Raw genomic sequence first — 72,089 nt, forward strand, 5'->3', positions numbered from 1 at the left:
CAGCCAGAAGGAATTTCCATTTTACTTCCCCCTGTAAAACTGATAGTTTCTGCCAACACAACACAGCTGGGCACTGCTATTTATTTATATTCTCTGGATCTGTGTTATTGGAGAGGGACTCCCAAGGAAAATCTTCACAGCCTTAAAGTATATTTGTTCTGAATAAATATTTCTGATGCATGAGATGACATATTCAAAAGGCTGGAGATATGAAATAAGGAAAGCATTTTATTTAGTTTCTGTTCTCTTCTTTTCCATAAAGGTCAGCAATAAGACAAGCCCTGCTAAGGGCAGATGAATGTATGTAACAATCATGTTGATCAGCTTTCTCAACTTGCAGGCAACGACTTTCTGAGCAGGGAAGCCAGAATTCCCACAGCAACCCTTACAAGCTTCAGATGCTATGCACATTCATTATATGTGACAAGTCATGTAAATTAGGAACAAGAACATTTTGAATTAAGGGTAAAAATCTGAGCTAAAAATAATTTAAATCATGAAAGCAAATAGACTTCTAATTTTATTCAAGGTATTTTTTTGCTTCCTAACTATTTTTTGCTTTTCTACATTCTGAAATCTATGTATAGGCTGCAATCCAAGTGACAGATGTCAGTTATCTTTGTACCACTACTCATAATCTCTTTTGAGTAATGAAATGAAATACAGTAGCTCCTTTTGCTCTTCAGCATCTCTCTCAGCACTCAGTGCTCAGTCAGTACTGCTGCTAACAGAAACAGAGGTTTTCACCAGTGTGTCTCTGGCTCTCAGTCCTTTGCCTGGAGCCTCCCCCCTGGACTGTGCTTACTGTGCCTTTGCCACCTCCTCTGTCAGGGTCATAGTGGCGCACAGGTAGCTTGAGTACGTGTCCTGTCATAACATGGCTATAAAAGCCCTTGTTAAACCTGGGAGAGGTATTCAGGTGCTTAGAGTTTGAGCAGGAACCAGTATGTGACCTGTAGGAAATGGCTTTGACATCTCTTGGGAAAGGCAGATTAACAGGAGGGGAAAACCAAAAGATTTCCGGGATTTTCTAGTAGTGATGTCTCTCCATTTTAGCAAGACTTGGCATCACCTTTTTTACCCGTTAACAAAAGCTGGGTAAGTCTTGGTGGTTTGACCTAATACTGTTCTTCTGTATTAGATATTCTGGATAGGGCTGGTGCTTTTAAATACTGAGAGTCTGTCTGCTTCAGCAATAACTCAGAAGTGGAGAAAAGGCTAGTATAAAAAAGGTTTCAGGTACAGTCTTCAGCAGAACTGTATTTCTGCATTAGCTGTACCCATGTGTGACAAAATGAGGCATAACTGTACTTGTAGTATATTTTAAAGCTCTTCTAATAACTGGGTGCCATAATGCACTATCATCATCACAGAAGAGTATAAATTAGTTGCTTTACCTGCTTTTGCATCTGTCCTTTTATATTTCTCCATTATTTTTCTTCACCACAATGAGACAGTAACAAAATATGTGCAATCACAGCAATAGAACTACATGCTGGAAGGCACCAATAAATATGGAACAGCTTACTTTACTACGATAAGCTGTCACAATTAATTTGCTTATAAAATTCTTACTGTCCTGTCAGTAAATTAACACATAGTCTCCAAAGAGCTATTCTCATTTAGCTATTTTCTCTCAAGCCAATTACAAGTGGGTAAACCCTATCTCTATCTTTGTTTTTATGTCAGCAAACAGAATATCTGCCAGTTTTTTTCTTTATTGCAAATGGTATTGCTAATGGACCAAAGTAGGAGAGGATGTACTAAATTCCTGTAATAGTTTTCCTCTTCAGAGAATTACTCTCAGTTTCTACAGTATTGCATAGAATCATAGAATAGTTTAGGTTGAAAGGGACCCTCATTAACTTCCCTCTGTTGCTTTTATTAGACTTAAAACTTCAGACTCTTGTACTGGGATGTCTCTAAACACAGGGTATATTGAAAAATCAATCAGTAAAATGAGATTAAAAAGCATTAGCATCCCTGAAACTTAAATGTGCTGCTCACTCAGGTAGTTCCTGTCAGCTCTAGGGGCTCAGCACAAGCTTTGTGGGGCCCAAGCAATTTCTATGGACTCCTGTGCAGGAGATGCAGATGTTCAGGACATTTCTGGTTTTGACTTGTGACTCAATAACCAAATAATGTGATATGCTAGTGAATAAATAGTTCTCCAGAAGTAAGAAGCTTTGTGGTAGTTGTACACATATGGAGCTTCTTGTTCAGCTCTAATTTTAAATGCTATTTATTCAGCACCTGGTGAAAGTTTGACTTATGATTTAAATAAACACAATTCCAGAGTACAAAATAAGAAGTAAACATATTTCTTTGCATTTGCAAAAGAGCCTTGTAAGATGCTTTACTTGTGTTAAATTAACCCTAAGGATGAAAAAATGTATTAAAACGTATTGCAACCACAATTATTTTTTGATTAAACAAGCTAATTCAAAAAGGTTATTCAGTTGCCCTTTAAACTAATTTACTTTATAACTATTACTAAAGAACAGTGAATCACCACCACAACATGTAATCAACATTTCTTTCATTCCAAATAAATTTCCTAGTTTGGATTTGTCAGTTAATGGCTTAACTCTTGGTTAATTATTAATGCAGACATAATTATGCTTATTCCTTAAATAACCTTCCAAGTATTATTAAAGGAATTACTCCTGTTGAAAACTGAGTGTTGTCTCATAGTCTAGATCAAAAATTTTAAAACTCAGAAGTTAGGGCTTTTTGCCTGTAGGAAAATTATCATCATGCTTTTTGATCATTATTCCCATTATATTTTAAACAAAGAATAATTCTTTTAAAGTTCTGCATTTCCTTAATTGTATATCTTTTATCACTTTTTGCCTAAAACAGTATATAATTTCACTTTCCACATCTCCCAAAACTGTGATACCTCCCAAATCCATGGAAAGTTTAAGCTTTAAGCTTGTCCCTTTTAGGTTCAGGTTCAGGTTCAGGTGATCATCTTCCAGTGATGCAGAATCACTGCCAGTACAGTGTGACTGCACCCAAAGATCAGTGCATTTTGGAAAAGCAATACAGTAGGCTTCTTGAATGAGTTTAAAGTTCAGTTTGTTGGCCAACATTTATTTTAATCACTCCGTGTTCAGTTAGCTGCCTCTGTGGCACTGCATAGATCAGGTCTCTTCTCCCACAGCTGTGATGCTACGCTTGAAGTCAAGGCAACAGAAAGCCCATCGACAGTTCATAACCAGTTCACATATAGTCAGAAACGGAATGTTGTGCAATGCTTTATACACTTGTTGCTTACCAGGTGCTTTCCTCCAGTGCTGTACGTTTCATTATCTAGTCACTAGAGTCAGGCCCACCAGCTACCAGGGAGGTGCTCTTGTTTGTCAGAAAGGTTTTATTCAGCTGGTTTTCTTTTTCTTTAAGTAAATTTAAAAACATGTCTGGATCTTACTATATAGACTACTGCCCTCATCCATTCTTCACTAAACTACAAGGGATTATTTGTGCAGTACTGTAGGTAGTGCTGATATATAATATTTAACCATGAGCTGGGCACATGAAAGAAAACTCCTTGGTATTCCTCCCAGCCTACAGTGCTGGAAGGCTGGTTTCATGATTAATTTATGCCAGCATTATCCTTATTTTAGTCACTCTGTCAGTAAAATCCTGCCAGCAGCAATCACACATATTATAGAAGGAATTTCAATATATAAAGGCCAAATACTTTGAAAAGTCACTATTTTTACTGCAGTCTGACAGCAGCAGAGGACAACAGCTTTTCTGTCCTGCCCACATTTATGTCCTTTTTCTCTGGATATGTATCGTGCCACAGATCACTGGGGGCTTGTCAGCCCTAATAGCAAGGCAGTCTGCACGAGGCAACCATTTAAAGTCATTCAGTGCTTACAGTCACTGATATCCTACTCATACCAGGAATCCGTGTCTTACCTTGTTACAGAAAATCTGCACTGGCGACAGCTCTCCTGCTAGGCAGCTGAGCAACCTTTTATTTTTCCCTTGGTATGTGTTTTCAGTCGAACAGGGAAGATGCATTGTTTACAGGCATGAACCTCTAACATGAAAAGAGGCAGCATATTCTCAACAAATTCTCTTCTGTCTTGTTTTTTTCTCCTCTTTATGGTCAAGGCACAGACCAAGACAACTGAACTTTGCAGCCCTGCAAATTGTGCAATCACAATATTGTTTGAGGAAGTCAGTTATGGTTAACCAGTAGTTGGGGTTTGCACACTGAAAAGGAGGCTTTTTTACTATTTTTCGGAAATAATTATTTGACTTGTACTTTCCCAGTATCTGCACATAAATTCAGAATGCTATAATGGGCACTTTGAAAGTATTTGACCAGTAACTCATGGCTATTTGCCAATGCTCCCATCTCTGAGGCTGGGCAGAAAATGGCATCACTGCAAAAAATGGAATTGTTGAGCCAAGGAAACACTCCAAAATGTATGGCTGGTACATTGCAGAGTGAGGACCTTCATTTCCTGTAGGATGCTCCCTTCTTCATGCCAGATCTCACAGGCATGGCAAAGGCTTATAACAAGTCTTGGTGACAAGATATATATAAAAGCTGCTATGAACCATACTGTCTCTGGTTGCCAGAGAAAGTTCTTAAGCTGTCATAGTTATATATTAGGTGGTATGTAGCTAGGAAACTGCAGGTGCAGTTTGAATTTTCTGTTTTATTTTACAATAAAACAATAATGTTGTTAAAGAGAGCTCACAGATTTGAGAATAAAAAACAAGAGACAGAGAAGGTCTTATCTGTAAGTAACTAGTAATTAGAAGTAGTCAGAAACTATTTTGAATGGCTGGGCCCTAACACTCTGTATATACAAAGCTGTCTGAAAACAGCAGAAAGAAAATTCAGTAAATATAGGCAGATGGATGTGGAGTAACAGAATAGTTTAAGCACTTTTTAAGCTTTAACCTAAGGAAATTAATACTACTTAAAAAAATCTTTGGAAACAGGGCTAAATACGCAATAAATTGTCTAAGAAGTCAGAGAAGTTTCAGAAGTATTTGCAAAGAATATGTACCTCTAACACAAAACAGGACGTTTTCTTGTACTTCTAAAAAAACCCAGGCGTGATGATACTGCTATTAGAAAATCAGAAAAGTAAGAATATAGACCCACAAGAAAGCCTCTATATAACTGATTACTAAGGTGTTTCCCCTCATAAGTTATGGCCTAGTTAAAGAGGAAAAGAAGTGAAAAATAAATTATGAAAATAATGAACTGTAGCCCACTGTTGTTTCCAGGGATGCTAAATCTCTCTCTGATGGCTCTTCAGATGCCCAAACACTATTACCTCGACTTTTGTGAGGTGGTCACAGACTTTGCTTTATCTGAAGTACGCAGACTGCTAAACTGCTTTTCTTGTGCCTATGAGGTGCCTGAGAGCAGCTTTGTGCACTGGCAAAATGTACAGGTAAAATAAATGCTGTGCACAGTGGTATTCCCCACTTCAGCTAACCTTTTCTCAGAGGAGCTTAAATTGCAGGCGTTCTGTTTAGTTTTTAGTTACACATTCATATTCTCCCAGTTCTTTTTGTTCAAGCTCACTTTCTTGAACTTTCTCTTGTCTGGTATGCAGAGTGTTACTGTTGCCTATCTTGTAGAAATCCTGCTTATAGGGCCTTACACTACTGTGAGATTGGGAACTAAAAATGGCAGGCAAAACTGAGTATTAACAAATGCAAATGAATGCTCATTTGGGAAAAGCCAACTCTCCTATATATACACCCTGATGGAAACTGAATTATTTAGTACTCTTCAGAATAGCTCTTAATGTTAGTGGACAGTTCTGTGAAATGGCAGTTCAGCATTCAGTGGCAGTTTAATAAATAAATTAGGAATTAATAGGAAAGAATGGTGAAAAAAAATCAAAGCATAATTTTGGCAGTGTACATTTCTGGTATGTCTGCATCTTAAACATTGGTTGCAGCAAAACTAAAAATACAGAGAAGAGCAACAATGATGAGCACAGCTGTGAAATGACTTTTGTACATGAAAATATTAGGCTATGGCTTTTTTTCTTCTTAGAAAACACAGCGCTTGGAAAATGTGCTAGAGTATTGTAAATTCTTGAGTAGCACAGAGAAGACAAATGGGAAACAATTGTTCAGCTCTTTTCACTGTTTAAGATGTGGAGGGCCTTACCTGAAATTACTGGGTAGCTGTCTTAAAAATCACAAAAGGAATTGCTTTTTCCTGCAAATTTAATTGTGGAATTCACTTATATTCAGTACAGTAAATCCTAAAAGTTTAGATGGATTCACACACACAAAAAATTCACAGACCAAAAAAGTCATTTAAGGCCTGTTAAGCACGTTGATAGAAGCTCTGGCGTAAGAGATTTCTGAGGGCAAAAGATATAGTGGGAAAAGAGCACAGTACAACCACCCTGTTCTTCCACACCTTCTCAGAGCACCTACTGCTGGCCTGGCTGGAGAGGACACTGCGCTGCAGAGACCTTGAGCCTGGTCCAGCCTGGGCCTCTCCTGACAGTGGCTGGGCTCTGTTCTTTTGTAAGAATAGCAAGTTCTTTTACGTTTTCCAGGCTGGAAGAGTTGCCTGCTTCCTGTAGTATTTCAGAAGCATCTTAATTTTATAGTTCAGAAAAGTTCAGCTGAGCTTTCATTAATGCTTCATGGCAGCAGCATGACAGCAGTCTGTCTTACGTTGCTGAAAATGCCATGCTTGGATTTACAGTTTCATTTGCAATCTAAATTTCTTAACATCAGAGCCACTAAGAAGTCTTGTCAGCCTAAAGTCTAGCTTGGCCAGGTCTGTAGGCACCCAAGTGCAGCTGAGTGCTTAATATCCCCCCTGTAACCTGTTTGAGAGAGACAACAGTAGGCTCACAAATTATCACCAGTAAAAGGGGAAAGCTAAAGACCCCCTGTTATGGAAGGCCAGAGCCACAGTTAATCTGATTGTCCCCCTCTGATTCCTGCATCTCACCGTTTCAAATTCAGTTAGGCTTGCTCAGACCATAATTACCAGGGAGAACAACTACCGGCATTAGAGGTGCAGACAGAGCCCCCTCTTGGTACAATAATTCACTGACTGGAACACTTTAAAGCATATTGCATGAATGAGTTGGCTAACCATTTTCATGCAACACTCTTTATTCCTTTCTTTTTTTCCTTTCTCTTCCACACCAGCTATCCAGAGGAAAGAAGTTAAGGATAATAGGAAGGTCAGCTATGGGAGTAACAGGTCATCAGCCTCAATCTTGCTAGCTCCAAAGGGAAGTTCTGGTGCTGGCAGGATCAGTGTTGCAACTAGCAGTACATTATTGCAGAAACAGTTTGTTTCACAAACTGTCAGTTTTCTGGTATTTTCTCTTTGTCCTTAAGCAAAAGGCCAGATAAAAGATTTTTTGTAGACAGGCAAATACTGCAAACAGATAATAAATAAATTGTACAATTTTTGACCACCATCTAGTTCACTGCTCAGGAAATTGAATTAACAGTGCTTTAACAGGGTCTTATCTTCACAGAACAGGTTCAACATCTTTCCATACCACTTTGTCACTGAGAGACTAGCATGATCTATTAAACTAATCCTCAAAGAGCTCCTTGAAGACTATGCTATATAGTTTTACAAATACAGGTTTTTTTACAAATACAGGTTTTATTCAACATGGAAATATAACAAGCAAACTAAAATAACAAAATATTTCTTAAAGACTAGGAAGTAGAATGAAGACAGAGTTTTCTTATTAAACTTTTTATTAAAATTGAGCTTTTTTTACATATTTAAAATATTTTATATCCAAATTATGCAATATTTATGAAAACATTTGTATGCAAACACTTGCATAAAAATATGTAAAGTCACAACTGAGCAATATAAAGCAATATATAGCATGATTCAAGAAGTATTTCAGGACACTAGAATACCTGAGTTTTCAATAAGCTGGTTTTCTGCGTGTCACTGATTTTTAACAGTTATATTTAATAATGTATCTGATCTCATATAAAGAGCACTTCTTTGGTTGGGATAAACTGCAGGGCAAAGGTAGATCAGTCAGAGAGATTACTCAAGGCCTATCTTCAGAATCTTCTTCCACATGAAGAGCCGCTGTTTGAGATGTTAGGAAGGACTCCCATGTAGCAAGGCACTTAAAAAAGAACCAGATACATATGAATATAGCAGATGGATTTCTGTAAAACTGGTACCCAAGGAGAAAGAGAAGAAAAAAATTAGCAGAATACATATGCATTGTCACAAGCTGCTTTTGTGGGACTATGGTAAGAGCTAAATACGGTTTCCTAGGCAGCTCAGTGATATGCAAAATGTTAGCCAACATGCTGAGTGAGCTGTAAAGGTCACTTTTACATAATGACAAGCGCACAGTGTGAGCATCATAATTGTACGTGTTAGCATGGAAGATGCTAACATTAATTATGCTCTTCTTTAATCTCTCCCTTTAGTTACAGGCAAAGATCTCTTCCAAATAGAAGGCATGCTGTCAGAAACCGCTACTTTGTAATCTCTGTGGATTCCTATTGTATACCCAATATTCTTTCCAGTTAAATTAGAACAGTTTGTTTCTAAACACACACACAATTCTTTTTTCCCCTGAGTAATGAGAAAGAAATGGGATCAGAAAGGGAGGGTGAAAATGGCATCCTCAGGACAAATGTGTTCCTCTCCTCATGGAAAAGTATATTTGTAATTGTACAAACTATTTTTTGATTTGAAGCACCAGCACTGCAGACAGTAAAATTAAAAAATCCCCAAATGACTTTGGTTCATTTTGGCTTAAATGAGTGCCAGCAGCTTTGCAAACCATTATAAATCATAGATTAGTGTTGAGAGTCATGACGAGCCTATCACGGGTAACTGGTGGGTGTGCTGCTGCTTGTTACCCCTAGTACCACGTTTCCACTTTTTAAAGTCTGTCATTAAAACTGCAGCCAAACTCTTGCAATAATTTTATTATTGTTGATGATATTGAAAAAAAAACTTGGAATGGGAATGTTACAATAAACTCTCATACCTATTGCTATTGACAATATAGCTTATTTACTACTTACTGTACACAGTCTTTTCATGTAGAATCTGAAATATTCATAATAAATAAGTCTTTTGAAAATTCCCAGGAAATATCTTTTCTGACATTAAACCCTGGACAGCATACTCCATTTATTCAAATTTTGAATCAATTCAGTAGTCCTGAACATGGCATCATTTTCCAAGCGAAAACTTTCACCATAAGCTATCCAAGCTACAGTAATTTGCTATGCCCAGGTAAAATGAAATATATAGGATCCATCTGTCATTGCTTAGGAGACACGAAAAATATCCTAGCATTCATGCTGCTTGAACTTACAGCCACCTAACTGTCTTGTTAGACACACTTCTAGTGAATGCCATCAAAACTCTGCCAATGTGGATTTAATTTTATATTAAAGAGTTTAGGTCCTGGTATTATTGCATATTTACATGAAAACAGACAAGTGGGAGGATCTGATGGTCACAAATAATGTTTATGTAGAAGCTCAAAGAACATAACAAAGGAAATACACAGTTTGACAAGGGCTGGGGAAATCCATGATGACAGAAGGATGCAGAACCAAGGATGACCATAAAATTAGTGTAACAAAACAGGACAGCATGTTGCAAACTGATTTCTGGCTTAAAAGGTCTTTCTGACCTTGTTTAGAGCCTTTAAGGTTTGGTCATTAGAGAGACTCTCCCCCACCTCATGTGACAGTGTGGCAGCTGAGTCTAAGATGCTTGAGCTGGAGGGTGGCATCTTGGTTTTAAAATGTCTTTGAGGTGGCTGCTAGCAATGTGTTTTCACTGTGGCTCTCAACTCTGAGATTTCTGTTTGCTAGAGCCCAAACTGGATTGCTGTCCTGGAAAGCTGCAAGGCACATCTGCTTTCCTGGACTTTTTCTAGGTGTTGGACAAGAAACGATCACTGTTTCTTAAACAGTCTTTTGTTGGCATTGAATGATGTTTTTTATGAACCACAGTTTAATTTATCCCATGTAACTCCATGTTTTTCATCCTCTAATTTCAGTAATGTGAATTAAAATATATATAAGCACTGGCTGGAATATAAGAATGGCTCTGTGTTATCACTGCAGCACTAAGCCAAAATGTGCATTTTAAAATGAATTCACAATATATTGCTTATCTGGTTAGATACAATCTCCTGAAGTCTTTCCAGACAAAGAGAGTTTTTTTCAGTTACACAAGTTATTCAATTTTTAATTTATTCTAATTTCTATAAGCAAAACATGCTTTCCAAAATGTAAGAGCTATGATGGCTTATTTCGCTGTCAGATATCACAGCGCTGCTACAGTTGACAAGTTTTATAATTAACCATACCAATACAAAACTAGGTGTCTGTGCCTTAGGCTCTAGCTTTTTATATTGTGCAGCATGAACTGCATAAACAACACTTTTTTAGTGATGTATACTTTACCATTATTACAGAATGATTTTACGTAGTTTTTCTGGGCAGGTGAAAAAGGAAATCTAAATAGAGGAGCAGCCAGCTTGAACAAAGGAGATGGACAGGAAAAAAAAAACAACCCAAGTCCAGGAAATTAAATGTGCACGCATAGTAGTTAAAGTTCATAATCTAGTTACTTGTAAAGGTCTTGTATAAGACATTAAAAAATGTAAATACACAAAATGAAATAGCAAGAACTTAAATAAGGCTACTTTACCTAAAATAGTCTGATTACTGCTGCAGGTTGCAACATCATTTTTTGAAATAACAGTGAAGAGGTTTTCACATAGTACAACTGCATATCTAACTAAAAAGGAGATATAAAAATAGAATGCGCAGTAGGGATGATAACAGAAACAGTGTGTCACATGCCATGTTTGTTTCTATTCCAGTCCCCTGTTTTCCATGGTTGATACCTTTTCTTAAAAACACAGTTTATGGTGATATTTCCTAGAGTAAAATCTGAAGATGAAGTCTTCTGTGCATGTGAGAGAGAGAAACAAAACAGTTTTGTAGTTTGTGGGTGCAAGGAAACAAAAAATAGAGTGCAAAGAAATAGAAAAAAACTGATTCCCACTATAAAAAAGTCATCTTAAAATGTATTTAAAAAAATTTCTGTGATTGAAATGCTTGAGGGTTTAAAGATGGATCCTGGCTTTGAAACCACATTCACAGAGACAGACTGGTTCAGTCACATGGGAACTTTCGAAAATTGCATGAAGTTTGTTAGCTAAATTCCAAGGCATTGCGAAGGTAGGATGTGATCAACATGCATGAGCAGCTAACTTTGCTATGCAACCAAATGACTAGTTAAATGCATCACTACAGAGGCCTCTAGGGCAAACAACAAATCTCAATTATTTTTCTACAGCTTATGCTAGATAGAGAGGTACATAAGGATTTGGGAGTTAGAGAGAAGTTACAGTAATGGGGAAGGAGTATCTTTTTGACCTAATGAATGATTTTTTGGATCAATTTAAGCCTGTACAACAATGTAAGTTCCAGAAATAAACCAAATCATCTTTGAAACAAAAACTTATTTCCTGAAAAAAAATCAGGAAATCATTTACATTTTCTGAAAAGAGTAAGCAGTGTCAACACCAATAAGAACCTCACTACGCTATCAAAGATAACTTAGCTTTGCATCTGACTAAGCTGCAAAGGTTTAACAGGATTAGTTTGACATGAGAAAAATAAAATTAGAGGCTACACTTTAAAACAAAGGCTCATTCATGCAGAAGAAAAAATATTTTCTTTCAATGCCAAATCTAGTTAAATATTCCTTGTCATTCAACATTAGAAAAAAATTCTTCCTGCATTTACTGGAGTGCCTCATGAGCAGTGGGAAACCAAACTCTGGTATATTTGCTGTCTCTGGATTTACAACGTATAATTTTTCTTTAGATCATGCTGCAAAATCTAGCCCTTTATTCAGGCTTTTTTTTTTTTTATGAATAGAATGGGTTAACAAGGCTCTTTCATCTGCTGGGAAAATGAATGTGTTTCTTTTTCTTTAATGTTTTAAATATCCTACAGACTGTAGTAAGCATAAGAGAAAAATAAAAGGAAAAATTTAGTAAATGTTTAATCACTACAGGTCTTTGAAGCCACAGTTCAACCTTTCTGGATTGCTTTTGCTAACTTGTACCATGTAGCAGGCAGGCATGCTAGCTATATAATAATAATAATAACAACAACAACAACAACAACAATGTTGAATAATGACTTTGTATCTTGTTTTATTTTTATTAATGATGTATCTTTAGGCCTCTGCAGAATATCTATATCTAACTTAATGAAAATACTTCTGGCCATAATCAACTCTTTCTCAGCTGTAAACTCCACCCTGTGGACAGTTTGTGATTTCAGCTGTTTAGAAGATATCATCCGTTCTGAACTAAGAGGTGTGCTACTTCAGACAACAGTATCACACCTAAGGCACAGGGAAAAAGGAATAAAATAATCAGTATGGCGTTAACACGTACTTCATTCAAGAACTTTTGTCTGTGAATAAGGCAAACAAATGGATGTTATTTAACATACTTTGGAAACAGGAGTAAAGTTCTGATTTTTTTTTAATTAAAATCTTTTCACATTATTTAAGAAAATCCTCCCTATTTTAGCAATGCACTTACAATCTTTAGTGATATAATAAATTATTGGCTTTAAGCCTTTATGGAATATAGAGAGACTTAAGCATGTATTCAGCTCTTCTGAAATGTAGACTTTATGGACTCTTGAGATCTACTATAGCAACAGCAAGTGATTGGTCAGTCATGGTAATACTTGGCTACTAAATGACATCATATTTAAATGTTTTATTACATAGCTTGCACATTATCACAGGAAAGATTTCACTCTCATGGGTCTGTATAGGAGCACCCTGTAAATTTACAATACTGAGCATTACTTAGTGTCTCCGTTACAGGAACATTGAGAGACACAAGGAGATTGGTGATTCCACAGCTGTAGAAACAAAGAAATATCTCTTGTTCAATTACATTAACTATAAACAGTCAATAAACTGGAAAGCCACTGAAATATCTCTACTTACTTTGAGTTACTGCATGCAGAGAAATGTAATTCCAAGTAATGCTTTAAAGTAGCACTTGATATAACGTGAACATTAGTTCAGCTTAGGGGAGACACACTCTTTTATGCTAGCTAAGCGATGCTTGACAAGTTGACAGCAGAATCCTTAGGCAACTAAATTAAGGAAAAATCTGAACAAGTATAAGGTCATACTCTTTCCTCGTATTTTAACAAAGAAGAAATAACATTTTAGAAATTCTAGTGTACCTTGACACACTGCTTTGTTGTACTTGATCAGCTCAGCTTTCATTTTATACAAACTGTACGATTTTGAAGGACTGGATTCTCTAATGCAAAAGCCACCAGAAAACATGTCTGTCTCCCATTGCTCTATAGTTCTCAGAAGTTTAGGGGATGCAGAGCATGGCCATTAGCAGGAATGGTTCCTGGTTAGGTTGTGTGCCTGGGAAATGAAGAAGTCAGCAAGACTGGGCAATAATGAGGAACACAGAGAAGCACTATCATAGAGAAGGGAAGGAGACACCGCAGGTGAAGAGACATGAACAGGAGTTTAACTGGGGGAAAAAAAGCTGTGGAAAGAAGGATAAGCAGGTCTAGTGACTGAGTCAGAAAGCAGGAGATGACTCTTCAGAGACAGACAGACAGACAGAAGAGCTCGTCAATTGAACCATATCAATGGCATCCGTGGTGCCCGGGAGCATGGACAGAACGTGCTTTGAAATCCAGGTCTCCTTGTGTGAATGGGTTAGTAGGGAAAAAAATGCAGGAAATAAAATGAAGGATGTTAAAGCAAGAGTAGGCTTGTAAGCATCAAATGGTGCATCAAAAGCATGAAAGAGTAATTTAACTTCGGACATGTGAGAGAAAGGTAATGATGCAGTAATGACTAAGCAGGTGAAAAACACTGTAAATGAAGTAGCGCAATAGGCACTGTGCTTTTGCATCAGTAAAAAAGAGTGAAATTCAAACTACTTTCTTTAAAAATAAAGTAGGATTTTGTTTTCTACTAAAAGTAAAAAATGGTGTTCTGATTCTCCGGTTACTGAGATTCTCTTCCTGAATTTTTACTTCCAAACAGCTAAAGCGGTTGGGCAGTGCTTCTTTTTCTGCTGTTTTCAGAAGCATAACACCTCTAGTTTGTAATATAAGGGCCCCTGTCAGCAATCACTCCTCCAATAATTAACCATCAGCTTTAACTGCAGGTCTCAAAAAAATCCAGTAAGATAAGGTATTTTTCCAAAATCTAGATCTATCAAGATATGACAGCAAAAACATTTTTTTCAGATGTCAATATTCAAGAAAAACATCATCAAAGAATAATGGCTTAGTATAGATCAATTTGTCCAATATTTCAGTGACTATTTAAGAAGAACCATTTGTGGTTACAGCAGTAATTGAATCATTTTTTGCAGTTTGTGACTTATGATCGTAATTTCTTGTTTATCATGAGCTTTGGTGTTCTGGATTAAAATTCTAATTGAACAAAAAGCATTTCTAGACGGGAAAGAGAATCGAAGGATTTTGTGCTTTAATTTAATTAATCATTCATGAAAAAAATATTCCAATATATTCCAATATTGATTTAACATGCCTATTCCTGATGTAGAAGTTAGAAATCATCAATAACTGAAGAAGATGTGAGAGGATGCCAAAAGTTTGCTGCCTGATTTCAGAAAATATTTTCATCTTTACATCTAACAACAGATTGTCAATGTCCATGCATCTCACAGACTGTATGTTAATTAATTAGACTTGATGATCAAGAGCTCTGTCTTTTCAGTTATGTTCTAAGAAAATGATTTGTAAAATCAGGACACTGTCATCAGCTAACGGGCAAGCCACAAATGTTCAGAATACAGGACTGGAAGTTACAGATTGAAATAACATATATATGTGAAAAATACTGTTCTATGATTAATAGAAGGCTTATTGTACTCCTGTTTTTTTCCACTATAAAGAGAAGTTCTTAAAGAGAAGTTCCTTAAAAAAATTCAAGACATCTGGGTTATTTTCAAAATATGCCCTCCAAGGAACAATATTCCCCATGAAGAAACTTCACAAAATGCTTAACATATTTTGTTATATGCTTTCAAGGTTCTAAGTATACATTCTTGTAAAAGGGAATTCTTACCAAAAATATTAGACATGGTATTTGAGTTGAAAATAAAATTTAATTTTAACCATTTTTCTTTTTTTCCAAAGTAGGAAGTTTCAATTATAAAAAGATTCAATTTATTAATTGTATATACTTGCAGCATTTGTATATTTTTAAAAAATGTGCAATAAGCTTTTCACATAGACTCCTCAAAATTATATTGTTACAGTTTTATCCTAGTAATCTGATTATTTCATGAAAGACAATTCCTTAGCAGAGAAATAACAACACTGAGAATTTTCTGAATATGCTCTTTGAAAAGGAATCATATTTAATTTTTTTCCTCATGCAAAATCATTTATGCAAGTTTGAGCTTTCCAGAGGGCTTCTTTGTGCAGTTACAGCAAAAGGTTTCCAAACTGAAATATAGCAGCTGACATCATTGAACCAAAAAATATGTTCCAGATTCCTGTGCCTAGTAAAACAACACTGCCCTCTGTCGATAATGAATTCAGGATCAACAACTGGGGCTCAAATAAAATAGATTTTGTTTAAAACACATCAAACTAAGGATAATTGACTCCCTCTTTCCACAAAAACTGATCCTGAAGTTAACATAGGTTTGAACTAAAATGCAGAAGTTTCTCTTTATATACAATCCATTGACTTCTCCACTGAAATAATCAGTGAAATAATAACATTGATAAGAGTGTGTTTTACCTCTTCATAATAACGGAGATTATTCTCAGCCACATTTGTGAATGCTGATCTCATATCATACTGCATGTTTTGCTTCCATCTGTCCCAATCAGCCTTCAGAGCATTATTGGCACATTCTACTTTGTCTTCAAGTTTCCCAATTTCTTCTGTGATCTAAAGATGAATCGCAAGCATTACAAAAATTAGTAAAGTCACCATTTCAAAAGTGATTGACACCAAGTGATTGTTGTGCAAGATGAACAGAACTGCAGAACAAAGGTTGACATTAAACTTAGCACAGAAGATCATTCTCTGGGGATAAATTTTGAATTTTATTCCTACTGAGTAGCTCAGTACAATTTCTGGAATATTAATAGCACAAATTCCAGAGCAGAATTAACTGTTGCTGAAGATATTCCTGTTGACTGAGAAGTTATGGATGCTGGCACCTCTTCACAAGTACTTGACAGTGACTTCACCTAAAAAGGAAAGTACAGAAGGCTATACTGAAGCAGAATCAACTACACATTTTGGAATTCATCCAGAAAAGCTGAAAAAAACTCTGACAGAACCTTGATAATCTCAAGAGAAATCAGAATGGGAGGAAGACAAAAGAAATCATAAACATAAGCTGTATGATTTCCTGCCTATCGCCTTGTAATCTTTTATTGTGGAACTAACCGCCATGTGACCATGTGAGAGAGACAGAAATACAGCAGTAAAGAAAGAAATTAAAACAAAGGACTTCTGCAGAAAAGGAACTCTTTCACAGGGATCCAGGTTCAAAAACCTCCTGGGCTACACTGCAGACATTACTTTCATCTTATTACTGTACGTGCCCAAAGTGACTTCTGAGTTAATGGGAAAGGAAACATTAAGTGGATAGAAGGCCTCTCTTTGATGAGTCTTCTAGTCCTCCCAATAATTTTGTACCTATTGTCATTTACTAATCAGCTATGTCAGTTCTGGCTAGCAGGCAATCACAAAACGAGGCAAACCTGCAGCTATGGTGCCAGTTAATGTTCTGGGACTGCCCTGTAACTATCTGTGACCAGCCTTCGCTATGGAAGCCAGGCAGAAATACCACCAATATAGACCATCAAGGACAAAAAGTTTATCTGCTCAGATTATTTCCATTGCAACTCAGGTCCCATTACACTCTCCTCTTACGTGGATTTTGCTCTCAGGCAAATTGTTTTTTTCCTCATACAACACTCCTGTAAAGTTAGATAGCTCCTCATGATCTCTGCAGATGTGGTGCCTTCATTGGTATGAACTTCCAAATTTTTTACAGGTTTTTCAAGGAACTCTTAGGCTATTCACAGAATGCAGAAATACCAATACTGAGAGCAGAATGTGGAAAGTCAAGGCATGTAGCCTCTAGCCTGAACCAGGCAGGGAGGAGAGTTTCCAACGCAACAGCTGCAAGTGCTGCAGACATCAGGAACGAACGAAGCAGCACTGCCTGGGATGGTTACAGAACTGGAGCCCACCCTCTTAACATTCACCCAGGTATCAATGGAGGCAGACAGCGCATGAACATTTCTTGCATGACCCTGTACCCAAGCAGAGACACATATGGTTTAACCAAACAATCCACTCTTGTACACATTTCCACTATGTATGGCTTTGCAGAAATCCTGTTCACATCCCATATAATCTCAGCATAAAATGTCACTGATTCTTTGGGCTACAACAATGTAGCACAGTCTATTGTTGCCAATAGACTTTATCCACCAGTGCACTAATGGCCCCTCTTCTTGCTTCAGCCCTTGTAAAATTTATGTGAGGCAAAGCCATAAAAACAAGGCCTGTACCAATGGTCACCAGCATCACTCGAAAAGTACAAGATTTTGGGACTCCACCATTTGGGATCCATCAAGATATGTCCACCTACAAAGGGGGGAACACCAAAACAGTGGGTACTTTTCTTGCTGAAAATGACTCTTCCAAGAACAAATAGAAAGAATGAATCCTGACTCAAGTGGGATAATCCCTTGGCTCTAAAAGTGGCCAAAAACTCTTTAGCTAGTGAAATGGAAAGAATTTTCATCTGAATGGAGGTTTTTCCACATTCCAAGATACAGCGATGGAATGAACTTTTTTAGTTAGACTTGATTTCTATGCTGATTTTCCTTCCCAGATTTTTACATTCCTGAAATACTGGATATTAATCAAGAACCAAATGCAAAAATATTATTTCTACTTTATTGGAAAGCCCAAGTTCAATTATATAGCCAGACCTGTAATCAAACTATGGACAAGGGCAATTTCATCAACAACCAGCACTGTATTCAATATGAAAGGTTATTTTAAAGTTTAAAAATGGGGAAATTACATTTAAAGAAATAAAAGGCAACAGGATTAGCTATCTTGGGCATGTCCCAAGTAAATTAATTGCCTTTCCTTCAAACACTAAAAATGAATGCACACAGAATACTGAAAATACTGCATATTTTTAGATGTTTTAGATTAGGAAAGACAGTTGAATCCATTTTCTGATTTTGCAAGAAAAAGTCCTTATATTAGAATGAGCTAGGCTAAAAGCTTAAAGAACTTCTCTGACTTAGAAATCCTGGCTGCAGCAGCACTCCGTTATCGCATTCTGGATATCTTAAGGGATTTATCTTACAATTTGGTTTTGCCTTGCTTCGTTTCTAGGAACTACAAATTTCTTCCGCTGTATTGTCACAATGTGGTCTGGAGAGGCAGACTATGTTCTACAAGTCTGTCTGGCTTATGCAGTTTAAACATCATCCTCTAAAGTCTAAAGGAAACTGCTTGTTCAGTCAAGGCAAGGACTGGGACCTGAGGTCTGAAGACAGCATTATGCTACAATTTATCATCTCAAATACAGACGTTTAAGATCTGCTTTTTCACACCTGAAAAGAAACATAAATACTATCCTCTTCAGCTGCCATGATAGCAGAAACCAATGAAGAAAGGCTTGGTCTCTAAACTAAAATATCTACCTAGTGTATTCCTGATTTCCAGCATAAATTGTGATAACCTATCCTGCAGATTAAATTTGATTCTGAATCCATTTTCTGTGTTTGATTTCACTGAGGTAGGTAGTCTGATATCTTAAATCTTACATCAGTGATCACCACAGCAGGACAGCAGAATACTAAACAGACATCATACCACTGGACAGGATTGCATGAGCTAGACACTGCTAGGGTAGAATGCTATCCAAAGGTGAACAGTGAGACCTACCCCGTAAGCCAAATTACCCAGTAAGCAACAAGTGGTTTACAGTATTTTATTTAGCAAAATAGCATGAATTTCTATCTTGTACATGAATTAATCCTGCAGTTTGGTGATACTCACTCTTTTCAGTCTGGTGTTAAAATGTAAGATATATTCAGAATGTGACAGTTTCAGCCCTTCATCTCTTCATTATTCAGTTCCAAGTCTGGATACTGGAATTCTTAAGTTAGCATTTAATGTTTATCTGGTTCTGTCAGAGTACATTATACCAACCTTTTGTCAGAATTACTGTTAGCACTAGTTAGCAGTATGAAAATTGTTAAAAACCCAAAACCACTGAGGGTTGCATTAGCATTACTGTTTATTCCTTCAGAACAGAGCATCGCTGCAGTGATGAGCAATGCAGCCACAAATTCCAACATCTCTACAGCTAGAACTCCAGAGGAAACAAAGGTCTAGATAAGCAGGAGGACACTAAAGCCCTCCCAAATACTGCTTGCAGAGCCTGCATCCAGAATCACATTCTTCAAACCTTCCATACCCTAAATAACTGCCGCCTTTAAGGTCTAAAATCTGGAGAGGGAGGCAGATTTGGGGCTTTTTAAAATCACCACAAACATCTGTTCTAGATACCAAGAGGGAGAAACACAGCTCAAGAAAACTGCTTTTCTCAGCCAGAGAACTTGATATCTCATGAGGTTTAAGTTGTGATTCCAGTCTATTCCAGCTGCACTGACCTTGGGAATGTCTTGTATTCTCCTGCTGTATAACTTCCTGTTTGTTAAATCACTTAATGTTTGCTGTGACCTATACTAAAGATCTTACAGCCTTTTATCAGCTCTAATCACAGTCTGAGATCCCTTATCTATGGTGGAAATGTTCTTCAAATAAGATTAGAGTTCATGCCACTCATTGTCAGCAGAATTTTTGGCTATTAGATTGCATTGACAAGTTCAATCTGACATCTATGCTGAGATGATTAGATGCTACATGAGATCTGCTTAGAATTAAAAATGTGCAAAGAGAGTTCAAACTCAGTGTTTGATACAAATTCCAATAACAGGACCTGCGTTTTCAGGCTTTTTGTTTTTTAAGACCTCCTTTTATTCTGGAATCAGTCTGGTTAGAAACCTCAGCAAAATATTTCAACACATAATAAACATCAAAACACAGTAAAAAACATAGTTAAAAAACAGTCAAAGGTTACCCGAACAGAGTGTTATAAATATTATGCGTAAGAAGTACCTCTGCTCCACTTACTTACACTAACCTGCAGTAAATCTCCAATTCCAGACTTATCTCTTTCTTACTCTTCAAGGAAAATAAGTCAATCTAAATTTGGATAAATCTTTACTAGAAATTACAAAACTGCATCTTAATTATAAGAATCATTATTATGCATACATCATTAATGAATTTAATGTTTTGATTTGATGTAATGTTTTATATAATGTTTTAATTTGGTATGTTTGCAATCCTATCTATGAGTGACATCATTTTGAAATCAATTCTCCATAGACTATCAGAGAAGTAAAGAAAAACCAGTAGTTGATATGAATGGAACAAGTTCAAGTCTTGTTCCTTCAAAGAAAAATGAATATAAAATCCCAGAAAAACATATCTATAACTCCTCAAAAGTGCTGCTTGCTGTAGCGATAAATAAGTCTACAAATCCCTAAAGCTTTAGATATGAAACAGAAGCTGGGCGGAAAAAAGATTTACAATAAAAAGCATTTTAATTTTTAGTACATGCTGCATTAGTTTCATTTATCACAGAGTGGTTAGACCAACTATATATAAATACCCATGTCAGAGAAAGGTTTTTAGTTACCATAATAATCATTAGTTGGTAAAGCTGCACCTACCTATTGTCAAATAAATTAAACTGTTCAAAAAATAACATACATTCATTAGAAAATCTACCTATATTTATTCCAAGAATCATAATACTGATTTTTTAAAATAGTTTTCAAGAATGAAGCTGTGTTAGTCTTCCTGCTAATTATAAATTGTTGCTATTATTTTAGTTTGGTTGCAGGTTCCATAAATAGGCAGTGCACCATTATCAGTGGCCAGCATTTTCATTGATAAAAAAGCTTTCAGCTTCTAATTAAGAAGAAAGTCTTCAGAATACAACTTCCACTCAGTTACAGAACACAGGATTCTATGATCAGATTAGACTGGCAGACATCTATTTTGGTGCTCTCATGAGAAAACAAAGAGATACAAGATCAGCAGGATTTTTTTGTGAAATGAGTAAGAAATAGGGGGGTTGAAAAGATAAATCAAAGACCTGAACACCTGGGTAATCACATATTGTTCAAAGGCTTTTACCACAACTAGGACTAGGAAACACAGAAACAGTGAAAGAAAGAAAATTATTCCTTTTTGCCTGTATTAGTTCAAGAAAATAAATTCGAGGAAACAGTGATGCACTGTGCTTGAGGACTGCATCAGATTATTACAAAAATCTATTCTTAAAAGAACATGTCCCATCAGGCAATGTTCCTTTACCGAAGATGGATAGCAATAAGACATACTATAAAAGTTGTATGAGATTGCAATTCATCATTGAACCCCTCTGTGCAAATTCAACTGTTTTTTAGCAGGCTGCCAACCTACAAATGGGAAGCACTGATAAAAAGGGATGCAACATTGAAAAGTTCATATAACTAGCTGTGTACAAATAACTTCAGTGATGACCTAGAACCTTCCTTTCTGCCAAAATAAGTTCTTAACTATATACTTTGTTTCCAAGTGTAATGCAACTAATAGATCTTACCTATGATATAGCCAGTGTGAGACCTCACATAGCAATTAATTAACCAGTACGTACACTGCTCTTATAGATAGGCTGAAAAGATAATTATTTAAGTAAAATTTGCTAGAAATTGGTCTGTGCTTACTTTTACAAAGTGATATTAGTGTTACCTAAAATGTTAATTTATTTCAAACAGAAAATGTATCTATTTTTGTTTAACATTCCCTACAAACTCATACTTCTGGTTGCAAAGAGTGGATGTGGTTTTCCTGGCAGCCCATGACCTGAGATCTCTCTGACTCCTTCCAGTGATGCCTCTGAACATCCCTGCAACCCTGGGCCAGGGAAACTGTGAAAGTCCTCATTACTCCCGCAGCCTCCCTTCTCCGTGCTGGTCAGGCATAGTGACCCTCCCCACATGTCAGGTTTGCAGATCTTGCCTGTATCTACCCTGTCTTTCACAACTGCAGGTGCAACCTCTCTGCGTTTTAACACTGGGCTAAAAGAACATTATTTGGGCTGTAGAGTTAAACAATCAAATATTTAAGAAATGCCCGCTCTATTCTCCACTATATTTTTAAGAAGTTGCACGGGACGTAGCAGGGTTGTGTGGAAAAAACTGTCTTGAGCTCATGTGGCTGCGGTTGCACACAACTCGGCAGAGGCAAGGACCCAGCTGGCTGCTCCAGCAGTCAGGTCAGTTACTGAGGCAATGCAAACTCATCCACTCACTGAGCTCTGATGACGGCTTTGAGGATGACTCCATGGGCTATCACAGTTACAGTCTGACCTCACTAGAATGAAGGTATCATATTGTAAGTAAAACTTAAAAAAAAAAATTCCAGGGTTCAACTAGATAGGACAGAAAACTGGAAGAACAGAATCGAGAACTTTTTATTTTAAATATGTGTAATGAACAGCTTTGCTCATTCTGCCTCCCTCCTCTTTCCTAAACCAACAGAGCAGCAGTTACAAGATCACTGCAGCAAGTCTCACCTTCTTTTAATGCCCAGTGTGGAAGTAAAACAGAAATGTTAAAAATAAGCTGCTGTACTGTCTGTGTTGACAAAACATTATACATGAGACTGTGCTATCACCAGTCCTTTGCTACACCCGCCTATCTACTTAAGTTTTGCATTTTTCTCATGATTGCCTTTGCCTGGTGTGTACAGCTGCAAGACCAAACTTTCAACGTATGAGAAGCATATAGACACCGCAGAGTCACAAAGCGGCGCTTCACAGCCCATGCTTTCATCAGAGCCTTCATCTCTTCTAGTTAGAATAAGGCCTAGAATATTGCAGCTACTTAGACAGACTGACGTACTCACCAGATCCTTTTCTGCCTTTTTATTGGCTAAAGCATCAACTTTGGAATCGAGCTCGCCTTGAATTTGGTCTCTTCTTTTCAAAACACCCTTAATATAGAAAAAAAAGAAGGAAGTAAACCAATTTTAGCTGTCTTTTCAGAAACCCATCATGCAACTGGGATATTTAATTAAGCTAGACCACAGAATGACAAGATTTAAGAATCTTAGCATGATACAGGTTCATTCCTCAAAAACAATTCTAACACCATTTAGTGAAGAATTATTTTTTAATTACTTGTATTTTTTATGTGTTTTTTCAAGGATCTTAATAAATCTAAAATCAATGCTACAAGAAATTGCCATACACAGCGTCATTGACAATTGTGTGAGAAAAACTGTAACAGTAGTTAACTTAATATCAAATCAATCTATGATATATTCATATTTTAAAACAGCAACATGAGTTTATGAATTCTTGTGAATGAAAGTATCTTATTTGAGTAAATGCTACAATATAAAGAAGAATAAATAATTAAAAATAGTATACCAGATATTACTGAAATTGTAACTTTAAGCTATCAATATCATTTTGTAAGTGCCAAAGGTAGTTCAGTAAAATCAGATAAATTTAAAATAAAAAATGATAGATGTGCTAATATTGATATATGTACTTATTTTCAGTATATGTAATTATTTCCTCCTCTAATACTCCATTATCAGCTATTGGACTTTTAGCATATTGTCAAAAAATAATTAAGAAGGGGAGGAAATGTTACTTGTTAGACTACAAAACAGGAATGGTGGTACAGATTAAATTTCCATTTCTGATGCTCATTTGGTCTGTGACCTTGAGGAAGTCATTTAAACTTCCCTTTGCCTTAGTTTCCTCATCTGTAAAATCCAGTGTGCTTATCTCACAGAAAGGTTGCAATGCATTAGTCCTTTTAAAAAAATAATCAGAAGCAGGAAATATATCATTACAAATCTCAAAACTTTTACATTACCTTGCCACAACTGGTTTGACTGCTTCTTCTGCATATACTGAAGAGATTTTCACTATTTACTTCTAGAATAGGGCAAGTTGAAACAGCGCAGGGCACAAGCAGCTCTAGTTTCTCTAGCTGTCTTTTTTGACAGAGTTAACTCTGAAATCTTGGCACTTTAACAACCACAATAGAATAATTTAGGAGGCTAATTCTCAAATATTTTTTCAATATTTCTTTTTGAACAGGTACTCACTAGAAAAATTTGGTAAACCTGACTTTGGACAATTCTGAGTAATACATCAGCAATACTAACACCCCTAGCTTTACCATTCAATAGCTGAGAATATTGTCTGTTTAAATAAATACAGAAAATGTTTAGCTGTAAGCATAGAAGCAAAACAAATAGGTCTGGAATAGATTTCCTTCATATTAGAAATGGTTTTTGCTTTTTCACTATTATTTCTTTTGCCTCTTTTAAAACTATTTTATTGACTATGTGCCAACTTTTATCATAAATACAAGATAATACAAGATATCATATTACAAGATAAAAAGAATGATTTTATTACTGATGTGTAACAACTATAAGCATGTGCTGACTTTTTACGGAAAAAAGAGGAAAAATTTTTAAACATTATTATAGGTTTACAATTTTGGGTATAATATTTAATATAATATTTACTGTGATTTCTTGTACTCTGAGGCAGATTAGTATAGGGAGTTACACTCCCTGTGAGTCAGTTAGGAAGGAGCCAGTCCAGATGTAAATATTTTAGCTATCAGTTCATCCCTTTCCTCAGTTTAAGGCTGAACTCCCAACACTGAAAAATACAAGGATTAACTCGTTTTACTGGATAAACCTTCATCTGTACATTTGTGCATTATCTTGGCAGCAGCACAGGAAGGTATCTGTGATGAAGGGTTAAACACCCCTCAGAAAGCAGGGTTTACTAGTGTGTGACTTCCACTACTGTATTTTTACAACAACTAGTAGTCAGCTCTCCAAACTGCGAGAGGGAAATAAGTTGTGCGAAAAATCCATGGTGAATGAAAGAAAAGAAACAACTGTAGAACAGAAATGAGGTAGTGGAGGAAGGTTTTCTTCTGGTCAGGACCTTGTAGCAGCCCAATGCTGCATTGGAAATACTGCCTCAAGAACCTTGTGCCCAGAGGAAAAAATAAAAAGGGCATCAGCAATTGAAAAGTGTTCATTAAGAGCCAGGTAATCATTCTGCGGTTTGTCCAAAGAAACCTCTCTATGCTACGGACAAATAAGAACACCTGTAAAAGGGTGAGCCACACTGCAGACAAGAAGGCAATGGGCAGGCAACATCTCTAAAATAATGTGAAGATCTGGGACAGCTCACGAGTAACAGGCTTGGAGTTTCTGAAAAATAACACTGGAAGTGGGAGAGAGGCAGACCTGCAATTTGCTACAACTCTAACCTCTTCATTCCTTTAAGCAAAGTAATACCTACATGTGGACTTAAGGAATGAGGCCTGAGAACTTGAAAGAATGAGAGATATAGGACATTTTGTATGGTCCCTTTTTCAGCAAAGCTCGTTTTAAGGAGAGTAGTCACTGCAGCAGCAGTTCTTATCCTTTTTGTACCTGAGCTTTGCTTAAGAAATTGGTAATGCTCTGCACTTCCTTGTATAGTGCCAGCAAAGGTCCTGTTAACTTGTGTCTTGTACTACACGTGGCTTGCAGTACACCATCAGCTCCCACTTAGAAACCATTTCAGTATGAGGTGGCTTCCCAAGAGAGAGACTTGTTTCAGCTTGCACTGGGATCTCACATCCAAAATGAAGAGGGGTTTGTATACCTCTTCTGCTTTCCGAAGGCAGCAGAGTGCGATTATGACATGCTGAAGTCAGGTATTTGGTTGTGTTGATTATCAACCAGGACAGAGTTTCTCTTTCAGTTCTGTAGTCAGATTTTTTACATTTTCTACTAGTGTAAGAAAAATATGTACTAATGGAATTGAGGGTATATATCAGCTTATGGCAAACACCAAAATGTGCTTATATAATGATGTAGGGAATGGAAGTTCCCTTCTGTTCTGGAAAAAGAAAACAAAGTTTACAAATATATCCTAGGAAGGGAAAAATCTCTCCCCCTCTTTTTTCCAAAACGATCTATTTCTAGATAAGTTCATATTTCACCAGTGTCAGGTCTTTCTAGGCTGCTGTTCCTTGAACCTGTCTGCTAGAATACAGAGCTCTCTTAAGATGACAAAAACCAGACACTCTTTAGCACAGCTACTAAGGGCTGCCTGCCATAAAAAAATAGAACAGGAGTTACCAGAACAAAAATAAAAACTATCAAGCTCTTCTCATCTGAAAGAGGATGCCTCTTGCCTGATTGACAAGGAAAGCAAGACAAACCGGATTCTCTGCTAATGGACATCTATCCTATGCTCTACAGGTTTAGGAGGAATAGTTAATGGAGTGACTGCAAAATCATTTTCATCAGTTGCAAACTCTCTCAGGTATGACACTGGACTAAACCAAACTTCATATATTGCCATAAGCAATCCTTAAGGAAACCTTACCATCAGTATTTCACTGTAGAGAACATATTCATGTATAATTGGCAGCAGATTTTCCGAGAGCCCTGCCATTCGTTTCTCTGTAGCCTTGCAACACTTGTCAATGCAGCTGGCAACACCTTTTAGGGAGTCTGCTATATCTTCTTCTGATGCTGACCAAAGTGTGTGGATGGGGCCATATTCCTTCATTTCATTAAAATACTCTTAACAGGAACATACACACATATTAGTCTTTTGTTCATTAATAGTTGTCTAAGTGATACTAATTGCAACCTCATATTTATTGTGAACAAAGCAAGTGACTGAGGCTAAAGTTTAAATTTGCTCAAATGACAAAGATAAGTAAACTGCAGCTCATTATTATGAATTAATAAATGAAGTTATTGTAACTAAGCAATTCCCAGAAATCTATCAGCAAAAAACCTCAAGTCATTTTTAAAGGACACATATATTCATGTAGACCTGATGGGTTGTATTTAGATCATCCAAGATCTGAATGCTGTCATGTTATCATCACGTAGATGGACACAGGCTATAGCAGCCCTGGGCAATAGGCAGTCTTCTAGTATTTTTTATTAATCTAAATATATGGATATTCTAGGAATTATTTCTCTTATGTCTCTAGCCCCAGTGATAATCTGTAAGCATGCCTGTTGTGGCAAATCAGAAAGATTAAGGCCCAGAGTTTATTGTGCCCTTGGTAGCACTAAACTTGGGCATGGCTAGATAAGACCAGAAGTCTGCATATTTACAGGAGGGTACCATGAACGATTTGCTCATGTATTGAAACCACAATTTCATCACAACTGAATTTATAATGAAGAAATGTCCAACAAAAGATGCAAAGCATATATGGCTGTATGCCATGAAGAATGTAATGTTTACTTTGAAATCAGCTGGACAAAAAACCCGCATGGAAGATGTAATTAAAACCCTATGTTGAGCTATTACTAGCAGGAATATCTCCTGAATCACAGCTCTCAACACGTCACATCCACAACAGTGCTGCTCTGCACACCACAAGTGTTCTGCAGATTACTATTTGGAAAATCTAGAAAGAAGAACTATCCAGCAGCACTTGGGAACATGTCAAAATTCATAAGGTTTTGCAACAAATATTTTGGCATTGATGCCTTGAAACTAAGGATCTCAGCCAGCTATTTCCATTGAAGCGAGCTATGTCAAAAGGAATGCTTTTCAGTACATGTATTCTCCTTACATAAAACCCCTCCAACATAGTCAGGACACACTGAGATATGGTACTGCACAGTAAAGCACAAGGTCTCAGTTATTATGTAACACAGTGTAGCTCTTCAGATTATATTTTATACACAAGTAAAATCCCTCAAGTACTGACCAGTGGAAATTCTAATGAACAGGGCTAGTCTGAGATCAGGGTCAGTCTCAGAAATTAAATAATTCAGAGTGCCAAGTAGGTGTTACTGTTAAGCAAAAATTTGAACTTAGGAAGTCATCTTTCTTAATCAAGGAAAACTCTACCAGGCAGTTTCCCATGACAGAATTATGGACAACAGTAAAGCTTTTAATTTTTAAAAAAAATTCTGCTTTGTCAATAGAGAAACAAAGCTGCAGAATCAAACCAAAAAAGAGAGACTTGGGGATCTGGAATCTGGACAGCATTATGCCAGTATGATACAGCATATAAAACTGTAACTATTTACATTCCACTGAAAGTACAAAACAAAGTGTCATGTAGTTCTCCATTAAGCACAGTAAAAAGCTGGCTGGACTTGTTGTGTTTTCTTCTTTCTAATTTCCTCATCAATTAGTTTAATGATATGCTAAACAAGTTATTAACAGGTTATTCAAGCTAATTTGAATGTATGCCAAAAGGATGACCATTAAAATAAACACAAATCTCTCTTTTTCTCGGCTTGCTGGAAACTAGTATTTTGTCTGGCACAATGAAAATAAATTTATTTTTCAGACCAACTCAGTCTTTCAATATATTTATTTCTTAAATAGATAAAAATGATGTTTGTTGTTTGCTACTTACCCCTTTCTTCCTTGTAAATTCTATGAGCTATTTTGTCCAATACATTTATTTTCTGACTAAATGTTTCCATGTAATCATTCACTTCTGTAAACATTTCAGGTCGATTTTTAACTCCTCCTCTTACTGAGGATGCTACAGCTCTTACGGTTTGTCCCATTCTGCTCAGCAAACCAGGACCCTGCTTCTTGTGTGATGAAAGTTCCTAAAACCAAAATATGCTGTGTTTACCTTCATGAACATTTTTAAATTCTCTAAAAATAATTTGCTATTTAAAGCTTTTTTTAACAAAACTAAATACATAAACCTCGGTGAAAAAAGAAATCAGATGTAAAGCTTACTTCAAAATTATTAGACCAGTCTCAGTACCATAATGGTAATGTGTATTTATTAGTTAAGCTTCTCTGGACAAACATAAGCATGCTGTGTATCGTGCTCTCAAAAACAATGATTAAAGATGGCAGAAAATGTTTACCCTTTCATTCTTTAGGGTGTTAGCTGGTCTGCAATTTAGCCTTTTGAGCAGAAAAATAGAGGTAATGATTGCAGAAAGAAGTCATTCAGAAAAACAAAAAATGTTCCCATTGGAAGAAGTAATCCATCTATTTTTTTGTAACTATTTATATGCATTGCTGGAATAACCTTTGCTGAATTCCAGAGGCAGGCTTTCTGAGTACGGAACTCTAATATTCAACTGGACACATCTTGCAAAAATACAGTAGGAAATTCAAGGGCTGTATATTTCTTTTATGAGATTAGTATATCTTTAAAAAAAAAAAAAAAACGGGAAAAAGCGCTATGCCAAAACAATAATTCACCTAAAATATTACTTTTCATATAATCTTGGAAGCTTATATGTATAACAAAAAGCCTGAAGAGTTAAAATAGCACAAATTTGCCACAGAAAACCAATATGCAGCAACAAAACTGCTTTGGAAGGTTCAGCAATCTTTATGGCAATACACATGATTATTACCAAACACACCACAGACAAAGTTATCTTGGGGGAATAATATTCCCTAAGCTTCATGCCTTCTTTTGACACTTTTGTAGCAAGCCATGGTTGGAGACTGTTGTATACTGAACTAGAGAGACTCCTGGTTTACTCTGCTAAGACAAGACATGGTTTCCTATAACTGTAAATAAAAATAAAATCAATTTACCCAAGCCTGCGCAGTAAGAAAAATTTTGAAGTCTTCATTAAAAGTTAGAGTTGGATGATCAGCAATACGGTTCAAAAATTTATGTAAAGCTTTTCTTCGAGTCTCAATGAATTCTTCACTAAATCGTTCCACCATTCCTTTCATTATGAATTTTTCAGGCAATGGCTAAGGAAAAAACAAAGAATACATTGCATAACTCTGCATAATATCAGGGGTATTACAAAAGTTCTTCTACTTACTAAAATACATAGGTACGCCTTGCAAAATCCACCATGTAAAAACAGATTGTTATAAAATTAACATATTCAACAGTGGTATAAACTGGTTCTTGTAGCAGATAGTGCAGCAGAATACAACTAAAACTAACAAAGGGTGAAATAAATTACAATAACTGGAAGATATGAGAAATACCCCAAGGGATTTTTATTTATCACATACATATGAAGCTAATGAAAGTAGGCTAATGTTTGTGAGACTTCAGAAACTCAAGAAGGATTTCAAATATCCCTGTATAAAACTGGACCCATCTTATAAACAAATAAAAATAACATGAGTTTTAGCAAACGAACAGGAATAATCAATGTCGGATGTGCTTCTTCCAGTTTGCTCTTCAACCAAAGGAAATCTTGATACCGTCTTCGAACTTCATATTCACTGGAGTCAAATTCAGAGCGAGATGTCTGAAAACCATAGAAAAAACAGGACCAGAATATTAGAATACTAGAAAAAAAGAACAATATAGCTTTTTTTTTTAAAGAAAATGGAGAACTTGAAGGAAATACATACATGGTTTTATTTTGCCCATGCTAGCTGGTTGCTGTTTATTTCTAAAGTGCAATCAACTATTGTAAGAGATAAAACACATCCTATTCTACCAAGAAATCAAGTTTCTATTGTATAAAAAAAAGCAAGTACTAAACTGCAAATAGAATGACTTGTAACGATTAGCCTACTACAGTGTTTCCAAAAGATTTCCAACATTATTCTAATGAAGCATTTCCCTCTCAGCAACCATGCTTATGTTCATTACTTTTAAGGCTCTTCTTTTAAAGTAATTAAAAATCTAAGAATGAGGAAAGTCTATTTCTTAGCATTCTGAAAAAATTAAAAATAGCTGACATATGTCCTTGGACCCAGCTGCTGTTAGTCAACAATCCCCACATTCAAAACATGAAAACTTTAGCATATCACAGAAATAAAATTGCACTGTTTAATTGATTCTACATTCCATCATCAATTCTAGTTTTGTACTCCTTGCTCAAACTTGCCAACAAACCTTTAATGCTTAGAAAAAAAATGCTTATTACAGTGTTGAAAAATTGCCAAACCATGAGACTTATTTTATCACTGCCCTATCTTCTGGAATCAATGTAGAAAAGAGCCCATGTTTTCATTAATGTCTGTTTAGCATTCATTGTTGCACAGAGACTTATAATGTGATGCAAGTAAATTCTAAAAAACTCAAACATACTTTTGTAATCTAATCATTTTTGAAGGCTGAATAAAAATTTCTCAATGTATGTGGGAGGAATGCTATTACTTTATCATCATCAACCAGCACTACAAATTAAATGTGATAAGAAAGGACAGAATAGTTAAAAAAGCAAAAGAAATCCACCTACAGCCCTTCAATACTTGCCTGAAGAAAAAACATTCTCTCTTCTACATAAACATGCATAAAGTGAAAATTATTGCTAGCAACCTAACAAAGATAGCTCTCTTCCCATTCTTATAAATATTTTATGAGAAATTTATATCTTCTCTTATTTAAAGATGAATAATTCCCATTTGAAAACTTGGTTATAAATGAATCTTTTAGAAAGAACTCAAAGTAAAATAAATTAACACAGCGATTCTCAAAATGCAGCCTGCAGAAAACTTGCTGGTAATCCCAAAAGAGCTGGCTGATCTCATAATGCTGACTTTATTCCTTATTCCTAGCGAATAATTTGCATTCAGGACAGCTAAAAATACACTAATTTGATTCCTAATATTACCTTTTCATTTGAGAATTGCTGCAGCTTCCCCAGAAATAATATGCAACTGTAAACAGGAAACAAACTTTCACGTGAAAGTGGACGTTGTAATTGCAAGAGAAGGGAATCGAAAGGCTTTGGAGCAGGTAACATTTAGGCAAGGAAAAAGATCACTACCCTGCAACTGATCCAAAAGTCACGAATACTTGGTGTGATATAGTGTCTTCAAACTGAATCAGTCTTTCTGCTGTTTCATATTCCTATCAGAGATCACAGTAGAAAATGCTATTTTCATGTAAAACTGATTTTGCAGTGAAGGAATATTAATTATCTATTTTCTCAGCATAAAAGCCCTGAATATGTATGCGTGTAGACTTACCATGCTGGATTTGCTTTCAGAATCTACCCCACAGTTTCATAGAGCTTTACTGGTCTCTAACTCATAGCAGAATCAGAGTATAATTTTGAAATCTGAGTTAAGATGTCAGAGAATGATCCACAAGAAGAGTCAAAATGCTTTAAGGTTGCAATAAAGAAAAGAAAATACTACCACTGTTATTAACGTAAGCCATTAAGACCAGCAATAGAAGCTTACCTTTGTGACTACTCTGTACGTAATAAATGTTTCAATGGCTGTAATGTGGCTTTCAGGATCATCGACTGTAATGAAGAGATCTCTTAATTCTGATTCATCTTCAAATTTATACTGGTTTATCATAGATGAGGGGGATGTTGGCATTGAAGGACTGAATGAGTTTGCCTCAGCCAGTGATGCATCCTACAGATAAGACACGAGAACATCCTCATCAATACATATTTACACACACACACACGCACGTCTCAGATGCTAAAATGGCAAGTTTTTAAATAAACAGATAAAACAAAGGGCAGATGAGCATTTGCAAATTGCAAATCTGTTATCCTTTTCAGTATGTGCTTCAGTGAGCATATAAGAAATGAGATCTATTCTATTACTGATGAAAGAGCAAAATGCTACCGTTTGAGAAGAGTGTTATGCAGACCTAGAAAGGAAACTTGCCTATGAATGCTAAAACTAGTTATGAATCCCAGGTCCCAGTAACCGTGTAGGATACTTACCAGCTTTCTTACAATTGTTAGAAGCAAGTTACTCAGGACTTACTAAGCTTGAATTATCTCTAGTAACCTGAACGGGGTGGATAAAAAATGATGATTTAAAAAAAAATAACAAAACCTATTTCAAAATTTTTACTGGAATTGGTTTGAACATGTTTTAAAATAAATTTTGAAATGGAAAGCTGTTACAGAGACATACATTTAATTAACGATTAAAAAATAGGTAAAACTGCAGTATAAATTTGCTGCTTAATTTCTAGAAAAAGTGAAGCCACTGGTCTGCTGAAGTGCAAAACCACCTTTTGATAATATCAGCCACTTTCACCACAGCATGCGAAGAATACTTCCTCATAACAGCTTGTTCTGCTCATTGAGTTCAGTGGTTATCACTCAAATGCTGAGAAACCAACTGGAAACAGGCAAGAAATCTCATTTTCTCCCTGTGATGCAAGTCTGGATGAGATCTATTACTCTAAAATCTTGAAGAATAGGGTGACGAGGAAAATAAATTCAATTTACTAGCTCAAAAAAAATTCACTAATTAATGAATTAGAGCAATTAAAATTAATCACTATATTTTAAATATCAAATATTTTATACCACTTTTGCAATGTATTCAATGCAATGAAGTATTTTAAATAATGAAAAATTTTAAATTCCTTTTTGTGTTTTCACTGAATTTCAGTTTTCTAAAGGTGAAGTTAGACATAAATCAAGAATCAAAAATTATTTAGTGAAAAAGAATCACTTCTTCAGCACCTTCTGACATAATTAAAAAATTAAAATCATAATAAGGGTATGGTAATCTGTAAAGCTGCTTATCTGAATATACTCAAAAGATAAGAATATTGATTCTTCTTTTAAAGCAAAAAATTCACATTTAGTGTCATGGGTACACTTAGTGGAAAATAACTTATTAAAGTTTCCAGCCAGTGAGAATTGCCTTCTCTTTAGAAAAAATCAAAAAGTTTACATGGAAAACTGGATAATAAATGGCCATTTAAAACAAAGTTTCTAAATAATGTCATGTAAATCAATGATCATCCTGATTTAAATCTGTCTACTTGAACCCGGCACAAATAAGGATGCAGAGCATATTACTTATCTTCCACCCCTGCCTTCTAGTAGCTGGCAGAATTCCTTAAGGATATTCCAGAATATATCACACCACCAAACATATCATCTAACTAGCCATCAGCAAAACCAAGTAACTGCCTTTTACAAGACGGAAAGCATCCTTAATCCTCTGACATGTTGGCACCTACCTCTACTGAACTCTAATCTTCACTTGATATTGTAACTCCTGTGCTTAAGAATATGATCTGTATTATGTAACCATAGGAGGTAAAAATTGTTAGGGACAGACACAGAGCTTTACAATAGAGTCTAATAGTTTCCTAAAGGGTAACCACAAGAATCAGCAGCTGTGACAATATTCCAGTCAACAGAGTCTGCCACTGAAATAATGTTTTTTCTAGAAACGGGAACTGGCCTAAAATGTCTCCACCTTGGATTTCTACTTAAATTACTGAAAGTGGAATGCGGCAATTTATAAATTGGTGACGCGACAGGGTACGGCGAGACGGGAGCCTTATTTAAGAAACTATCTCAGCTTTTCTCTCTAGCTCGTTACTTTCTATAACTCAACAGAAAAATGGCAGCGGGAGCTCCTTCCTGGGCCCAGTGTGGATGCCTATTACACTTACCGCTTTCCCCAACATCCCTAAGCAGTGCATGCCGCAAAGGGAAGCGTAACTAGCATCACGGAAGTCCCGTGCAAAGACCGTTTGCTTTGTTAGGCAGCTGAAAGGACTGCAGGTAAAGCAGAGCACCCGCACGGAGCTGCACCGCCATCAATGGGCACAGCGACCAGGAAAAGCGGCAAATGTCAGCATCAGTTTTGTGTTTGAGGTCAGGTAACCTGCGGAGTCCTACGGAAGACACCAGGCAGGAATGTGCTGTAGAAAGGATGACTGCACAAGAGCCACCATCACTGCTTGGGAGTCAGAGGGAACCGAAAGGTTGAATTCAGCTGTAACAGGCTGTGCCGTCTGGACTGGGGTCATCGCTTACCTCTGTGACAACCTGCAGTAATGCAATACGGCGCTCAGCCTGGGGCAGGCTCGCTGCCATCACACCAGCACAGACTACAACATCCTCGGCGTGCGATTTAAGATGCAAAGGTCCAAACTACTGCTCTAGAAAGACTGTTGCTCCTTCACATTGTGAAAATGTTTCTTTCAGAGTCACCTAAACTACCATTATAAAAGTTTTATGCCACAGTAAAAAACCCCATGGCTTGTTTATCCAAGCAATCTCAAGGCGAGCACTCTCTTGCAAACAAGGTTATCCCTGGGTGGCAAGTTCACAAATTTGCCCTTTCTAGTGCCTTACTAACCATATGTTATGGGAAAAAAAGGGGGGTTGCTCAAGAGAAAACTGTTGAAGTATCAGGAGTGGAACAGTGTGAGCCCGCACAAACTAGAATCGTATGTATTATCCTAAGACTGACCTTGTGGGACTGAAGAGTACAACATTGTAGTGTTACTGAGGTTAGTTTGGATTTTGCCTTTGAATTCAGCTGGATCAAAACTTTCTTTGGCTTATCTTTTCCTCTTATTCTTTTCCCGCCTTTAAACCTCATTGTCTACTGCTATCTCTTTTCTTTGGATTTATCAGTATAACCTCACAAATACGGAGCTGAAATTTATATTGAGAATTACACACCAAAAAGAGTAATGTATCAGTGTTCCTCTCATTACTTATATACAGTTCTTTGAACAAGGAGACAAAAGCAAAGTGGAAGATTAAAAGCAATAGCTTTAAATATGGTATAGCTGCTTGTATGCCCGTCATTCATTTTACTTATTTTACTCAGTCTGCTCCTATACATCATTTCTATACTGATATCTAGTCAGCACTGATTTGCATTGTGGAGGATAAACAGAAAAGCTGTGTTTTCCTTGTTATCTAGCACTACTTGGATATGCTATATATGAAGAATGAGGATTGCTTTCTAAAAGTGATAGTTTAGAACAGACCATGCAATTCAAAGTACTGAGACAATCCGAAATTTTCAGGGAAAGAAAAATACTTGCGAGCATGTAAAGCACTTGAATGGCCTTATACTTGAGGAATAATGACTTTGAAAGGCTTAAACTGGATCAAGCCAAATGTATTTCATGCTTTCTCATTTCCTATGAGTCATTAATATCTTAGTGTTTCGTTCCTCTTTCTAGGTTGCTACTACAAGTTCTCCATACGGATAGATTCGTGAAAGTATACTTCTATATGGAGAGGCTAATGAATATGTGATTTGCAAAACAAAATACTGAAAAAAAATGCATAGAATAAGCAGGTCTCCAGCTTTGTTGTATATGGTTCTAGCATCACCCACACACGAATGAATGAATGCATGTGAGCTTTAAATAAGCATCTGTATCTGTTTCTCTTTCTTTATTTTCATGATACTTCAGGTTTACTTCCAGCAGTTCTTGAAGTTTGTGTAGTGTGAGATTATCACAGGAACATGGTAAAAAAAAGTGTAGTACCCAGATAAAATTCTAACTTCTTTAAAGCCATAATTTTGCAGTTGGAACTATGTTTTTGTGTGCATACAGTTGAGGGAGGAGGAGTTTTGTGGCACAGAAAAACAGACTTCGCTTCTAACACTTGTTTTTTTATAACTTTTCTTTAATCTTTTCTCCTCTTCATCCACCACCAAGGTCCTGTCCTGCAAGTAATGCACTTTGATGACAGATGATCCAATAAATACATTTTGAAACCATACTGCAGATTGCAGTCTTGCAGGTCTAATCCAAAAAAAAAAGGTCTTTCCCATTGTAGGATCTATACTGTAGGTATCTAACATTAGATGTCTTGCCCCAAAGGCAGAATCAAGAATCTCCTGACTCAGATGACTCAGGCTGGAGCATCCAAAAAAAAGGCTTTTTTACATCCTAAACTTGTTTCATCTCCCTTTCCCACACACCCCCAACCCCTCTCACCTTCTTCCCCCTTCCAAGCCCTTTACCTATGGGCAGATCATTGGTAGAGTTGTGTGTGTTGATCAGCAAGTAGCTTCATGTATTTTGATTCACTGGCCAGGAAATCAAACAGGCAGAAAACCTGCTGTGTGGGGGCTTCGTTCTGGGTCTCTTTCTCTAAAACTTGCAGATACGTAATCCCTCTCTCACACTGGGCTGAAATCGGTCAGTGAGACTCCAAAATTAATAAGGTAAGGAAAACACTCGTACAACATGAGTAGCCTCAAAATAGGCTAAAATCCACACTGAACACAGAGCAGCCTAGAGCTCTCTGCAGAAAACATTAAGTCCAGGTGTTTGCCTAAACACCAGTCCTCACTAGATCTTTAGATGCTTAGATGGTGCCTCCATCCATTCCAATCAGGATCCAGAGCTTGCAATCTTTTGGGGATGGATATCTAAAATATGTCTGGAAGGAAGTGGTGGCAAAGTTAATCTTTTTAGAGAATAGCTTAGTTGTTTGCGCATTCTTCAAAGAAGCAAAGAGATGGAGGAAGACAGATGGTAGAATAGTTAGTTCCTTGGTTGAGACATTCACTTATAAATCAGTCTGAAATCCCTGATCAGCTTGTTTTGGAAGAAAAAAATAGCCTCTATGCAATTCTGAAGTGGGCAGATAATTCATGGTATTTCTGGAAAAGATGCAAGTTTTCTGTCACTATGGAATGGAGACAAACATTGAAAAACAGAGTTTTGAAAGGAGAACGGGTTAAGATTTTAACTAGTAACAAAAGTGTTGACAGCTTTGTCAATGCTAGGTCACCACATCAATAACAAGGAACACAAAGATTAACTGAATTGATATTGCGATACGTATGGTACTTTACATGTTGAAACTGGTGGAATAAAGCAGGTTGTGTGATTCATAATTCAACCTTGAGATGTTGTCTCTGCTAAAAAGACCTCAGAACTTTTTCCATGGTAACTGAAATTAGGATAAAGGGAAAAGCAGTTCATGTTATATAATGCTTTATCAGTTGCCAAACAAGATACTCATCTGTAATATTTGAGATATGTCAGAGGATACTGGGTCAATGGTTTATGACACTATCAGGTTAAATGTCTATGAATTTTCATAAAATAAAAGCCTTGTGTTTACATCTTGAGTAATAACTTAGGGTATTGAGGCTGGCAATTTTTAAGAATCTCATTTTTCAGCATTTTGGTACCTGGTCCACTTTCATTGACTAAACTGAGAAAAATGAAGCCAATTTCACTGTCAGGCACTGCACTGCACTACTGCAGTGACAGTGTTCGGCCTGCAAATTCTACACTGCTACATAAAGATAGTTGCGTGGAAAACCCCATTAAAATGCCATTTAATATAAGTGGGTCTTGGAACACTATGTTACAGAAAAAATAGTTTAGTGTTTCCCTTTAATATTCGGCACATAAACAAATAGGAGGTGTAATCCAAAATCAGCCTCACAGATTTTCCTCATCTCAAAAAGATCAGCCTTCAAATCTGCACCTGAAAGGAAACTATGAATTTCTGATCTATATATAACCAGTGAATGCAGGTGTCCAAGATTTGAAAAGAATGCAATACTTTCACATAGTGTGACACATTTTCTTGTTTACAGAAATAGTTATCACTTTGCTTTGCATATATTAACAGTGGGTAGGTTTTTATATAAGCAGGAAATACTTTGCATGAATACAGGTGGCTGAAATTTAAAGGTGCAGATATTCGCCATATACAAGCAGTAACTTGTATCACCTATACTTGTCTTTATATTTATTCTTAAGGAACATCACTCCTCTAACAAACAAGCAATGCAATTGTTGATATACCGTATTAATAGGCACAGATACCCACATGCAGAACTGCCAGAGCTTACTGGTAAAAGTCAAAGAATTCAAAATGAGAAACAAAACTAAAATTGTATTTTAGAACTGTTTTTGCATAAAAGTTCAGTGAATCATTCATCTCTTGATGCCAAATCAAGACTGGATGCTTTTCAAGAAAATATGATTTAACTAAACCCAAGTTATGCTTCAATAAAACATAGATAACTTGGTGAAATTTAGCCTGACCTCTTATAAGTTACAGACCATTAAATCACCTAATAGTTCCTTCTGGCCTTAAACTCCATGAATATCACAAATTGTACTGCAGTTACAGTTTAAATATATAGCTCCTAAGAATGAAGCTCCTATTGCAATGTTTTTTATTAACATATACCAAAAAATATATTTTGTTTACAGAAATACAGAAAATACACATTTAGTTTATATTATCATTGGTCCTACTGAAAATGCTTGCCATCACATATTTTCAAATAGGAAAAATATTTGCTATTTATCTCTATTGTCACACATCCTGTTGCACAACAATTTAGAAGGCTGAACAGGGCCTTAGACCACTATGTGTATTTTTACACCTTAGCTCCCTGCATGTTTTTATGTTATATTTTAGATGTAGTCTTGATAAGGCAAATAGATTCATCACATGCTCACTTTTTTAATGGCTGAAAAGGTAGGAGTTAAGTCTTGTCTTAACCAAATCAGTACAAAACATTATACGTTAGAGAAGCATTATACGTTAGCTATATCATACTTAGTTTACCAAGGCTTATATCCATGTTAAAGGAATTAATGAATGTCACATTAAAGGAAAATAGATTTTGCTCTTAGTATCTCAGAGTATTAAGGCATTTGAACACATTTAACTTCCATTACATGCATTTACTCTTCTACACTACAGAATAATGACAGCAACATTACAAGAGTCTTAAAGAATCATACCTGAAATTGCAACAACTTGGGGAAAAAACAAACTTGTTCTTTATTACTGTGAAAAGTACTTGCTCATTTAAGCCTGGGAGAAACTGAGGAGATAGGTTTTCCAAATGTGAAACTGAAAAGGATTTTGCAAGCTAATAAAAGCATTGCAACTGGAATCATACCATAGGCACCAAGAGCACTACTGATATGCATCCAATCCAAAGTGTGGGTCCCAAAAGGACAAGGAACTAGGCCTTAATATGGAAACTATTTACATATGTTTTAATATTGTTGATACTATCATCATGGTTTAAAAGAAGAAGCCAGGTCCCAACCTTAGGATTAACCTGAACACCCCATTTTAACGCCTTCTTATTTGTTCTCTGGTTTCTGAGCTGTTAAAGCATATTCTGGTTTACATTTTCAGCTGCTTTCCATTCCACATCACTAAGTACCAAGATGACTGGAATTTTGTCATAAAATTTCAGATTCTCATCTAAACTATGTGATGCCAGTAGCTGATATAACAGCAGATTCATTAAAAATCATCAGTAGTGGAATGATTGGCTTACATGTACATAGACAGCTAATTATGTGTTTGCAGAATCTGGACCCTGAATATTTCAGTTATATTCATTTTATTCCTGGCATCAAAATACAGAAGTCATATTCTTGAATCTCCTACATGAAAGGTGCATGTTTCTAAACTTCCCTTCATTTTTTAAAAGAAAACTCATACTGAAACTTGGGCATATTTAATTTGTTTATATTTAAATGTTGCTGCAATGTTTATTTAATTTACAGATACATATATGATACATGACAAATAAGTGATGATAAAATTACAGTGACTCCAGATTACTTGGCTATTTTAAAGCAGTAAAAGTTATTACTTGAATAGCTTTCCTGAAATAGCAAAACCCACTTTTGTTTTCCAAAGAAAAAGCTACCTGGGACTTCAAGATACTCTTTAGCATTTACAGAACGCAAGTTTGGTGAGGAAAACGCTCGTGGCCTGCGGAAAGCTCTACGGAGGTCTCTGCGGCAGCGGGATGTATGCGCGCCGGTCCCTCGCTTCCACGCGGAGGCTCTGCCGGGAACAGGGCCCTGCAGGAGCCGCCGGTACAACAACCTCTGTTGTGCTGTATGGGAAGCCTGCACTCAAAGGCTCGTTTAACAAGGAATTTTCCTCAGCTGCTCAAAAGCGACAAATTTCAATCACTGCTTATAAGTGACATGGCAGAGAGGCAGGACTGCAGCGCCCGAAACCATCACTGTCGAAACACTCCCGTTGTCCCCGAGCGGAGAGGAGACGTTGCCCCACCGCTCCCGGCGCGGGCCGCGACGAGCCGAGTCCGTGGACGGGCCCGAGGGCGGGCGGGAGCGCCGGGGAGCGCCGCTGCTCCGCGCCCCTCACTCGCGCGGGGCGGGGGGAGCCCTGGCCAGGGGCCGCCGGGGGGGGGGGGGGGAAGGGGAAGGGGGGGAAGGGAGAGCCCCGGCCAGGGGCCGCCGGGGGGGGGGGAAGGGGAAGGGGGGGAAGGGAGAGCCCCGGCCAGGGCCGCCGTCGGGCCGGGTCTTGACCAGCCGCCCGCCCGCCCACGGCGGCGCCCTGGCGGGGAAGGTCACCGACGCCCGGGACGCCCGCTGCTGCCCCCCCCGACGCGCCGCGGCGCGATGGCGAGGTAGGGGGCGCGGTGACAGCCGGGCTGCGCTGACGGCCCTGGGGCCCCGCCTGCCGCGGCAGCGGTGATGGGCACCCCCGCGGGCACGGCCGGGTCTCCCGCCCCGGCGCTGCTGCGGCCCCCCGCGCAGCCGCCCGGGCCGGGTCTCGCCGCGGGCCGGCAGCGCTGCGGGCCGGGGGGGCCTGCCCCCCCCCCCCCGCCGCTCCGGACTCTACCCGGCGCGGCACAAAGAGCGCGGCCGGGCGGCGCTCGCAGCGGGGCAAAGGGCCGGCGGGGGCAGGGCGCGGCGCGGCGAGCGGCCTCCCGCCCCGCGGCCGGGCCGCGGAGGGGAGGGGAGGGGGCGCGGCCCCAGCGCCGCCGGGCGCTCCCGGGGCGCCGCTGCGCACCCCGCCGAGCGGAGCCCGTACCTTGCTGAACACCTCCAGATCGTCCTCCTCGTCGTCAAACTCCAGCACCTCCGCGGCGGGCGGCGGCGCCCGGGCCGCGCCGGCGGCACAAGCGGGGGGCTCGGCGCCTCCCCCGCCGCTGCCGCCGCCGGAGGGAGGCGGGGGGAGCGGCGGCCCCAGTACCCGGCCCTCTGCCTCCATCCTTGCCTGCGAGCGCGGGCGGCAGCCCCGCCGCGGCCGCTCCCCGGGGCGCAGCAATTGGCCGCCCGCCCCCGGCCCGGGCGCGCCCAGTGCGCAGGAGAGGAAGCGGCCGCCGGGGCGGGCTGTCGGGAGGGGCGGAGGGCCGCGGTTGTCGGCAGGCCCTGCCTGCGGGCGGGGCGGGGCGGGGCTGCCGCGGCGCCGGGCCGTCGCTCGCGGGGCCTGGCGTGGCGGGCTGAGGCCTCCCGGCGGCGAGGCGTTGCGGGGGAGGCGTGCAGGCGTCGGTCTCCTTGGCTCTTGGCAGCCTTCCTCCTTTGGCCCTCTTTAGGGGTTTGCTCAGTGACTGAGCAGACTGGGCAAGTTGGGAGGGCTGCTGCTGTGGGCCAGGGGCTAGCTGCGGTTAGCCACCCACAGGGCACTGCTTGGAAAATGTTCGGGGAAAATTACTGCTTCTGAGTTGGGTCATCAAAAAGGTGTACGTAGTATCCTCTTTCTGAGAACTTAGTAAAAACAAGCAGGTATTGTTTTATTTGGTCAGAAACCCCCAAGCATATTTCCCCAGGGAGGAGTGCACTGGTTTCTTCTGTTCCTCAGGTCTGTGTCCTTCTTCCTGCTGGATGTGCAGGCTGCAAAGCCAACGTCCTAGCTGCTCACTGGGTTAGCAGCCAGCAGGCAGGCCTTACTTCGTGCCTCTCGTGCATGTTGCGCTCTGTTGTCTGCAGCTGGAGGCTTACTTGCCTGCTCCATAGTCTTGAGGTCTGGTATGCTTGCTGAAGTTGAGGTCAGAGTTTGCTCTGAGGTCAGAGATTCACTTTTTGGGACGCTTTGGTACCACATTACATCTGAGAAGGAAAACAATGAAACATTTAAAAATGTTAAGGCTGCAAAAAGTTAATGCAGAATAGAGGGATTTTGAAGTTGCTAATGTTACTGAGTTCTTCCTCTTGAGCATATCCTTTATTAGCCATCTTAAATTCTGCAGTTTAATATTTTTTCCACATAAGCGCTCCCTTGTTCTGGGTAGGATGATTCTTTGAAAATGAATAGGATATAATGAGTAATGCCACTTGTTGCAAAAGGTGGGGACATATAGTAAATGAGTGGGCAGGCTGACGGAAAAGAAAGGTTCTAACCTGAAGTTCAGTGCTACCTCAGCAGATTAGATTTTCTGTGTTAAACAGGAATTCCTCTGTGATGCTGGGCAAGTCATTGAAATCAAAATTCTCACAGTGTAGGACCAGTCTGAAATATCTGAAGTCAATGGGAACTTTGTTGTAAAATAGTTTGAAAAGTCCTAGATGGGTACTTAAACAGCCAGATACGGCATAATCTCTCTGTACCTCAGTTCTCTAGCTGTCAAATTAGAAAAGGCAGAACCCATAGTCACATGAAAGTTTTGTGAAAACTGTTCATGAAACACTCTCAACAGTTCATGAGGAAATTCGTTTTGTATTTCGTGCTTTTCAATGAAGTCTTGAGCCACACCTTGAAAGAGATTGACAAAAATAAACACCAGATACTCACTGAGCAATGCAAGGAGAAAAAGAATATGCCTATGTAATTAGAAAATGTAGTAAGACATTTTCATGTTTATTAAAACAATCTAAAATTCAGAGGGAACCGTATTTCTTTTCAGCATGGGTCATGAAGAGGGTTCGAACCTTCACACAGATGTGATCTCTTGCACTTCAGATAACAAGTAACAGTTGTTGGTTGCAGTAGAAGTTTGCTATCTTCTGTGGACCAGCCACCAGAGGGAGATGAGGTACACACTTCTTTGATACTTACTGATAGCAGAGTATGTTTCAGCAAGTCAAAATTGGCATTTTTCCCTTGCTTTAGTATTACCAGTAGGCCTGGTATGAGGTCCTCAGGCCTCTTCTCCTTCCCTCCCCGTCTATACTGTCCCTTCACTGCTGCCGTCTGCTTTTCCCCTGGCTCTGTGCCTCCTCGGCGGCCCTGCTCCCCTCCCCTCTCCTTGCCAGACTGCTGCGAGCCCCTTTTCCCGTTTTACCAGATGCGGGTGCAATCGTAGCAGGGGAAGGTGACGCTCGGCTCCGTGTCTGGACAGATGTGTTTGTTGTGGATACAGACTGCGAACCTAATGGTGGCACGCGTTCTGCTGCCATCCAGAGCTGCAGCTCTTCCCACCTCTGTTTCTTTTAGGGTATCTTTCCAGTGTCCCTAGCTGCTCCTTTCCATATCCTATGGTTACCCTCATGTCCCAGCTACTGATGAAAAATGAATAATGTATCAGACTATAACTTCTCTACTCTTTCTAATCTGTTCTTCATATATCCATGATAAGACAAGCATAGACGGTTTGTTTTCTGACTACTTCTGCTTCATATAAGTGATGGATGAGTATAGTTTCCTCTTTGTTTTTGCTTTCATTTCATTATTTTTAAAGTGTCAGAGGTGTATAGGTTTTCTGAATGGAACAAGTACCCACAAACTCTACAATACCTGAATTTTTAATATATTTGTGTTTAATTTCAGATGTTATACTTGTGGGGCAGTACAAAAACAATGAAAGAAAACTTACCAGTCATCAGAATTCTAGACACCACACATCAGAAGGAGAATAAGAGACAGCTAGTCAAAGAAAGTATAAAACTGATGTACTGTAGTCTTGAATACTAAAGTTGTCACCTGTATCATATTAATTTTCCAAAGTTTTACCGTTATCCCGGATTCTTTATTTCTGTTTCAGAGAAATCTCACAAGATACTTTAATTGGATTTTTTTCTTATTATAGCTTTTTATTATCTCATTAATCAAGCTTAACCAGACATATTTTTAGATCTCTCACTGGTACTGCTTATCTTCCTGTGCTTTATCTGTATTTGAAGTACCAGTCTGCGAGGAAAAGGTATTCATAGTCCTTTGCTCTAATAAAATGCCCATTACAATGCACATAACATAGTTACTTGGAGTTTTAATCATCTCAAGGACCGATGCTAAAACAAAATAGGAAACCATTCTGGCATTACTTTCACCTGCCCTCCCCAGCCTTCCTCTAAGCTGTCTCTAATCTCTAATAAAAGGGTCCGGAGAATAAGATGTAACTTCAGGGCATCTTCACTTCCACACCAAATCCCAGTGGGATTGCCAGCACCTCTCAGCCCTGCAGGCCCAGCCATGCAACATTTAGCAAAAGGAGCTTTTTAGAGACTCAAGAATTTGTCACTCATTTTCAGCTGTAGGACCAGAGGTGAATTTAAACAATTGAATAATTGTGTTATTCAGAGATATTGTAGGTAGCATAAATATAGAGCTACATTCAGCAGGTTTCCTTTGTGCTGTTATTGCAAAAGTGCATTGCTGTAGATATTGATTATTCATCAGTTCAGCATGCGTATGTGCACACATATGCCAGCTGGCTCCATGTTACCTGAGCACCTGAGATTTACATATTTAACCACAGACCACAGATAACCTTCTCTGAACCTGAATTAAATCTTGGAAATAATTAAGGGTCAATATGCCAAACACTTTCCTACCATGAATATTATTACCTTATTTAGAGAAAGAGCTATTACACTGAGACAATACTTGACTATTTTTATAAAGAAAAGTTAGTATTTTGTAAGATATGGTGTTTTCTAAATAGATATGAAATCTGCATGAAATACTCAACTTTTTCAGGTCCTCTTGCTCGTGAACACCGAGTGGAATGCATATGTAAGGGCTGAGCTGCCACTGCCTGCAACTTTTATTTATTCACTTAAGCTCAAAAAGCTTTTTTGTGTTACCGAAATGTCAATATTATTCCTACTTGCACTTTCCCTTTTCCTTTGGTAACAGAGTTGATGCTAGCTAGTAATCCCTTCCAGAGTTGCTTTTTCTTGAACAAATTAAATTTACAAACACCGAAGCAGAACCAAGCTATTCCTTCATTCTCATGTGCAGGCTGCATGTGATCCCTTTAGGCCACAATACCACTTTGAATACTTAATGTTGACTTGTCGAGTTTCACCAACTGTACAATTACATGGACAGGATTAAATCTTGTTTTATTTCATCTGCTCTCTAGCCAGGCAGTAGGGGGCTATAGAGGACTCATGGTGTTTTACTCTGTTCCACTGCTGAAGTGCAAATAATAAGCATATTAGTAAATCTGCTGACATTCATCACCTTGACACAAATGAGAGCATTTTTCTAGGTCTGAAATGTATTGTCAAGTAGAATTCTTGTCAGGGTTGTATACTGTATAAGCAGAAGTCATTATGATTACACCCAAAAGATATTTTGATGGTGAATTAAGGGCTGACCTTCATATCATTCCATTTATTAGAGCAAGCTTTATATTAAGCTCCATATAATGGCTCAAAAATAAAGTTAACTATTAGCGTTCCGTGCCTAAACTACCCATGGCAGGAGAACATGAAAGCTCTCGGCTAAGTTGTGAGATGCTTAACTTTTCAGCTGCCAATTATGTGCTGGCTGAAAGGTAACCATTAAGCTATAAACGTTGTCGTTGTTGTTATTAGTTTAAGATCGGAAGGTGCTTTAATTGGGATATTGTAAAATGATTAATCTGTCAGATGGTAACTTCCAAACATTTTTTTCAGAGACTGTGAGACTGTGTTTTCTCATTGCCCAAAGGAAATTACAATGTAGTGTACTCATAATCATGTTATCTTTTTTTATAGCTGCAGATCATTTTTATGATATATAGATGCACAAAGCCCTGATCAATATCTAGAGACTTGCCATCTTTTTAAGTTATGTGTCTGCCAAATTTTAGACATGCAAATAGTCCAGGTAAAGCATTATTGGGTTTCATGATTTTTACAATATCTAAAAACAGTTTCCAAATCTCATTGGATATGAAACCATTGATTTTTTTGTAATATTTTACACCATTGTCAGATAGAGTCCATCCATTCTAATCTATCATTGTCTGTTCTGCTGAAAGAAAAGTTTCATGTTTCCAAATAATTGCTTTCTTCTCATTTTTGATGAATAGTATATTTAGCAATCTGTACTTTATGGCATGAAATATACGACTATCTCTTAGTCCAGAAGTATCCAACAAATACATTAATATTTAACATACCTCCAATCCAATTTATCCAATTAATTTGATATATGAATCTGAGTTCTCTCTATTTTTACTTTTCCAGATGTTTAGTTTGGGAGTTCTGAAGTTTAAGAAAAAGGAAACAGATTAATACTGGAGTGCAGTTTAACCTGTTTATCTGTGATCAGGTGTGGTCCTCTTTGTTAAATACCTGAAAAGAAACAACAGTGACTGATATGAATGTTATTCATTTACATATATCTGTTTATAATCTATTTAAATTCAAGACTTCATTTCAGCTGTTGTGATGTAGTCCACATGCTTTGCAAATACTTTGCAAACTTGCGCATTCCATGAGAAGAATCTCCTAACTAATTTAAAGCTTGTGAATAGACTAAGCAAATTAACTTGTGTGTTATGTCATAGGGGTCACTTAAACCTAATGAAACATTAAAAGGAAGGCCCATAACTGAAGGATTTTTTTTTTGCCAGTAACATGTAGAGAGGGTATTGTGTATTTTGACTGCAGTCTCATCATTTGGAAATACAGAGCAGAATTCAGTTGCCTAGTGAAGACATATAATGCCATTAGATTCCCTGAAGTATCCATAAGATGCCCAGGCTGGCAGATACAACTCAGGACTTAGAGGAGATGCACACCCTTCTCACACAGGAGCTGGAGCCGGTGGGGCTCTTCACAGCCTCTGAAATGACACTAGATGCTTCTATTTTGGGAACTGAATCCTGCCCACAGCATCCAATATTATCCTGAACGTAACAGCTGAAATGGCAAATGTTAGATGTTCACTCTAGTCACAAAGGCACACTAAGAACCCCAGTTTACTGATCCAGATATCTCCTCATGCTTCCTCTTACTTGACTGTACTATTCCTCTTTTTTTCTGGTGAACCCAAGCTTGTTTTTTCCATTCGTTGATTCCATTACGTATTGGAAAAGAAAAGAAAGCAAGTCCAACAATTTTTTGTTAACAAAAATAAAGAAATCAGTCTCATCTGCATACTGTGACATTTAAAAATGCTTAGGATAAGTAAGTTGAAACCTGCAGGACCCCTATAGAGAATATGTATTACCATCTGAGGTCTTACCATGCCTCAGAGAAGAAGCACAACTGCTGAAAGGAGGGACGATCCAGAAATCTGCCCTAACAAAATCATCACAGCAGGGTTTTTAAAAAACATGTTTCACATCATTTGCATACAAAATCTGTGGTAGAAATACTGTTAAGATTCAAGGAAACTCAGGAGATCCAGATGTGGTGCATTCATTTTAAAATGATCTTATAATAAGCTTAAACGTGAACGATCATTTGTTTGACCTCTTAGGCACAGGGCTTACAATTCTTTCAAGGATTATTAGCTTTTACAGAATCGCTTTATAAAGATTTAGCAATCTTCTCCATTGCTCACACACACTTTCAGTGACCCTAAAAAGCTTTGGTAAAGGAAGCTGGCTTGTAGGTGAGCACACTAAACTGATCCAGGAACCACATCACTGTTGAATTAACCCTCCAAGTTGATGATGTTTTAAGAGATTTTTTTTGGCAGAAATTCTGTGTGCCTCTTGTCTTAGTTTATTATTACCAGGATAACTATTTAAAATCCATGAAAATTTTTTAGTACTCAAATTTTGACCCGAACTGTTGATTTAAAAGTTGGATCTACATGAGACCTGATTAACATTTTAATACTTACTGATAGTAAATGATACATCTATTTAGTTTTTCATAAAATATGTGGAAAATACATCCTGCAGCTATGCTGCCATGGAATCTCTCATTTTTATTTTGGCATCACTTAACTCTTCCATAAACCTGTGTACAGTATTAAACATAAAGGACAGTAATTCAAGGTTATTGGTGTTAAAGCAGTCCCTTTTTGTTCTACAGAGATCAGAACATGTAAACAAGCAGTAATAATAATACAAAAATAAAAGTATGGTCCTGGATAGTAGATTATGACTCAGAGAAAAGAATGTGAACAATTCGGCTGCTGAGTGGAATTTTAAGTGATGTATGTGAAACTGCCAAAATGAAAATTGCAGCCGAAGGAAGTGAGCCAGCAGTCTAACTACAATCAATATCCAGGTTAAGTAAACAATTATAGTCTGCCAGAGCTGGAAGGAAATCCACAGTCTGACAGGGCAACTACAGTGTCTTCAGTTATAAATTCTGAATGTACTTCATGGATACCTCTCTTGCTATTTACAGAGTGTCACTGATTTTTTCACAACCTATCAGACAGAGGCTGCTGTCAGGTTGTGAAGAACTGTTATTTAGTCCTGTCAAACACACGATCATTTCAATTAACAGTTGAGATTATGTAAAAAACTGAAAACTGTCAAGGTTCAGAAGTGACCAAAAGAACAATGTATGTTTTCAGACAATATGATTAAACAGAAAAGCAGGCCTATAAATAAGTAACAAATATAAGAGAGTAATATTCGGTACTTTGTGAGCACCGAACTTACCCAACACAGAAGACATCAACCCTAGAATGGAAACGGTTATGTCCCATTTTAGGGTAGTTACCTTAATGAGTATTAATATGTGGAAGGCCCTAGCATGAAAACTTGTCAGCTGGTCCAAAGAAAATACTACTTCTTGCAATGTTTTCTGTAAATTTGCTAAGTAGCTCAAAATATTTTCAGCACCATTAAAAAACACACCTAACCTCAAAACAGAGCCAAGATAAATTTATAGATGAAAAATATTCCTGAGGTTTTTGGCTTGTTCTCTTACCTCTTACACAGGCCAAACTTCTTGGGAAACCTTCTCAAAGTTTTCCTGCCAGAATACCTATGTATGGAACTGATAGTATGGTAGGCAGCTGTTCTACTATTATCCCATTTATTTCTATTTACCCCACCAAAATTGCTTAATGTTTTAAAATTTTCAGTTGCTTCTAGTGGACAGTAAGGTTCCAGACAGTATTTGTACCATTATTTTCTGCGCAAATGAAATGTGAAGAATCATGATACTTCCTATTCTCTAACCAGTGCCCGTGTTGCTTAGGATTGGCTAAAGCATGTCAAATATCTAGTGGGGAAGTTACGTAGTGAGATAGTGAGTGAGGTGTGGCAAACTACACAAATACACATGAAAGGAGACTTCAGGAGTTTGTAACCCTGTGAAGAAACTTGTTTGCTTTTATTTCCTCTTAGCCTGACTTCGTGTTTTTGCACTCTGTGTACAGTTCTGGAGATTTTCCATCAAATACTAAGAAGCAGTGTCACCAAATTCTAGAAAAGAATAGCTGACAACAGTTTAAATTTCAAGATTTTATGCTAAGACGTAATCCAAGCCCCAGGGCAAGTTTGGAGAATATGGTCAGATTGCAATTGCAAGCACTCTGGATGAGACCGGGAGGGAAGTATTCCAACAGATGTGGTTTACATTCGTGGTGCAAGCGGTTGTGTGCATCCTGTAGTTTTCTCCTGTTCATTAAGTTTTAGCAGTTCTGTAGTGTGTGGCATGGGAAAATGAAAAAGGCCAAATTTTTCTGTATCTTAGAAGGGAAACAATGGAATGAATTAGATCCATATTTTCTTCAACTGATTTTGCACTGTTAGGGATGATTTGGCAATGGATCACTTGAGATGTTGACCCAGTGGATTTGCTAGAGAACTTGTATTTAAAAATTTAAAATGAGATTTATGGATTGACCATGACATTGAATCCTGTGTTCTGGTGTGTTACAGTGAGTTCTCTAGTTAGGCAGTGCTGGCACTTGTTTTTTGCTGAAAGAGAAAAGTTGTTAGGCAAGATGAAGCTGCAGGGAAGAGTAGGTGTACCTCCCCACCTCCCAGGAATTAAATCCCTGTTATGTTAGGTGAAAGCTAAAATACATGAGAGTTCTCTTCTTTACTAATCTTTGTAATAAGCAATTGCTATAAGGATGCTATGGACTTGAGAAAACGGAAGGAATATAAGAGAATTTGAAAGGTCTGTAATACAGTATTTACGCTAAACTCATTCCATACTGTGAAAAAGTTTGGGAATCGGGGAGGTCACTTCCTTCCACTTTAAGTTTGTGTTCCTTATCTGTAAAGTAAGGCTGCATGCCTTTTTTGCTTTACTGAACTTCTGAAGCCTTAACTAGAATAATATATTTTTTGTACGTCATATCACTTAAGACAGGAAACGACCATCTAATATATTGCATTTTTTTCAGCCTGTGGCAATATATGGTACAGTAGTTGATTTGATGTTCTGTAAGAATTCCTCTTTAAGTGGACTTAATGATATATACTACCAAATTGTTCACATTTTAAAGTTGTATATGAAACTAATGAAACAAATTAGAATTTTAGACCAGTGACCTTTCTTGTTCTTATATGATACACACAAGAAAAACAGCCATTTATTAAACAAAGCAGTGAACAGAGAACAGTTGGTGCAAAGGGTTTGTTTTCTGTATACAGCATCTTTGAGAGGACCATTTGATTTGCTAAATAGGAAGCTCTAATTTATATATTTTAGTATCTGTTAGACTGATTCTTAGATGGGCAAGCTCTGTTGATGTTATTTTGACTCAATTGTTGACTCAATGGCTGAGTGTAAATGCAATAGTAAACTCACCTGTTTTTGAATCAGCTGAGAATTACTTCAGCTTTTTGGCAGGTTAGAATAGTTTAGAAATGCCTTCACTTGAATTTGAATCTCTGTGTCTCAGGAAGCCATTCAAACCACTGGGTGGAGTGATTTGAGATGCAGGAGATTTGAATTTCATTCCCACTCTGCCAAAAATATCTAATATAATTCCCAATAAGACCTATTGTTTCTGTGTGAGGCCCTACATTGATAAGGCCACACAAATATCTTGGATCTTGCTGGAGCGCAGCAAGGCCATCCCTGCCTTCAGCTATGCTGTCTGCTAGATTAGAGTTATTGGGTAGATTAGAAGAAATCGCTTTTGATATCTCTGTGCCTTACTAGGGCTTTAGGAGCATTCCCTGTGAAGATTCATAATTCCTGTGCTCCAACCGAACCAATGCAAATTACTCATAAGGCAACAAAGAATTTGGCCTAAGGTTCCCGTGAGAACGTGCCATTGCAATGTGGATGCCTTTTACCTTTATCCTTAATTTTGCATGCATACCTGAACTCAAGTATATGCCTGATAGGAGTGGGAAAAAGGAGGTAAAAAGGAGACCAGAAAAGCCAGCATGATAGCCATGAACATCTGAAAAAGGGTTTAAATAACCCTCTGCTTACTCAGCAGATTAAAAAGTATGATCTATTTAGTATAGCATTTTTTCTCGTTACTTTTATAGTATGAAAAAGCAGGTAATGTACAATTCAGTACAGAAGCTGAAGGAATGAGTCTCCAGTAAAAGTATGACCCGAAATGCTAATGGCTTTAAAACATGCTTATGCCCATTTACACATGAATCAGCTAATTTTTAGGTAGCCAACACAGAGTGAAATGGATACAAATTATCCCACAACTGATCAAAAGGTAAATAATGAAATGAACTGCTGCATACTGAGTACGCTGAAAATAAGGAAATAGCCTTGGTAAACTGCCTTTGGGGACTGAGATTGGCATAACTGGTAAAATGAGCCTGAAACTAAAATTAGGGGAAAGACTGAGAGAGATTTGTAGAATCCCAAACCTACTTCCTGGAAACAGAGAGAAAAAAGTGAGCTCAAGTGTATTCCAGTGATAAAGGAGTATTGTCAAGCAAAAAGATGGACAGCAAAGAGAGAAAATAGTGACATGGATAACAACAGTCAGGTGGCCCAATCTGGTCCAGTTTCTACTGTTTTGAGAGATGGATTCCTTGTTTGGGCCTTCCTCTATCAGGCCTGTGCTGATGGATGCACCCAAGAGGAAGAAGTATCAAGCCACCAGTACCTGCCATCTCTGTGTAGATGTGGCAGAAGTAGCCATTTAGATATGTGGGAGAACACAGTTGGATGTTTGGTGAGAAAAGCACTGCCTGTCTTTTTGAAGAGAAAAACAACAGGCCGGAACTGTTCTTCAAGACTGCGGTTAGGTGCTATAGTCAGCAGAAGGATTTTGAGTAATCTGGGTAAAAATTGCTGATGGCCAGGAAAGAGTAATTTAAATGTTTGTATGCAAATGCAGTAAGCCGAAGCAACAAAATGCAGGATGTTAGAAGGCTTACAAAAGTGTAGTGGAAAAAGAGTCAGGTATGGAATGGGATGCAGTAATCAGAAAGGATAAAACTGCAGATTAATTTATGTGATAAAGCAGTAGCAATAGTGTAGCTGTGCTGTTTGAATTCAAACCACTTCAAAATCAGGAAAAGATGGTTAAAAAAATTCTGCTAAGTTTGTGAGTCCATAGGATATTTTAGCACTGGATTTAGTTACCAAAGGGATGTTGTTATAGCATTTTATGCTTTAACATTTTGCTGATCGGTTAAAGCAGTAAATACTACCAGAAGCTGTGGCAGTCTGGGTGAGCACCCCCACACAGAGGTGCATTTAACTTCTACAGTATAGCTTGAAGAACAAATGCTAATAATAATGGTTGGCCTGGGTTATTTCTGCTGGTAATAGCTGACAATTTTTTTCACTTCACTGGTAAGATGCCAACTTTAAGGTTTCATTTGTAAGAAATGACGGTATTGGAGATGAGCTGATTAGAGAAGATAAGTTGTGTGATTCAGATAAAATTAAATGGAAAGATTAAAACAAATAGGTCTGTAACGCAGGATTTCAAGCCTTGATATTCTAGGGATGTGGATGATTAAATCAGTTTACCTGAGATGTTCAGAAACTTGAATGTGGATGAGGTCTGAAATTCTCTTACTCAAAAGTTTGAAAACCATCTGGAATTAATATCCAAAACAAAGATGAAAACATTGTAGAAAGCTTCTACCTGGATGAATAACTACATAATTAAGAATAAATTAATAAAATGAAAAGAAATGCAAAAAGGACTGACAGGCAAAGAAATCTATGCAGAAGAGGTCAAGACGAAACATAGAATCGAGCAAAAGTCAAGCAGGCTTTTGCCAATAGGTTCCCCTAATAGAGAAAATTCCTTCTTGACCACCATAACAAACAGTCTGACCAAAAGCATCCTAAATACCAACTTTTCTGTGCTACAACTACAGGGAATGTGAGAAAAATAGGACAAGAACCAGAGAACAAGCAACTGTTACATTTCCTGCACCGTGCTCTTCCCCTGCCTTTGGACTCTGCATGGGATTGAGGTTTGAACAATTCATCCCAGAAATGAGATGAGCAAGTGGTAGACATTTTTGTAACACAGGTAATTTTACTGTTAAAAATAGTTATTTTAGTGCTTATACTGTTAAAAATAGTGCTGGAAGAGAACTGTGCAATGAATAGTGAGTTTACATAAACTTAAAAATAAATGAAAAACAGAACATGGATTTAAAAGTTGCTCAGATGAACTTGTCTAATCTTTCAGTTTTCCCCAAATTAAATATCAAATTATTAGTAATGCATGGTATTCTGTGTAGGAATGTAGTGGGAGTTTCAGACACGCTCATCAAAGGAGTTCTTATCATTAGAGGGGGTGATTGTGTCATTTCCAATAGAATTATTCCACACCATTGGTATTTCTTGGCAGACTGACATGTTTTCGCTTGACATTGCTGTAACCCCTGGGAAAGAAAGCAAGTCCTACCTTTCCATGAATAATTCATTAGTGAGCCTTCACAATGAAGTATTCCAAAGATGTATTTCTTTCTTTTTTGGGGGGTGGGGGAGAGGGACACCAAGATCAGGTTTTACTTATTTTCTTAATGCTGCCCTGCAGTCTTATCACTTCGTAAGCATTTTTTTCATAGCAGTCTTCTCTCACAGCAAAGAAGTAACTCTCACAGCTCTCTTCTGTTGGTCTGTAAATTAATCCATATTGTTTTTGCAATGAGTTCTGAAGCAGTCTGGTAGAAGGATGCTGACACATGGTAGCCTTTCTGAGAATGCTTGATTTTCTGGAATTGGACCAAAATGATGGTAAATCAGACTAACTCTCAGAAATCCAGCCGAGAAGCATGGCTTTCTGATCAGTAAAATGTGCTAAGACACCTTTTCTAATGACAGGTATACTGATTTTATTAGTAGTGAGCAGGCAGACCACATATTAAAACATCTAGCAGAACCAAAATTCTCCAAGAAGCCCCTCATTCTGGAAAAAGTGTTATTTCATATTTGATCAGATATACTTAATGCGGTGGTGAAAATGTTTAGACTAAGTCACTTTGTCTTATCAGCTGTTCCTTATTTTTAAAGTGTGAAAAGTCTGGATGTTCCATTTAACTGGGTAAACATTCCTATTGCTAATAATGAGTATGTGAATCATAAGTGGAAACATAAGACCCAGTATGGGGTATTTTTCTCATTTTAGGTAAGCCTTTCTTAGGTGTCCTGTTTGAAGGCACTACTGCTGCCAGTTTTTTCTAATATGGTATCAATAGCAGATGTTCACTTTATTCTTTACTTTTTCTCTTCTAATACATATTTTTTCATGTCTACTAGAAAAGCTTTGCTATCAGTTTAAAGCATGTTCTTGATAACAGGCAGGCAAGGGCTGGAGGAGCTGTTCCTTTATTCTTGTGTGCAATATCTTGGGTATTCGAAGGCTCTTTAGTGATCCCTTCCTCTAAGAAGCTCAAATAGTTCCTGGTATTTTATTAATCTGTCAGAGCAAGGGTTGCTTCTGAATTTATCTTGGTACTTCTGTCTGAAACAGCAGTGCAGCCTATGCTTCAAATTGCCAGCATTAAATCAACATAGTTTTTCTCCTCATTCTTCATCAATTTGTCATATAGATAAGCCCACTACCTGCACTACCGATCTTCCATTATCCACTGTTCTTGCTGGTTTCTTCCATATACTTCCATCAACACCCACAGAGGCTTTTTACCCTTAGATATATTCTGTCTTTTTCTCTGCAGTTTTTTTAACTCCGCTGCTTAAGATGATGTCTGCAGATAGCTAATGACTCTGAAAACTGAGCATGTCATTTGACTTATTTTGCCTGTGATATATCTAGGTGGGTTGGACTTTAATCTCCTGAGATCACATAAAGAAAAAAAAAAAAGTAAATCAGATACAATGAAAAAAATGCACAAGGGAAAAGGCATCTTGGTGATTTTTGTTATTTATGGAAACTCTGGCATCCAAATTTCTTTTCTAATTACTGAAACTGTACACATTGAAAATTTACACACTTGAGGAAAGTAAATGAATACACCTTATCCTCCATTATGCACTAGGCAGAAAGTAGCCTTCATGATCAGATTTTTACCCCATGAAATTCAATCATCATTCAGATTCCCTGTTTTTTCTGTATTTTTTGCTTGTCATTAAATGTGCTTCCGTGACATGTGTATATGTAACCCCCATAACTAAGATCTTATTTGCATTGTAAAACAGTAAAGCATTTCTAATGCCAGTATTATAATGAATACTGTATTTAAAAGATCATGCCTCATTTTTCTGTGTGCTGTATAGGCAGCAGAGTGTTATAGTCTGTCCTGATATTTCACTGTATAAATTAGACAGCTAAGGAAGGAAAAAAGAAGAAAGAAGAGTGGATATAGATTAAGTGACCTGTTCCAGATCACAACACACAACTTTGACAGCATGAGAAATAGGTTCCCAGTCTGCAGCCCAAACTACTAAATTTGGGGTGGTCAGAAATGTAATCCTTATTTTTAGGAAAAAATGAGGGGTTTGAAATTGACTTTTATTTTTATCCTTCTTATGCTTCCCTACATAATGATGATTACTATTTCTAATGGCTGTTGCAAACCTCATCAAAATAGTTTTCAAAAACTATTTTTTTCAGTTACCATTTCAGTAATATTTTTCTTAAATGGAAAAAATGAGAAAGAATAACATATTTGCATAAGAAGAAAGACATTTCAAAGAATTGCTGCTTTTCCTCCATTAGAGCACAAGCACAAGTTAAAAAGAGGTGTATGTTTTTCATAGTTTGTAACCTCCATGTGTGGGCATGCTGGATACTAAAAACAGAACTGCTAGACCTTTTACAAGGCTAGTGGTCCATGTTGTGGAAAATTACGGGAAAAGTCAGCAACTGAAAACTAAGGAGTAGATTTATTTGCAAAGGAAAAGATTAGTAAATTCATCAAAATAACACGTGAAGACAAATTAATTCAGAAATAACACAAATGAGAGACTACACTAAAAAGGTCTGTAATTGTGCAAGGTGTTTGCACATAAATACTTTAAAAAAGATGAGTTTTCTCTTTCCAAACAGACAGAAGCTGCGGATTCCCTCTGCTTCCCTATTGCTGCTGCTGGTGCCCCAGGCTTTTTCCTCTAGTGCAGCTGTGCTCCACTGAAATAAATGGCACTTCCTGGGGACTACATCTTTAGTTACTGGTACAAGAGTCATTGTAATGTGCAATGAGATATTTCAATAATGCTTTCAAATGACTATTAAAACACAGTGCTGCATAATAAAATCACAACTGCATAGTTGCAGATACAGCTACTAGGGACACAGCTACCTCCATCTGACTCCCTTTGAAGAGGAGCTACTACAAAACCTGTAGGGCAGCAAGGAAAGGGGTGAAAACATCCAGATGCCCAGTGATGTAGTCTCTCTGCTGTCTGTCTTTTCTTCCCAGCTCCCTCCCATTTTTCTTGTTTGTTTTACGATCTCCAAAGGACTGAGTTTTCACAGCTCAACTCAGCTATTGCCTCACATCACAGGGAATAATCTGGCAAAGCAGATTCAAAATACGCCTATGTCTTCAAGCAGACCCCAGTTATTTCCCATACAAAGGAAACATTTTGTTTGGGAAAGTGGAAGATGTTGTACATTAGCAAAAACATTTTGCCTTTTCTAAAAAAAGGTCTGTTAATTAACAATTTGTACATTAACACAAGGACAAACTCAAAAGATGATTGCTGCATTGTAAAGCTAGCAGCCTTTCCTGCAGCACAGAAATCAATAAGGGAAAAAGTTTAACAATGAAAGTATAGAAATGTAGCAAGGGGGTCTCTTTCTCTTGCCTTATATGCACCAGTACATACTAGAAATGAATCATATTCAAGTTGATTCTAATGCAGCACGTGTTGTTGACTTCTCAGGACTAATCTGTGACGTGCCAAACTTACCTGCCAAGTGCTTTGGAACTGTCAAGGCTGTTGATCTCCAAAGTGGTTAAGGACACGTCACCAACCTTTTAGTACTCTTGTGTCTCAAGTAGGAGGCCAGTGTATCTAGTCATCCAGATTATCAGTGAAAAGAAATGCACACCTCTTAGGCAATTAAATTGGGACTTAAAGTTCTGCCAGGTCCTTGAACACGAGCCCCACAACAACTAATAGTGTCTGGCCCCAGGTTTTCTTCTTTTCCTATTTTTGTGCTTTTTGTTTTGATTATTAGCTCATTCTGCTCTTAAATACAATTTTCTGCCTATCACATTGTCATCCTGGACCCATGAAGGCAATGAAAGTTTAATCACTGAATTCAGTGAAGATAGAAATTCATCTATAATATGAACAAGAAGGTAGCGGCATTTAAAACACCAAGATAATTTTCAAGCAGAGTTTGAAAAAGCTCGTAAGATGTTGGAGTTCAGGATCTTTCGAGTGACAACCATGACTGCCTCTTTTAATGTCATGCGTCTAGAAGATTCTTTCCAAGCCTATGTTCTTTAGCTGGCTGGCCCTTAATGAGAAAAGAGACACAGGTCTTGTGTTTGAGGTATTCCCTCTCCGTCTGGAAACCTTTCCTATTACAGTCTTCTCTGTATTTATTATGGATATGTGGTACCTCCCTGAGTAGACCAAGACCGCATACTTGTATTGCGTTGTTTATAGGTTTCATGACAGTTGCCCAATTTTGAAAAATCAAACCTTTCTGAATTCACTTATTTTTGCAACAGAATTTCAGTCTCGTCTTTCTTTCTATACTATTTATTTTATCAGCAGAACTGTTAAAATTCATAATAAGTACTTTGGTACTTTGTTGGTCAGTTTATTCAGGAACAATTAGGAGAATCTCATAGATATTTCCAACCTTTTTTTTTTTTTTAAAACAAAGTCTTTGTCTCTACACTGTTTGAGAAAATCAATACTTGAAATCTGAACTGTGTGCTGCTTTGATAGAAAGCATATTCTGGTTTTGTTTTCTGCTTGGGGAGGAGTAGGGTTTCAGCTGGAATGCTCATCTATCCTGCCTCTGTGTTTTTGTTCTGGCAAGTCATTCTACTAGCCTACACGGTAGTGTTGCAGGAGTAAAAACCTCCTGAACACATCCTAAATATGTTTACATGTCAATGTACTGTAGATATGTAGAGTTGCCATGTTAGAATATTTATAACTTAAAGGAGTCTAATTTCCTTATAACTTGGATAGAATTTTGAAGCGTCAAAGGAGAAAGGCCTGTATTTACCTACAACTAATTCTTTGCATTAGTGTAAGGAGAGTATTCTCATAAAGATTTCCATGAAAAATTGTTTCCTTTGACTCTCTAGTGGCTTAAATGCATCACTTAATTTCACCTGTTTCTTAATATAAATATATCTATGTGTATATATATATGTATTTATGTAAATGCAAACTCTGAAGATAAACTGCTTTGGGAAAGTTAAGAGCTGCTGGAAAGGGCATGGTGAAAAATAATTCAAGTGCAGCATAATTAAGACTAGAGATACAAACAATTGCTCTTATATTGACAACTGTACCTAATTTCCTTCTGATGGTTTGTGTCATTTTGAAAATACTTGATTTTAAAGATGAAGCCTTCTCTCGAGCTGTTGAAATCCTATAGTTCATATTTCTGAAATAATCTAAATTACACCTTCTATCCTTAACTAGAAAGACCAAAGTGCTTTTTACATACAGTATTGCGCTCAGCACAAAAAACAAATGCTAATGCGAGTATCGGTACAGTACCAAACTTTATCTGAGATCTGGGGTGTTGCCATGGCAATTCCAATTGTTGGAAAAAAACTCCCTTTTGTGCTTCATTCTGACATTATATTGCAAAATGATGATTATGAAGAAACATGCAGCCCAAAAGGGGGGGAGATTCTCCTTTTGCAGATGTAAAACATACTTTCTGTCCTCTTTACTTTTCACGAAACAGTGAGTATGTGCCTAGGTTGTTACAAACTGTATTTTTTGCAGGCTCAGATACGTTTTTATCTTTTAGACTGCCATAATAATACAGAGTGCTATTTCTCTCAAATGTAATAATCAACATAACAAGGAACTCAGAGACATGTATTCTATTTCCTATGCAAAGGATCAATTTCTAGTATATTATACTGCTGACGTGGACTACATTGTTACTTAACAAGACTGCCTATGTTAAAATGTATCTAAAATGCAAAACTTGCCTATGTTATTCACATATATCAACTATATAATCAATATATAATATAATCAGAATAGCTCATAATACCCAATAGATCACTCATTTCTGTTTCTAGTTACAAAACTGTTTTTCTACCAACACATCTCACTGTGAGAAAATTCATATGTCTGTTACTTATTCCTTGCTCAATCAATATACAATAAGCTTTAAATAAAAAGCTACACAATACTTCCAAAAGAGAAAAAAAATGAAGGGATAAATTTAGAATTTGGTTTGCAGTGCCAGTCACACTGAAGTTTATTGGTCATTCTCTTACGTAGGGATTGGGAACTGTTTCCAGAAGAGAACTAATTCTTGCAGTGCTGCCTTGCTGCTTTATAAATAAATCATTGTCCTTTCTCTATTGATCACTGGAACAATCCAGTCGAAGAATGCTGACTTAGTGCGGCCCTTCTTATGAATGCTGGATTGAGTGAAAAAGCCTGGTGAGTGGGACCCAGCAGCATGGAATAGGGAAAACCCTATACTTGTTAGAGATCAGATTTGATGCATAAAATCCAGCCCTTGATTTATATCTTACCTCTAAAAAAGCTTGAAAAAGAGGCTGATTTCTACAAGAATTCCTTTTCTTTGCATAATGTCATTGAGCAGGGGGAATACTAGATATGAGACAATACTGGTTGTAATTACTGGATGCTGAAGATCCATGTATAATATATGGTGAAATTTTTGTAGAACATACTCAAAAAGACCTTTCAAATTTAAGCAAGTCTGTTTATGGTCCTAAGGCCCCAATCATGACATCTATGTGTCAAGAAATAAGGGCTCAGGTCTTCCAGGAATATTTTTGAGTTAGTGGACTCTTGGAAAAAGTGTTGTCTTTCTATGAATTGAGGAGTTCTGCATCTGAATTTTATTTGGTTACGTCAAAGATCCAAGCTTGCCAGTCTGACAGTTTTGTGATCTCTGATTTCTTCAGATTGCTAGTATCAGGCCCCAAGGCTCTTCTGGGAAGACAAGCAGCCTATTACTGCAAGGATCAGAGAAACACTATCTGTTTTTGCATGTCTGACCATGATTATCAGTATTTGATCTCAGAGACACATATCTTGTAAAGCATGGGTTTTACCAAAACCTGTGGTAGGGGTCCCTATCAAGACTGTGCACTAACAATAGCATTAACCAGAATTTTCAGCAGGTTCTAGAAAGTAAATTTCTTCTTTTTGATAAAATAAATTTACTGGTAGATACAAGGCTCAGTTGATAGCAGATTATTCAGGGCCATGGCGATGCATTGCTTTTAGGTTCCTATGTTGTCATCACATCAGAGTTTTTGTTTTCCATCAATTACAAATATTTCCAAGATATAGGTTTGTAAAATGTACTTATTTATTTCACGGGGTGTTTTGTCTCAAATGTTCCGGTCAGAAGCAGCACAGGCTCGTGCTATTCTATCCCAGCGCACAATTAGCTGCCTGATATGAAACAAAGTATTAGTGAGCTGTCTTGAATACAATAGAGGCGCATGGTGTTGAACAGAAAAGCTCAAAGTGAGGGACTGTGAACTTGAATGCATGAATTGATCTGAATTGCTTAAATCATGCATAGGAAGTGGCCTGGATTTTCTGTTCCCCTTTTCCCAGTGCCACCGGGCAAGTGGTGAAGCCACCGCTAGCTGTAGGGGGAACACCGGCTCCTGGGGAAGCAGCCGTGGCCGTCTCTTGGCCAAAATCACCGACTTGACAGCAAAACTCCTGCTAACTTACACTATAAATCTTGACTGAAAGGACTATAGAGAACAGATAACAAATTTGGAGGCAGAGAAATAGATTAAACCTGTTGTTGTTACTAACATGGCAGAAAGCATCTGGCACAGCCCTCCTTTTCATTGGACTGGTGACTGACAGGCTTTCCCTTCTTTCTCCCAAAGTGTCCAAATATCAATCCTTTCGTACTTTCTGCTAGTATGTTGAAAGGTCTGACGTTAAAATGAACGTTAGAAATGACTGAGTATTTTGTTTTATGAACTAATGCAATTTATTAAACTAACAAACACGATGTTATTATTGTTTATTTTTTTGGTCATTTCCATCTTCCAGTTAAAGCAAAGAGTCTGACCAGTGACCACTAGATGACACTGTTGTATAAGGACATGTTCAATATAATGGCTTTAACAATAACTAATTTACTTAGGAAACATATATGTGTATAATTAGGAGTCATCAATGTCTTTCTTTTAAAATAAAATAAGTTTACCATATCTAATTAGATATTTCTTTTAAGATGAATTTCATTCTAATTGGGTAAAGCTATGCTACTGGTTTAAAATACGGCAAAGGAGATATTTGTATCCACTTCCACAGTTTCCTTATTTTTTTTAGTTCTTGCAATAAATGGATCTGATTACACCTTTTAAATCGATGTTCTCTCAAACTGGTATGACATAAATGATTGTTCTGTCATTGTGATTTTACTGCCATTGTTTTTACTGTGTGAGGTTTGTTAGTGATATCTCTCTTAATGTCATTCTGCCTTTCCCTTATACTCATGTTTGTGATCTTGAATCTGCATGTCCTTTCCATCAGAACTGATGTAATCTGTTTAAAAAGCCAATAACTGCCACCATGCGTGGCTCTAGCTGGACCGTGACACCACAGCTTTCAGGCACCACCAAGATTCATAATCCCCCACTAATGAACAAGAGCTCCAAAATGTCCATTCTGGGAGTTTTTTCTTTAAACGCTCTTTCCCTTAACTGAGTGTTGCCAATGGAAAATCTAGATTTTACAGATGTCAGACTAAATTCAGCCAAGGTACAACTCTGATTCGGTGCTTTTCTGTAGGGAAAGCTAGTGCCTGTGAGTGTCTGTGTGAATTCAGAAAGCACCAGCTCCTCTGCACTACACTCTGTGTGGTCGAGGCTTGCAGCAGTTCCCAAAGGAATTTTGTTAATGCCTAAATTTGCTTCACCAAGTGAATTTAGGATGTTTCTACCAAAATGCTGTGTCATGTGCCAATATAAGGACTGCGCTGAATTTACAAGTTCTTCAGATCTGAAAGAGTTTTTATACAGGTGGTATTCCTCAAATCAGCTTTGATGACTCAAGACTGGTACACCCACCAGTTTCACCTTTTGAATATTCCTATTGGTCCATTCCTGCAGCTATCTCAAATGTGAACCATTTGTAACTGTGTTTCCCAAATGTGCATGGAACTTGCCTATTAAAACTTGATGGAATCTTTTAAACTAATTTAAATTCTTTTCTGAAAGAAGCTGCTTTTGCACTAAATTAATGGCAAAGTCATCTTAGAATAATTTTCAAAACATCCTTTATAACTATATTGTATCTCAGAAATAGCTTGTCCAGCTCTCTTGTTGGTGCAATGTTTTCTTTGCTATCCCTGTATCTCATACACAAAATTATGGGCTGTTATAATAAAGTCAGATCTCTGTCTTATATATTGAAGTGTTGGTTGACTAAACAAAGGATCTCAATGTTGATTTGAGCTGGCTGAAAACCTGTTTGAAAATTATATATTTCAGCAAAAGGTTTTCAACAAGCTCTATTTTTGAAGCTAAAGTACTTCAATTCCCAATGACCAAGTTCATTAAAATATAAATTAGCCCAAAGAAACAGATGAATTATGATGGAGTATTTGCATATTACATATTTGGTGTGAAAGCAACAGTTTCTTCATGTAGAGTAATAGCTAATGCATTCTTCAGAACCCCATGGTTGAGTAAATGACTGTGGGGAGAATGAGAAGCAAAGAGGACAAGGATGAAAATTATTGCACTGAGTGTGAAAGAATATTGCAGAACTTTTCAGCCAGAATTAAAAACTATTTTAAACCATTTTCCTCAACTAAGATGTATCTTGGCTAATCAATTAGTGTTGGAAGTGTATGCATATCACACAGTGTTCTAGTCATAGAAGGAAATTTAAGGAAATAAATGTCATGTTTCAATTATGTTTTCAGAATTTTAGATAATTAGTGATTATTGCAACAATGGTGAATATGATCTAAGAAATAAAGGTGACTAACAATCAGGCTGGATGGAATTAGAATGTTGTATCTGAAAGGAGTTAAACGATCCACCTATGATAAAGACCTTGGCATCCACAAAAGGCCGGAGCAGAAATTTCTCATAAAGTTTGACCTGTTGTTCTGTAAGTAATATAGCAGAGAGTCCAATACAGGGTATCTTGTCAATTCCTTTTAATAAAGGAAGCTGAACTGATATAGCAGCTTGTGTAGTTTCTCTGATCTGTACCAATTCTCTGCTCTATGCCTTCATGTATGTTTCCCTGAATTGCTGATGCACTTGGCCAGTGAGTTTTCTGTGACTTCAAAGCCAAGCTTTTCACTTTGCCTTGTATAAAACATGCCCAGAAGCTGGGTACTGAAGAAAGTAAGTAGGGAAAAAATATTGATTTTAGATGTTAGGATAATCTAAGAAAAATGGTTCCAAGAAAAAAAAAAAAGGAAAAAACTCCTTCTCCTCTTCATATTGGGTTTTTTAGCTTTCTGGTTTTGTTGTGCATAGTTTCAAGAAAATTCTTTTGTAGGGAAGTAACTGGCACCCCATGAATGCAAACAATAACTGAGAAGAACGCATCTGTAACTTCTAGAAAGTATTGGTACATTGGAAAAGATATTCTTAAGAGACAGTATTCCACATGGCTTCACATTTCTGAGAGAAAAGTTGAGGAACGGATTGGTTAGTTTTTCAAGAATGATGGACCATCAAGTTCATCAGTGGATCTTTGCAAAAGCTTTTGACTAACATCATAGTTCACAAATCTGATTAGCTCTAACATAATTATCTTTGTTAGCTTTTATGACGTAACTCAATGTATGTCTTTGTACATGACTTTGACAAAGTAATGTTAGGAAAAAAGTCAAAAGAGCCAAATAATCCCTGGTTTATGCACCCTGTTTAAAAGTGACTAAGGCATTCTGGAGCCTACATGTCAGTGGACCTTTACGCTTCTAAATCACCTAGAATATTTTTGAAAATTTGACCTTTAATACAGTCCCATCTTTTCAAACAGTGTCAGTGATCATCCCAGAGTTTTCAGATAAACTGGGAGTCAAATAAAATGAAGAATTGCTGAGTTCCAATTCAAACTGGAAAAGAATAAATTATAGGATGTGAATAAAAAAAATACCAGAACTAAAGCTTTTCAAAACAATGTGGTTTTACTGTATTATCATATTCTACAAGTTATTTAATCACATGAGTAACTTGAAGCATATAAGTAATATAACTGAATAAGTGTGACTGATGATACTCTTAAGTTTAGGAAAATGTTTCAATAACTCACTGACCTGCAACCTGTGAGTTTTGTTGTCTAACATATCTTCTACCTTTTTCTTGAGATCGTCAAAGTTTTTGTGAGTGAAAGAACTAACATTCAACCTCATAGCATTTGAAACCAGCCTATATTAGACTATTCTATGAGGGTTTTATAAACTTCATTTAAGCTGAATCCATGGAAATGGGAAAAAAAATATTGTAGGTGAATAATTTTTACGGGATTGGGGGAAGAAGCACCATTATGTAAAGGAATGTATTGAAGCATATAAATAGCTTTAGCTGAGAGCAGAATCATAACTTCAAAAGATCACAAATTATTCTCAAATTTTAATAAAAAAGGAAGCTAGATTTATTCCATTCTGAAGATAAGAAAGGGTGGCTCGGTTCTGCTCTTCTTTAAGCATTTTTCAGACATGCTTAACTTTTGATTTCAATGTTTTTAATCCTGATTTGCACTAATAAAAACTAGGTGCAAATGAGTGCTGATGAGTCTGTATTGAAGTTAAAGGAATAGTTAAAAATGTCTATGAATATTCATTTAAATTCAGAAATGAACTCCAAATTGATCATGTCTATGACTCTTGTGAATTTACTTTCTATGAGCATACAAGCACTTGAAATTAACTTTCATGAATATTTGCAAAAGCAAATTTTCAGTTAGACTTTTTAGATACTTGCAAAAATATTTTTTCAGTGATATATTTAATTGTAAGATTTGGATTTCACATCGTGTTACTTGATATTTGCGATCTATTCTATGCATTACCTGAATGACTTCAGAAAGGTTTCAGCTAGATGGAACAGTGTAGAGAACTTTGTTAATTACAGCAATCATCCAGAAACAGGGGCAAACAAGAAGATAAAAGAAAATAAGAAATTGTGTGCAGATTTCAAATTTCTATTTCAGATTTTTTTTTAAGTATTAAAGACTGTACTTCAGCATGAAGCAAATCTTATGGGCCGATTTCTCTTCATATGTGCTGTCAGGAAATTGTCACTGGTAAGTTCAGTGACTTATTTCCAAGCAGAATAATTTTAAGAAACTGTGTTTTTTTTAAAAACTATTTAATACACAAGAGATCATGATAGAATCCAGAGGCTGATAATTTGGAGTAATTTAGAAAAAGCAGTGTACATGCCAAGACCATCATTTGAACTTCAAAATGTAATGTGTGGTCTCTATTAGAAACTAACTTCAAGTAAGAAGCTCTGAAGCTAGTAAGATGTTTATTTAAAATAATTCTCATGGTGTATCAAGTTTAAGCATAGTCTTGAGCTTTTTGTGACTTGCAGAAAGGCCTGACATCAAAAAGAACATTCTTTTTAAGGAATATGCTAGAAATGAAAGTCCAGGAAACCTTCCATGGCTGGAGAAGGAACTAAACACCAGCAGGCCCAGGGGAGGAAGTGTCCTGCGTGTTACGTTTGCTTTTGTCTCCTGCCTTTGAGAAACGAGGCAAGGAAGGAGGTCAGAGCCCCTCTAGGCCCGGCGGTGGGAGCCGTGCCAGCGCTGCTGCGGGGCATGGGAGGCTGCGGGCAGCCCTGGGGCACTCCTGGGCCCCTGCACGCGGCCCGTGTCCGCCCCCAGCGGGAAGGTGTTCCTCGGGGTGAGGCAGCCTGGGAGAGGCTCGGGCAGGTAATGGGCTGCACGCTCTGCGGCTGCTCTTGCAGGAGGTAGGAGGGATCCTTGTGAGTCACTGCGGGCAAGAATTGCACTTCTTATTTTAGTTTGGTTTTTATTTTGTGACTTTACCCAATTTTGTGCATGAGAATCTAACCATTTATTTTGCTGGAATAAATGTGTTCTGTTTTCATCTTTTACCTCTTCAAGTGAAAGAAACATGCCCCCTGGGAAACTGGCTGGCTTTGGGCACTTTCTTACTTGGGGAGTAAAGAGCTGAAGTGCGGAGTCGTGCACAGGCATTCTCTCTGAACCGGGGAGCGTTTCTCCCACCCAAGTTACGAGAGTCAGCTTGAGGGCAGGTAACAGGCAGTGCCATGTCAGGCTCCCTTGGCGGGCAGAGCCAGTGCCTCTGATAAGCAGCAGGTGAGGGGGAGATTGTTTGTGATACATAAGGTACCCTAAGAGGGTCGTACAGCTCAAAAGAAATCAGATCAGTTTCTGAAACTGAGACAGCTAAATTATTCAGCAGGAACAGTCTTCGCTTGCAAAGGCACTGAGTACCTTGGATTCTGTGTTCAAATAGTCTGTAAGGTAAAAAATGATTTATTGGAAGAAATTTGTAAGTAATTTAAAGCCAGGGATTATTCTGAGAATTTTTAAAGTGATTTGTAGACAATTTATAAACAAGAAAAGAAGGATGAATAAATTATTTGATTATGAATTACTTTTTTATCTCCAGTTTCAATAATGTAGGAATCTGGCCCTGGTGCCTAGAAGGCATACATGCTATGGATTGGATTTCTTATGTAAAAGCTATACAATGTGATAACACAGTTGCACTGCATATTCAGTTTTGATATGTAACCTTTTAAATAAATTGGAATACTCTTTGTGCCTGTGCTGGCACACACTGAGAGATCATAAACAATAATTTCATAAAGGTCACTTCCTCAGTAAGCACTTAGGACTCATGGCAAGAACAGTATAGGGCTATTAAAGAACCTTTCTGCTTCTATTTTTTGGTGGGCCTTAATATTTTTACTGCTTTGAAGCTCCGTTTAATATAAAAGCTCTGTAGTCTTTTATGCTGTGGGTCTGACTGTGCAGCCCTGTGTCATGCGGATCCTGTCCCGCCTCTCCCGTGCTCGAGACACAGGTCTGTGTCCCAGGGCTCGCCGGGTCTGTGCTCGCTTGATGGCTCAGCGTGACTGAGGGTACAGCCTCCTTCCTGAAGCCACTAAGGAAGAACATAGTAAGATCCAAAATGTGGGAGGCTGTAGACCTTTTGTGTCACCAGAATTTCAAAACAATCTGATGGTTCACCATTTTATTGTCCTCTTATTGACCTGCTCAATACAGAAGTGTCAAGAGAAGTGGGCAAGGGCTGTGAGAGCAGCCCAAGGCGAGGGGTACCAGGTGCCCTCTGAACTCAGTGCAGTTGCTAAGCAAATTACTGCTCATTGCTTTCTGCTGTGGCCTTCCAAGGTGCTAATGAAGCTGGCTGTGGAACCAATTTATCTTGCTTCAGTGAAAAACTTGCTCTCTTTGTCTTGCTCGTCTCCAGCAAAATGTTTTGTCTTGGATGAAATTTTTGGTAGCCAGTTGTCTGTTCAACTGACTTTAAAAATAGCTATATTCTCTGGTCTTTAGAAAGAAAGACATGTTTTGTTACAAACCCTGCTGGTGTAATACCTGCTGGGTTGTTCTTTCTTTCTGTGATTGACATGATAGCCTAGATCAATAGCCTCTATTTTCAGGCATCTATTATTTTAAGGAAATCCACAGCTGCCTTGCTGATAGTCAGTATTGGGGGAAATTATTCCCTGCTGTAGTGGCATCAGAGGCTGCCCTGAGCTGGGTAAGTGGAGTCTCTGGCGTGCTGTTAAAGTGTATGCAGTGTTTGGGCGGTTCTGCGTGGAGGGAGAGCTCAGCAGACGGCTCAGACAACGTGTTTTAACTCTGAGGAGATGAAAACATTTCCTTCTTTCCAATTCTGCCTGCCAATGTTAGGCCTTTAACATGTGATGAGGCTCACAGAAAGAACTGGATGTCCGTAAGGACATCAGCAATATGTGGAGGGGTCATAATTAGCAAATGCAAAATGCTGCTGGGGATACGCAGAGGTCAGTGTGGGCCTCGCGTGGAGGCAGCTTGTCCCAGGCTGCTGCCTGGAAAACTCTTGCACCTCCTTCTGAAGCGTCTGGGATTGCCGCTGGCACGAGCACAACCCAGCACTGAATGCACCTCGGACCTGGTCTGACACCAGGCAGTCCTGGTATCCACCAGCTTCCTTAAATCCTAAAGCTGCTGCTGCTGGCATCCATGCTATTCTGCTGTTTATTTAACACCCAGGAATCGTATTTAAAATTATTTCAGTTCTCCCACAGTGAGAAGCCCTTGAATGTGTGGTTCAAAGCTTTGGTTTTCTTGTCTGTGTAAGACCCATGCCTAGCATCAGTCGGTGTAAAACATTCCCACTGACCTCAGAGAGGTTACAGGCACTGAACAACAGAGATATGTTGACCAGAAAGTTTAAATTACCCAGGTGACTTTTATCCTAGAAAATCTTTTCACGATTTGTGTGGGCAAGCTGATAAAAATCAATATTTCTGAAATTTAAAGTACCAGTGAGTTTGTTGCTAGCCCCTGCTGTATGAGCATGGACAAGATTATTAATAGATTATCTATTTTATGAACTTCTTAATACCTCATCTGAATTTCAACACATTTGCTTGGTAGGGTTTTAAACAAAGACATCTTTTTAATGGCATAATAAAAATACATATTTGTAAGGTTGTTTTTAACCTTATAAAACTCAGATCTAGACTTATGCTTGTCCCACATCATTCTGCAAACCATAGCTAGCTTCTTCTCAAGCTAATAACTGTGGCCAGTAATTTTGCTCTGCGGGCAGTATTAGTCTGACCTTCCATACCCTGATCCCTGAATCAAAAGGAATTTTGCTTACATAAGATACTACATAATCTTCCCAGTAAAGGGGTAGGACTTCTGTCTCATAAAAAGGAATAAAAGATATAGTTTCCCATGTGATTGATAAGGATCCAGTTCATTTGTAAATGAATCTGCTTTGTGGAACGGTGGAAGAAAATAGTTGGAGCAGTTTAAAAATGGATCAGATGTGGAGAAAACATTAGTTATGGCATATTCCCACAAGAAAGAATATAAATTTGTAAATGGGGAGTATGAAATGATTTTTAGACATTAAATTAACAAATTAATCTGGCTGACATTACCTCCAATTTACATAGACACCATTTTCCACATTTTCCATGTAGACCATTTTCTACATTCTGCTGTGACTGAGGGAAAAACAAAGCAGATGAGTCCTTTAAGGCAAGAAAAAAACATCCCAAAAGTCATTTTAACTCATTCCAAGAGTTCTGCAGCAGGCAGAGATTCAGGGAATGACAAAGGCATGCACAGAGGGGAAAAAATGATGCCAGGGTAACAGCTGGTATCTGAAAAAGCCCAGTTTGCTGCTCCCTTTAGTACCTCTGAGTGGAGGATGGGGGGGGGAACTGTTTGCTAATCAGGCCAGGTTCGAGGAAGAAGGATACCATATGAGCTGCCTCTTTTCTGCTATAAAGCTGCTGTTCTGAAAATCATGTGTTGTGAGGCCCCAACAGGTTAGGGTCAAGTAGAGCAAAACTGGGCCCTGCCTCCATGCTACCTAGGGCAGAAGGAAAGCAAATTCCTTGCTCAACCGGATGGACTTGGTGGGAATGGCCCCCGCAAATGGGGATGGGATTGTTTCAGTTTGATTTACACGTTTGACATTGCCACTAGCCTAGGTGGACACATGGGCCTGTTTGAATTTTTTCTCTTCTATTACAGGACTCTGAAGCAAATTATTAATTTGTAGCTGTTTGCTTCTCTAAATCTTTCTGAACTTCCCAAAGGTGAACAGTTGATGATGGGATATAACAGGATGCTAACAACAGAGAAGGGGGAAAAGATCTATGTTAAGGCACCAGTCCCACAAACAAACCACAGCAGGGTTACATTGCGTGGTAATGAAAACCAGTGTATTTTGGTGCAGGAGAACCCTGTGAATGTATGGGCACATGCAGCTAACTTACACTGCTGCACGGGCCTGGGCACTCTGTGGGCGTGAGCAGGCACTGCAGTGCTGAGTTGTCTTCTTCGGGGGAGATGTGCTGTGGCATGAGCACACCTGCACGTGTACGTGCCAAGTCATCTGTGAGCAATGGTCACCAGCGGGGGACTTCCCAGGCAGAACTGTTCCATAAACAGCCACATTTTTCTTTCTCTGCCTTCATACACTTTCCAACTAAGAGACAGAGGAGCTGTCCCATGGCAGCAAGACCTGCAGCATCCTTGTAAACATGTATTTCCTATAAACACAACATCTTTAAACAAAGTCTTGATGAAGCTCTTTGATAATATGAAGCATATTACATGAACAGCACCACTCTAAACATAGCCTGTGGAGGAAGCAGAGCCCAGAGATGTGCCTCTGTGGCGGCTCTCTCCCTTGCACCAGGTGAGCAGCAGCAGGGGTGCCTGATGCTCCAGCTAGACACAGCCAGTGGCTCAGCAGGTTTTGAGGCTGGGAATGGCAGTTGCCTGGTTCCTCCTCTTCCTGCTGGATCCATGCCCATCTTCTAGGTGAGGAGAATAAGTAACATCCATTTAATCTTCTCTTCCTAGATTAAGCCTTAACTAGTCCCTAATTAGCAATACAGGTGTCCTTTCTTCCTATCAGGAAAATCTAGCTGAAAATCTGGCTAAGTCTTGCACAGTTACACTAGCAACCAAAGAAAAGTGCAAGTATGTCTAAAACTCAGGTCATCAATTAATATTTAACTCATTATTGT

General features: G+C 38.0%; 1 protein-coding gene across 11 annotated transcripts; it reads right to left on the reverse strand.

Moving 5' to 3' along the window:
* Positions 1-7,722: 7,722 nt before the first annotated feature.
* On the reverse strand, positions 7,723-42,016 carry SNX7 (sorting nexin 7). Of its 11 annotated transcripts, none has more exons than XR_010884866.1 (12): positions 41,756-42,016; positions 32,394-32,576; positions 30,392-30,502; positions 29,823-29,987; positions 28,663-28,864; positions 26,649-26,848; positions 23,129-23,215; positions 15,851-16,003; positions 13,282-13,477; positions 13,037-13,188; positions 10,700-10,960; positions 8,071-8,183 (listed from the first exon to the last, which is right to left on the reverse strand). XR_010884866.1 is itself a non-coding variant. In XM_067300873.1 (9 exons), exons 1-9 carry the CDS (start codon positions 41,933-41,935, stop codon positions 8,052-8,054), a joined length of 1,362 nt encoding a protein of 453 aa, XP_067156974.1. In that variant the 5' UTR covers positions 41,936-42,013; the 3' UTR covers positions 7,723-8,051. The 11 variants fall into 11 exon arrangements, 4 of the variants coding, with proteins under 4 accessions (XP_067156974.1, XP_013816773.1, XP_067156976.1 ...); XR_010884867.1 differs by having other exon boundaries at positions 13,037-13,205; XR_010884868.1 differs by lacking the exon at positions 13,037-13,188 and having other exon boundaries at positions 10,700-10,789.
* Between the last annotated feature and the right edge of the window lie 30,073 nt (positions 42,017-72,089).

The sequence above is a fragment of the Apteryx mantelli genome, chromosome 8 (assembly GCF_036417845.1).
Source record: "Apteryx mantelli isolate bAptMan1 chromosome 8, bAptMan1.hap1, whole genome shotgun sequence".
In the NCBI taxonomy this organism is placed as follows: domain Eukaryota; kingdom Metazoa; phylum Chordata; class Aves; order Apterygiformes; family Apterygidae; genus Apteryx; species Apteryx mantelli.

Excerpts from the sequence above, each read along its gene's own strand:
- SNX7 (XM_067300873.1), bottom strand. The coding sequence starts at position 41,935 with ATGGAGGCAGAGGGCCGGGTACTGGGGCCGCCGCTCCCCCCGCCTCCC. Across the intron at positions 23,216-26,648 it reads TCTACAGTGAAATACTGATG|GGTGTTTTGAAAAGAAGAGA; the intron begins GTAAGGTTTCCT and ends TTCTATATTAAG. Across the intron at positions 16,004-23,128 it reads AAAAGGCAGAAAAGGATCTG|ATCACAGAAGAAATTGGGAA; the intron begins GTGAGTACGTCA and ends ATTCATCTTTAG.